The 69,507-nt window shown below is 36.7% G+C and overlaps 3 protein-coding genes, 1 long non-coding RNA gene and 1 pseudogene across 4 annotated transcripts; 1 reads left to right on the top strand and 4 right to left on the bottom strand.

Annotated features, from left to right (window-relative positions):
* Positions 1-9,020: 9,020 nt before the first annotated feature.
* LOC123664526 (UDP-glucosyltransferase 2-like) lies at positions 9,021-10,996 on the bottom strand. The gene is made up of 4 exons (XM_045599062.1): positions 10,139-10,996; positions 9,796-10,018; positions 9,496-9,715; positions 9,021-9,321 (listed from the first exon to the last, which is right to left on the bottom strand). The coding sequence occupies exons 1-4, from the start codon at positions 10,952-10,954 to the stop codon at positions 9,039-9,041; spliced, it is 1,542 nt and encodes a 513-aa protein (XP_045455018.1). The 5' UTR covers positions 10,955-10,996; the 3' UTR covers positions 9,021-9,038.
* LOC123664530 lies at positions 9,160-34,904 on the top strand. Its single transcript, XR_006744834.1, has 3 exons — positions 9,160-9,274; positions 9,594-9,673; positions 34,668-34,904. It is a non-coding gene; the product is annotated as an uncharacterized LOC123664530 (long non-coding RNA).
* On the bottom strand, positions 34,435-36,896 carry LOC123664525 (annotated as a pseudogene).
* Positions 36,897-49,116: 12,220 nt separating this feature from the next.
* LOC123664528 (UDP-glycosyltransferase UGT5-like) lies at positions 49,117-52,496 on the bottom strand. The gene is made up of 4 exons (XM_045599064.1): positions 51,646-52,496; positions 51,315-51,537; positions 51,016-51,235; positions 49,117-49,435 (listed from the first exon to the last, which is right to left on the bottom strand). Exons 1-4 carry the CDS (start codon positions 52,471-52,473, stop codon positions 49,156-49,158), a joined length of 1,551 nt encoding a protein of 516 aa, XP_045455020.1. The 5' UTR covers positions 52,474-52,496; the 3' UTR covers positions 49,117-49,155.
* A 1,434-nt stretch (positions 52,497-53,930) lies between these two features.
* Positions 53,931-56,820, bottom strand: LOC123664529 (UDP-glucosyltransferase 2-like). Its single transcript, XM_045599065.1, has 4 exons — positions 55,999-56,820; positions 55,675-55,897; positions 55,358-55,577; positions 53,931-54,289 (listed from the first exon to the last, which is right to left on the bottom strand). Exons 1-4 carry the CDS (start codon positions 56,818-56,820, stop codon positions 54,010-54,012), a joined length of 1,545 nt encoding a protein of 514 aa, XP_045455021.1. The 3' UTR covers positions 53,931-54,009.
* Positions 56,821-69,507: the final 12,687 nt, after the last annotated feature.

Below are 69,507 nucleotides of genomic sequence, written 5' to 3'. Positions count from 1 at the left end.
TTATACTCAAATGTTGCGGGGATATTCTATTTTCATAAATATTGAATTAAAATACTAGAAATATTTTTTTAATAATTTTATTTAATATTTTTGTGGTCCGGGTTTTTTGTCACCTATAGACGTCGCTGGCGCACAGGACTCGCGAGCCCTTGTCAAGTATAGGTGACTACGGCGGTCAAAAGGTTAAACAAAGTTCGAATACATTTGTTCCTAATTGCAAATTGATTATATTTGATTTATAGTTATACGGCTTTTCGTACTAAGACATCTTTTCTTTGAACTCAATGTTTGGTCTTCTTTTAATTTTATTTCGCGGTCGTTTACTTACGTAGGTTACTTTTTTAATTAAGTGTTACTTGAAAGTCCTGAAAGATCTGAAAGTCATATTCTACAAATAAAATAAAAAACATTAGTATTGGTATTTTATCATTTCAAAAAAGTGTTTGGTATTTTTGAAACGAACAAACTCTTGAATGGTACGGACGAATGTGGAGAAAAGCGGCCGTCGAACCAAAGGTTCCGTGAATACCTAACGGTACGCACTTTTTATATGATGATTGATGACACAATCCGCGAGGAAACCGAGGTCAGATGCGGTGTTTTTCAGGGATTTGGAAATTGGCCACTCTGCTATCTACTAGACGTAAACTGCTCCACAACCGTTCAGACTACATGTTCCGATATCGCTGGGAAATGTTTCGTTTTAAATTCTACAAAAATCAAATTCATTATTGAAAAATCACCATTACTTCATTTCCAATTAATGGTGACTATGGGCAAAACACACGAGCTTACGCCATTTTTGGCGCGAATTTGTGGAGGTCTATGTCCAGTAGTGGACTGCGATAGGCTGACGTGAGTGAGTAATACTTCAACCAATTATCTTCACCTCATAATAATCTAATAAACTGTAATTGTAAACACAGAAAATGTGTTGATTGTACAACGTATCTGGGTGTCAAAATAGACGATGAATACTCTTGCACCTATTATATAGACTACATCTGTAATAAATTATGATAGCTTGTGTGTTCAATAATTTAGGTTTTAATGCACCAATTTTTGCATTAAAAAGTCTGTATTTTTTATTAGTCGAATAAGTTTTACATTACGCGCTGAAAGTTTTAGTCATATGTTAAAATCGAAACACTGTAAACAAGTTTTTGAAACATAAAAAAAACAAAGCTGATATAAGATAATGATATAAAATTTATTAAAATTTGCTACATTTTACCAGCTAGTTTAAAATATAAATGTCTATTTACCATGAATAACCTTAACTATCTAGAGCTTGGCTTGACGCTTCTAAAACACATCACTGATACCCGGTTGGCGTGTGAGGGTAAATATGAAATACTTAAAGTAAAAAAAAAACTACTTTGGTGATAGAACCTTAAAAAAACAAATTCCATACTTGCTCAGCGGCCTACCCAAGGGTTTCGGACAGGAGACCAATAAAAGTGTACTTAAGTATAAATTGTGCTGATTCCTGTTCTAATTTTGTTGGATTAGCGCCTATATCTATACAAATAACCGCTTTTAGTAACTGCATATGAATGTATACACGGTACATATACCAATATAACATTTTTTACAATTATTGTCTGCCAGTCTGTTTGTTTGTTCTGGCTAAGCTTTGAAACGGCCGGACTGATTTTGACAAGACTTTCACTGTTAGATAGCTGATGTAATAAGAAGTAACTTAGGCTGCTTTTATTTCAGAAATATATTTAGTTTATAACTCTGTGAACTGAAAAATAACTTTTTTGTTAAATTTCACGCGGACGAAGTCGCGGGCACAGCTAGTCTAACTTAAAATTTATAATGAATGGAGACTATTGATTCCGCAGTCAAACTGATTAAACCGTTTTGCGGGAATTGGTTGTATCCGTTATGATTTCATTGATTACTAGTAAATAAATAAGTAATAAAAAAAACGTAGTTGCGGTGAAAGTACCAAAGGATATTCAAGCCCTTTTGGAGAAGATATTACTTTTTTTCGGTCATCGTCTTGTTGCTTCATATAACACGTTAAACCTTACTAGTTATCGTAAACGCCTGATAAGTTGTAAACATTACTCTGTTTTAAGTTATATTTTAGTAAACTTACAATTTATTTTATTAATTCTACCACATTATATTTTTCTGCGAACCTGTAAAGTACACAGACGTAGTTAGACTTGGTAAGCATATTCCTTTTGTGGGGCTTCAAAAGCGGTTCCCGAGGGCCGTGGCTTCAAATTTTCATAGTAAAATGAAGTTAAGTAGGCGGTAGTTTAAAACTTGTTCACAACAATTTTATTAAGCGAACAGGTTCAACCATCTTTTTAACATTATTTTCTAATATATGCCGATCAATAGAATTATGTTAGTTAAATATTAAGTTTAATTTAACTTAGTCTTCCTTTAAGAATTATTCGGTATTTAAGGATATAAATAGCAACTCAATAATCGTAAGCGAATAGCATAAATTTACTTGAAGTTATATATTACAAATAAATAAAATTGGACTGTCTGTAATTTTAAAATAATCGCTTTTTACTAAACGCGTATGAGTAATACACGGCACATATACCAAAATAACATTTTTTACAATTTTTGCCTGTCTGTCTGTCTTTTGTTCCGGCTAATCTCTCGAACGGGTGGACCGATTTTGACGGGGCTTTCACTGGCAGTCCCGGATTAACTTAAGATACTTTTATTATAAAAAAATAGTATATTTTAGGCAGGTATAACTCTGCAAACTGAACAATAATTTTTTTGTGAAATTCCACGCGGACGAAGTCGTGAGCACAGCTAGTCTCCTATTTACATGTGAACACTATCACCAGAACCTCATCTGTCATTTAAACCATATATATAACATCAACATTTTTATTTTTGTTTAGTAAATATTTACTTTCCAGATCCGTGAAACTTCAGCACTTTCTTTTAACTAAAAAAAAGTGGTCAAGTATCACTTGTTTAAATGGAAATAAGTAGGCAGAAGATTTTACTTTAAAAAAAACTTAATAGTCTTTCATTTTACTTAAGTATCAAAAAATATTTAATTGAAATCTGACTCAATAATCCATTTTACAAACATTGCAAGCTTTTTGAGTAACGGGTGAAACTCAAATTTGATTAACACTTAGTGCCACACTGCACTCAGCTGTTGGTACTTTTTTACTTCATATGAGACAGATTATTGATGATTAAATAACGAACAAGGATATATATTTTAATGAACCACTACATATTTATGCATTGACGCAATAACAGTATTATTGCAGTTTCCTCGTTAAGTTACTCCTTAATCCTTCATGCTCGTACGAAACAAATGTTGCTGACGCTCAGTGGCACTGAGAGTGAACTTTTACAGCGCCTTTAACTGCTTATCTATACATATAAATAAAATTGAAGTGTCTTTTTGTAATATTAAAATAACCGCGTTTTACTAAATTCATATGAATGTGTACACGATAAATATACCAAATTTACATTTTTTAACAATTTTTGTGTCCTGTGTGTCTGTCTGTTTGTTCCGGCTAATCTCTGAAACGGCTGGACTAATTTTGACCGGACTTATACTGACAGATAGCTGATGTAATAAGGAGTAACTTAAGCATTTTTTTTTTTTATTTTAGAAATATATATTTTATAATCCTGCGAACTATGCAATAACTATTTTGTTAAAATCCACGCGGTCGAAGTCACGGGCACAGCTAGTGTAAAATCTAGATACAATTGTATACCAGTATTTTCTGTACCGATAAGAATAGCAAGGGTCAATTTACGTTTTAATATTAACGTTGTATTATTTTTATCAATTACTATAATTTGATTCATCTAAGAGAACATTTTAATTTTAAAATCACGTCAATTCTTCTGTAGTAAACGCCAGGCGTTTGTAGCGGAGACACACTCTTTTTTCCATATTTAGTAAATAAAAACACGATTAGCGAAGAGTAGATAAATTCATTGTCCCTAATTGGGTATTTGCCAAGCGATAGCGAACAAAGCAACTCGAATGGCTTCTGAAGGTCAAATGAGGGTTACCGGGATTTATTGTAATGGGCAGTTGGAAAAAACTTTCGGGACGTCGCTTATCTTGAAGAAAGCAATAACGCTGGTGATTTTGTACGCTTAAATTTGTGTCAGCCTATTGTTTTATTGATGACTTTTTTATTTAGAAACCTGTTTGGTAATCAGTGATGTCTGTCGCATTTGAATTAAAAACATTAATTATAGGATTATTATGAAATGCCAAAAGTTTTAATTAGACACAACTAACAGATTGTAATATGACTAGTCATAATATAATTAACGTACTATGTACAAATAATAAATACAGATAATAAAAAGTAAATAATATAATTTCGAAGTAGATAATAAAACCTTCAGTATACTAATTTCAAAACGTTAGTAATGTTAATTGATTGATTGACTAATTCAGCTTGTAATATCCCACTACTGTAGGTCTCTACATAGGCCTCCATATAGGAGAAGGGTCGAAGATATCCAACAATCTGTTCCATTGCGAGTTGGTGGTCACATTCCCTACTCTGAGTAACGATCTCGACTCAATTGAATGTCTAAAAGGTATTACACATATTCTGTGAATATATTTTCGAATTTCGTGACAGGTTTACTTACTACTTTTAATCCGTTTTTATGAAACTTTTCAGTCTTCAAGTTATAAAACTTGCTCTACAATTTTGTGCCAACCTGGTCTTGATCAAGGCTCTCAGACTAAATTAGATTTCTAATTTTCATCCAACTTTTACTACATTCTGCAATGCAACCAACCGACCTGTTAAATTAAAAAGTTTTTTTCTAGGGTTTTGTAACTAACATACTCCCATTACTACAAATGTCATCCATTTTCATCTCTTTCAATAAAAAATATACGGAGGAGTTTCCCAAAAAATTGTTTTTTTTTGTCTTTTCGTTCAAGTTATTCGATTAGACTATCGAATGGTAAATTTTTAATGAAGAACAGGGTGTCATACCTAATACTAAAGTGATGGATGATCAGGTACAAAATCACGTGTAGCAATAAATCCGTTGAGCATCAACGGTTCCTTTAGAAGAACCGTCATTTGTCAATATGTTTGTACATCTGGCGTTCGGCCAGAAACTGATTTAACGAGCTCAGGATTTATCTCAGCTCGGAATTAAATTTGCGGTAAGAAATAATTTCTTCGCCAAATTTATGTGTTATCCATTATATTTTATGTACTCATATTGTGATATATACGTTAGAGTACTAGATTCAGCTCGATCGATAAGAATATGTTTTTGAAATATTTTATATCAAAACTTCTTGGAGTAATTTTTTCAAAGAATATCAACACAGTGACATACACACTTCAGCCTATCGCAGTCCACTGCTAGACATAGGTCTCCATAAGTTCGCGCCAATAATAGCTTGAACTCCTGTGTTTTGCCCATAGTTACCACGCAGGCGTGTTGGTGACTGCAGGGCTGGCTTTGTCGCACCGAAAACGCTGCGGCCCGCCTTGGTGGTAGGTGGTAGTAGAACTATGTTATCCTTTACTCGCCTCATACTACACCCACGGGAATCGAGGAGGTGGCTACATTATTATTTGCGTAACAAAATTAAATAATCAGTAATAAGTTATATTCGTAGTATTATTTTTTATAGAAGAATAGAGCAATCAGACTAATTAAAGCTCTTTGAAGAATCTTGAAGAATTTTTAGTTTTGTCTCAAAAATGCTTACTATATTTTTAACGTTGTTTCGGTGATAAAATTTAATTATTTTTCGATAGTTTTAGCTGGAGAAGTTCAAAAGATATGTAGTTTCAATTAATTTAGTCCAAATTTGGATCTACTAGTTTATTGGTATTTACTTCTTACATTTCAATTTTATATTACTCTACTACATGTTGGTGGTACTTTTTTATAACAACGTGGGCAAACGAGTAGGAGAAGTCTGATGTTAAATACATCACCTATGGACATTGGCAACATAAGAGGAGTTGCGGTTGCATTGCCGGCTTTTAGGGCGAAGATATTCTTACCCGTGACGTTTTAAGGCTCCTAAATTATAGCGCTCAGGGAAAACCGCAGGAAGAAGTTCGTTCTACAGTTTGCATGAAAGAAAAAAAGCTCATGAAGCTCGCATATTAGTTGGATGAAACTTGGTCCTTCGGCGAAGGGGGCGATGGTAAAAACGCGACAGGCGCACGATTTCAAAGAGTTCTTCAGAACGCTCGCCATTATACAAACGGTAAAAAACGCACAGGAAGAAAACAGCGCTCCTTATACTTAGAGGCTCTAAACTGTCCTTGCGTTTGGGATCATCGACAAAACGAACTGCCCGGCGATGGGTGGAGGCAAAGGGGTGGAGTTGAAATTGAGGACACCTGCCCCAAGGTGCGGACCATACTCCACATAGGGATCAACCTAAGCCTTATAAAGCAGAAGCCGATGTCTTGATATGAAGTATCGGCCCGCCCTGTTCAGTACCCCAAGCTGGCTTTGCTCTCTAATTTACCCGGAATTGAATCTCGTTCGTAATATCTACCCCAAGGATTCCAATATTTTCACTAGTGTTTAAGAATATGTTCTGGAAACTCGGCGCTACAGTAAAGAGTTGAACACTCTTCCCGCCGCTGAAAAAGCATACATTATATAAACACTTTTTTAATTTTTATCATAATATTATCTAAAAAGTTCACTGGGTCTGCTAGTAATATACGTATAATAGAAACTATTAACACCGTATTAAGTTCAAATATATTCTCTCTTGAAAATATTTCTAAGGATAAACATTTATTTAAAAACAAAAAAAAACACGAACATATTTTGGAACACGAAAACCTTGGCTGGTTTCAGATGCAAGGTTGAAATTGAAAATTTTCTGTAATTTTGCTGTCTCAATTAAAATATATCATGAATTTTACGGACGCGAATTTTCGTTCAGAATTGTGTGTTTTTATTGCTATTATATTTATTTTAATGCATAATATACACAAAACATTCGTACATATTAATACACAAAACGTCTGTTTCTAAAGCAATTTAATGCTTGTGTTTTTAGGTAACAGCCGACTGACAAACAATTTTGCAGTAAATGTAAAATAATAAAGGAACAAGCATTAAATTAATACGTATTAATCCGATCAACTGATCTAACAGCCTTTACTGTATTTTGTGAAAAGCGTCAAATGCGTGAAGTCAATATATCGTTACTGAAGCTTTCTAATTTCCTGCAGAGTTTTCAGTTTATTAACCGACTTCCCAAAAAGGATAAGGTTCTCAATTTGATTGTATTTTTTATGTATGTTAGCTACTTCAGAACTTTTGACTGTGTGGACCGATTTCGATGATTTTTTTTTTTTGATCAAAAGGTGGTGCATGTCATGTGGTCTCGCTTAAATTTAATTGAGATCTAACAAGAAATTTTTGAGTTGGATACCCAATAATTCGAATTTGCTTGACTATTTTTTCGTCGACCTACGTTGAAAGTTACCGCATAACTTTTTACTGCCTATACCAATTTTGACGACTCTTATTTTGATCGAAAGCTGACGCTTTTTTAGTAGTTCCATTTAAATATGATCAAGATCAATACATTTTACGTAATCTTTGAAAACGCGTATTTACTTAGCTATTTTTTTTGGCTGTTGTTTTACTTGTTCGATGCAATTGAAGTCGTTTTTTTGTTTTTTTTTTGTTTGCGAGCAAACACTACTACCTTACTTCTTAATAAATTACGTTGCACGTTAAGAGAAGGGGGGGTTCCAAAATTTATTGACATTTCAAACTATTTATTTGACATTTTAAAAGATAATAATCATATCTAATTTTTAAAATAAGGTTGTAACTTGTGCTTTAATTTAAAAAATAAATGAGAAATTATAGGTGTAACATTTCAAAATATGCGTAGTCAAGCTAGATAGGGAAGTACTCATAAATGTGACCATCTATGACAAGGAAGGGGGCGGGATTCAAAAATTGCGAAATTCGTGTGACATAATTTATGGATGGCCTCTCTAAGAATCCTAAACAAAACGTTAGAAAACTTAATTAAAATAACCTGAACCGATCCAGTTGTTCTCGATTTTTGCACTTAGTAATACAAGGATTCTTTTTTTATGGAAACATATTAAACAGTAGCATTTTTTAAATACAACCAAATAAATATTTTGCTGATTCAAACGTTGATTATTACCGATTGGTGTCAGACTAGAACGCACCATAATTCCTCAGGCAGCTTGACGGCTAACTATTATAATTAACCGTGGCTAGCATTGAATCATGATAACCTGTCGTCGAGCGCTCGTACTTGATTGATTGCGACGTCACTAGGTCGTTTTACTGTTGCGTTGAACGTATTTCCGTGTTTAATACTTGACCGTGTTTTGTTTTAGCTGTTAATCTGATTATTATGAGTATACACTATTATTTAAACAAAATTTGATGATGTTATTAAAAGTCTGAAAAAATGGTGATATCTATTTTTATTACGTTCAATAAATTATGGTTTACAGACACCACTTGTGGAATAAATGTATTTTAAAAATAGAACAAATTTATGAATCGCAATAAAAACTTCGTTACATTAATGAACTTATTTTGGAATGACTGTTTTGGACATTGGAAACAAAAAGGTTGCTTTAAAGTGACAATAAATACAAACATAATCTTGGACAACCTAGAAAAGTTGTAACGCAATATACACACATAGAGTTAGAAAATAAATTGAACGCATTAATGAAAATGAAAGTCAATTTTTTTTTGAACCAACGCCCAGACACTTTGTTGTGACAAACATCTATATGGCCAATACAAATATCTATCGTAAGCGGGGATCGAAATCACGACCGCCAGCGCAACAGCCAGTGTTGTGACCGCTGCGCCAACGCATCGTCAATTTTAAATTTCGTGATTTTAATTTCATTTAATTTTAACGTCGTTATATTTAAAAGTGAAGCCAAACGCGTAAGAAACTCCGCAGTTATTCTTTTAAAAATAACATATAAACTGTGCTTTAGTACAAAATTCTACACTTAGTCCACTATGAGTGTTTAGTTTATTTTATCTTTAATACGCATGTAATATCTAAGCTTAGAAACAATATAATGTACAGCTACAGAAGCTATTACAAGAATTATTAAAATACTAACTAACAATATTATAACTAATTCCAGTTCATAATACTCAGTCCATTTGACACCAGCTCCAGACGCACGCAGATGCTCTACTCCACCATGTCTCAGTACGTACTCACTCCACCACACGGCTCGCTCCAGCGGCTTCTGAGGTTGGTCATTCATGATATTACGCAGCTTGACAATATTTTGACGATAACTAAAAGTATATAATTATATAAATCTCAATATTTTCTTAATTCAAAAGTATAATACAAGCATATTTTGATACTGAGTTAAATTTTAGAATTACGGAACGATTTTTACGAAATTATCTAATTTAATTTTGTTAATAACATTATTATCCATTATATAATACTACCAAAATGTGTACCTTTCTTCGTTGATAATAGCGTTGATTGCATGTGTTAATTGTTCCCTTGTCAGTGTTTCTATATTAAGTTGTTTACCAATATTTAATTTTGTATATAGTTCAACATTAAACCATTGGTCTCCTAGCATCGGTACACCGACAAGAGGAACTCCGGCAGTAATTGCTTCATCCGTAGACTGTAAGCCTCCTTGTGTTATAAACAGCTTAATTTTTGGGTGCCCTGGTAAATCAATGCAATTATAATACTATGAATGCTTATTCAATAAATATCAAATAACTATTAATTGCAATAGAACTTACGTAACAAATCAGACTGTGGTAGCCACCTCGATATCTTAACATTTTTTGGACGTCCTGGAAGTTCAGCACTATCCCACTTCCATAAAATATCGAAGGGTAGTTTGGAAAAGACATCTGTAAATACTTTTAGCTTATCCGGTGGGAACCATGACGGTTTGACATTTGTACCGAAACTAACGTATATAACTCCATTTTTAGAAGAGTCGAGATAAGATTTAAGGTCCTGGAATTTTTGTATAATATTATTCTGATTACATTTTCAATCCATAATGAGTTCCACATTAAACATTAAAAATATTTAACAGTAATTTATTTCCAAATATATAGTTACTTTAAATGATACCTTCGGTAGTTCCTTTGGAGTTTTCTGATGCAAGCCACCTAAATACACTACATTCGGTGGGACAGGACGGTTAAAATCCCAAATTGGATGTACATTTAAAAACAACATCTGAACATTTTGAAGTAAATCTTCTAGGTCAGGAGTATCAGGACCAAATTCTTCTCTTAAAATATTATTTTGTAATAACATATGGTGAGCATAAATACTTTCTATTGAATAGTGGTTATATATTTCTTTTATTTTTTCCCATAGTGTTAAGTTGTATATTCTTTTGTGCAATACGTTGGGATAAATAAAAGGATGTGTGACAGCTCCAACCCTTTCGAATGCAGAAAAAATGCCACCGAAGGAACTAAATTCGATAACTGATGTTTTATATATATAAGAAAAAATAAGAGCTGGTGGCGCAGCAGATTCGGTAAATAACAAATCGAATTTTTTATTACTTTTAAGTAATTCTTGAACTTGAGTTGATTTTACTTGTTTTATGAATAAATTTTTGATAACGTCTAATGCAGATTTTATAAATAAGACTGGATCTTTTTCCTTTCCATCTTCACCGAGGAATTCATTCCAATATTTATACGAAAAATCATGCAAATCTATTTCTGTCAGGTTAGGAGGAGTTTGGCCTTTTTCGAACGCTGGATCAGTCGTAATGACTGTAACTTCATGTCCACGTTTAGCGAGCTCTTGCATCAGAGGACGAAAAACCACTTGATGGCTTATTGAAGGTATTGGAAATATTCCTAATATTTTTGCAGATTCACTTTCGTAAGAAAAGCAAAATAAACTAATTACTAACAACTTAAACATTTTTATAAATTACAAAAAGGTTTGTTAATGACGGTTCGAAACAAATACATTAGTGCATCTGCATACAGTCGATATCAATTAATGTTACTCGTGGTGGCGTCAATATTATTTATACTACAACATAACTCAAGGTGTGATAAGGTAAACAATGTCTTAGAGTACCTAATCAATTCATACAACTAAAGTACATACCATACCTATCTAGCTAGTTTTTAGATTGCAGTTATTTTTAGATACAAATAATCTATAATCTATAATATATATAAAAGCGAAAGGTCACTCACTCATCACGAAATCTCCGAAACTATAACACCTACAAACTTGAAATTTGGCAGGTAGGCTCCTTATAGGACGTAGACATCCGCTAAGAACGGAGTTTACGAAACTCGACCCCTAAGGGGGTGAAATGGGGGTTGGAAGTTTGTATGAAAGTCCTATGTTTTTGAAGTAAGAGACCTGAAATTTAAAATGTATGCTCTATAGATGGTAAAAAAGTGTCCAAATAATGTATCTTTAGAAATCAACCCCTTTTTGGGGTTGAAACGGGGGATGGTACGTTGACTCACTGATCACGAAATCTCCGAAACTATAACACCTACAAACTTGAAATTTGGCAGGTAGGCTCCTTATAGGACGTAAACATCCGCTAAGAACGGATTTTACGAAACTCGACCCCTAAGGGGGTGAAATAGGGGTTGGAAGTTTGTATGAAAGTCCTATGTTTTTGAAGTAAGAGACCTGAAATTTAAAATGTATGCTCTATAGATGGTAAAAAAGTGTCCAAATAATGTATCTTTAGAAATCAACCCCTTTTTGGGGTTAAAACGGGGATGGTAGGTTGACTCACTGATCACGAAATCTCCGAAACTATAACACTTAAAAACTTGAAATTTGGCAGGTAGGCTCCTTATAAGACGTAGACATCCGCTAAGAACGGATTTTAAGAGAAACGACCCCTAAGGGGGTAAAACGGGGGTTGGAAGTTTGTGTGAAAGTCCTATGTTTTTTGAAGTAAGAGACTTGAAATTTCAAATGTAAGTTCTATAGATGGTGAAAAGGTGTCCAAATAATGTATCTTTAGAAATCAACCCGTTTTTGGGGTTAAAACGGGGGATAGTAGGTTGGCTCACTGGTCACGAAATCTCCGAAACTATAACACCTACAAACTTGAAATTCGGCAGAAAGGCTCCTTATAGAGCGTAGACATCCGCTAAGAACGAATTTTATGAAATTCGACCCTTAAGGGGGTAAAACGGGGGTTGGAAGTTTGTGTGAAAATCCCATGTTTTTGAAGTAAGAGACTTGAAATTTAAAATGTATACCTTATAGATGATGAGAAGGTGTCCAAATAATGAATCTTTAGAAATCAACTCGCTTTTGGGGTTAAAACGGGGGATGGTAGGTTTACTCACTCATCACGAAATCTCCGAAACTATAACACCTACAAACTTGAAATTTGGCAGATAGGCTCCTTAGAAGGCGTAGACATTTGTTAAGAACGGGTTTTACAAAACTCGACCCCTAAGGGGGTAAAACGGGGGTTGGAAGTTTGTATGAAAGTCCTATGTTTTTGCAGTAAGAGACTTGAAATTTAAAATGTAAGCTCTATAGATGATGAAAAGGTGTCCAAATAATGTATCTTTAGAAATCAACTCCTTTTTGGGGCTAAAACGGGGGATAGTAGGTTGACTCACTTATCGCGAAACCTCCGAAACTATGACACCTAAAAACTTGAAATTTGGCAAATAGGCTCATTATAGGTCGTAGACATCCGCTAAGAACGGATTTTATGAAATTCGATCCCTAAGGGGATAAAACGGGGGTTGGAAATTTGTATGAAAGTCCCATGTTTTTGAAGTAAGAGACTTGAAATTTAAAACGTGTGCTCTATAGATGATGAGAAAGAGTCTAAATAATGTATCTTTAGAAATCAACTCCCTTATGGGGTTAAAACGGGGGATGATAGGTTGACTCGCTCATCACGAAATCTCCGGAACTATAACAGCTACAAACTTGAAATTTGATAGATAATTTTCTTATAGAGTGTAGACATCTTTTAAGAACGAATTTTACGAAACTCGACCCCTAAAGGGGTAAAACGGGGGTTGGAAGTTTGTATGAAAGTCCTATGTTTTAGAAGTAACAGACTTGAAATTTAAAATGTATGCTCTATAAATGATGAAAAGGTGTTCAAATAATGTATCTCTAGAAATCAAGTCCCTTTTGGGGTTAAAACGGGGGATGGTAGATTAACTCACTCATCACGAAATCTCGGGAACTATAACACCTACAAACTTGAAATTTGGCAGGTAGGTTTCTTATAGAGTGTAAACAGCTACGAATTAATTTTACGAAAATCGACCCCTAAGGGGGGATCGATCCAAAAAACGGGGGTCGAAAGTTTGTATGAAAGTCTTATGTTTTTGAAGTAAGAGACTTGAAATGTACAATATATGCTCTATAGATGGTGAGGAGGTGTCCAAAAAATGCATCGTAATCTATATATATATAAAAGAGAAAGGTCACTAACTCACTCATCACGAGAACTGAAAAACCGCTGGATGGTCTATCCATCCAGGTTGGACAAAGATAAAATTTGGCAGGGAGGTATAGTCAGCAGACGTCCGCTAAGAACGGATTTTACGATATTCCACCGCTAAGGAGGTTTAATTGGGGTTGATAGTTTGTATGAAACTTAAACAGCCTGAAAATAAAACTAAAAATGTGGTGTATAGAGGTTTTATAAAAATAACTATTAAATTATACTAAATTGTGCCTTTTAAAAAGTTACTCAGTTTGATAAGCGTTTCGATAAGTGACTAAAATAAAAAAATAATTTGCGTTAAACATTTTAATAGTAATGCATATCTTCATAACCACGCGGACGTAGTCGCGGGTAACAGTTAGTGTATTATAAAACAAAGTCCCCAAAAGTGTATGTGATCGATTCGCTCAAAATCTACTAACGGATTTTCACGCGGTTTCACCATTCGAGAAAGGGCTCCACCATTGGCAAGAGGAAGGTTTACGGAACGGCTAAGCCGATTTTGATGAGAGTTTCACTGGAAGTTTGCCGGGAAAACTTTGTGATACACTAATTTCAACGCGGGCGAAGCCGCGGGCACAGCTAGTATAATTATAAAAGTTTCCATGTATTATATTTTCAATAAAAAAACCGCGTGGTATCGTGGGACACAAGATAGGAACGAAGTTCCTTATTATAAAATATTAATTTCAATTTCTATTCGAGGTATAAGGAAAATAATTATTCGGTTATAGATTTTTATTATGATTTTTGGCAAAATGGCAGTCGAGCTGACCTTGTCAATTATAGACCCATTTCCGTAACGTCCATATTCTATAAAATCGCAATCGCAAAACTGGGCGTTCTCTCGAAGGTGAGACAGTACTTCACTCCAGAACAGCTTCTAAATTTATATCAAGCGCAGGTTCGGTCATACATGGAGTACTGCTCTCATCTTTGGGATGGCTCAGCCAAGTACCAACAGGAGCTTCTTGAGTCAATTGAGAGACGAGTCAGGAGCTCAGAGGCTCATCGGTGATGATGCACTGGTCGCTGCAAAGCTGCAAGGCTTGCAGCTTTGCAGCGACCAGTGCACACGGTGGCTGGCCTGTCGGTTTTTTATCGGATACACTTCGGAGAGTGTGCGCAGGAACTCCATGACCTAATTCCACCCTCTCCCTTTCATCATCGTACAACCAGACTCTCTGCATTACGCCACCCTTATATGGTTGACATTCCCCCTATACGCACTAAGCGATTCACTAGTAAATTTTTGATCCGTACGGCCAAAAAATGAAACTCTCTACCAACGTTTGTGTTTTCGGAAAACTATAACCTGGGGATCTTGAAGTCGCGAGTGAATGGGTTACTTCTAGGTAAGCGTGCTCCATCTTAGACCGCATTTTCACTTATCATCAGGTGAAATAGTGGTCAAACACAACCTATCATTGTATAAAAAAATAAAAAATAAAAAAAATATCGATAAAAAACAAAAAACTGCTTTACAAAATTATCTTTTTAACACGTTTATTTTATTTACAATGATTTATCAAAATATATAATAATAATTTTTTGACGTTTTTTGTCGGCCGGGGTACCCCTCCGCAACGCCAAATAAGGAACTTCGTTCCAAAATATTCTTCTTGTACAATAGTGAACAGAAGTAGAGAAAACAAGCCTTAACACTTAATAATAAATTGTATTTTATAATTTATATTTTCGATGTTTGGCGTTGCTTTCAGTAAATTTCTTACGACACAGCAACACATGCGCTACCGCACGTAAACTATTTATAATTTGAACTCTACCTAATACGAGTATGACAAAATTTTTGTACAGGTTATATAAAAAATTGTCAATATAAAATAGATCCTAATACCCTAGGTAACCTAACTGAGACCTCAGTAAAAGTAACTCCAATAAACTACCCAGACTAAGAAACCAAAATACTAAAACTTATAAATAAATAAAATTAGAGTGTCTGTTTGTAATATTAAAATAACCGCTTTTTACTAAATGCATATTATGAATGTGTACACGGTAAATATACCAAAATAACATTTTTTACAATTTTTTTTGTCTGTCTGTCTGTATGTTTATTCCGGCTAATCTCTGAAACGGTTGAGCCGTTTTTGACGGGAATGTCACGGCTGATAGCTGATGTAACAATGAATGACTTAAGCTACTTATATATTAGAAATGTATTTATTTTAATAGTCTCCGAACTGAACAATAACTTTTTTGATAAATTCCACGCGGACGAAGTCGCGAGCACAGCTAGTAATTAAATAAGTTACACGAGTATGTAGTGAAAACAATATCACTAAAAATTATTTATTTATTTAAATTCTTTATTGTACAATAACTCAATAATACAAGTCTGTACAAAAAGGTGAGCTTAACGCTAATTTTTTGAATTGTCGAATAAATTGTCTAGCACATGGTTTCACAATCTTGTGAAATACCGCGCTCAATGTGATTCCATGGAAAATTTATTGGCGAATGAGCTGACATAACGTATGCAATTCATCATGAACTATTAAAATGTTCACCGTCAAACAATTAATAAGTGTAATTTGAAGAACCAATTATAATAATGTCCTTAGGAGAACACTGGAATAAAATTATTGTGTTGAAAACAATAACTGATTAATAATCTTATCTGTACAAATCAATCAAATTGGAGTGTCTTTTTGTAATATTTAAATAAACGCTTTTTACTAAATGCGTGTGGGTTGTATACAAGGTACATATACTAAAATAACATTTTTTTAATTTTGTCCGTCTGTCTGTCTATTTGTCTGTTTGTTCCTCTAATGGCTATCTCTGAAACGGCTGGAGGAAAGGTTTTGACGACACTTTCACGGGCAGATAGCTAATGTAATAAGGAGTAACTTAGCCTAAGTTTTAACTTTTATTTCAGAAATTTATTTATGTGGTAACTCTGAGAACTTAACTTTTTTTTTAATGCTACGCGGACGACGGGCACAGCTAGTCTTATATATATATATAAATATATAAGAAATAATTCTCATGTCGCAGTGTTAGTTACCATACTCTTCCGAAACGGCTAGACCAATTTTTATAAAATTTTGTGTGCATATCGGGTGGGTCTGAGAATCGGCCAACATCTATTTTTCATACCCCTAAGTTATAGGGGGGGGAGGTTAAGGTGATTAATAACATATATGGCAAAACAACGTTTGCTTGGTCAGCTATTAAAATCTAAATAAGTACTATAGTAAAATAAAGTCAAAAGAAATATGTCATTTGTTAAAAAAACATTGTTATTTTTTTATAACTAGTGTAAGTTTTAGTATTCGTTTAAAAAAATTGTTTTGTTCGAAAATTGTATTTATTTGAAACGGTGTTAGAATTTTTTTATTTTTTATTAACGTTTTATTTTTGTTGATGTTCTCAAACGACGCGTTGGACATTTAACGATCAGATATAGTTAAATAACTTTACCTTTAAAGACCGATGGTAAGTCTTAATCAAAGTTAAGAAAATGTTATTTAGAGTTAATGATTTTAAAATACTAAATTTAACATCTTTTGTTTATTATTAACCTTGTGCTTTCTTTTATATTGGTTCGTATACTTGTATATTATTATAGGTTGTATATTATAAGTGGAACAGTATACCAGCATTTACTGCACCCATACAAATTGCGCGACTCAATGTATATTTTGGTTTTAGAGCTTTGTATTTTTACATAATTATATATTGATCCACTAAATAGAAAATGACGGCGCGTTGGCGCAAAGATCGCAACGATCACAGCACTGGTTTGTGGCTGTTGCGCTGGCGGTTGCGAGTTCGATCCTCGCACATGACAAACTTACTACAAACAACAAACTTAGCCATACAGATATTTGCCGGGGTCTGGGTGTTTGTGCAGTCCTTGTGGGTCTTTCACCCACAACTTGGAGGTTGAACTTTCTCCTTTTTTTTGAGGTCAGTTAAAATTATCTTAAGCACATATTGTTTTCTATGAATTCTAACGATTTAACTTCAAATCGAAATATTCACTTAGTTCTAAAAGGAAGTAGTCGGATTAAAATAATAATGATTATTAAGGTACTACTTCTCCTACGAGGAAAAAGAGACCTATGCGCAGTGGAATGATACAGACTGAATGCATGGATAAGAGCGTATAATTATATTTATAACAAATAAATTATATTTATAACAAATAATAAATGTATAAGAATAAAATACACAACTGGTTGTTTGTTCCTAATGATGGCAACTGAATACTATACTACACATACATACTACTATATACTATATAAAGAAACATTTATCTATACAACTAAATATGATTGGAGTGTCTGTTTGTAATATTAAGATAACCGTTCTTACTGAATTCATATGTATGTACGAGGTCTGTTCAAAAAGTATCGCGGATTTGGATTTTTTCAAAAAGTATTTACTTATTCATGAATATCTATTTTGTCTCCTTCAAAGTAATCCTCGTTGGATAAAGTAATAAGTTGGATAAGTTGTGGCATTTGTGCCAAAGTTTTTCCCAATCCTCGAAGCACTTAAAAAAAATCATTTATCGTGATCTTGTTCTGCTCCTCCTTAGATGCCGTCTTTATCTCCTCAGTCGTGGCGTAGCGTCGTCCTTTCATGGGCCTCTTCGGTTTTGGGGACAGAAAAAAGGCACAGGGGGCTAGGTCTGGCAAATACGGTGACTGTTAGACCATTACTGTATTGTTTTTGGACAAATATTCGCGCACAAACAACGACATGTGAGGGGCGTTATCATAGTGCAAAAGCCAGTTTTTGTTCTTTCACAAACCTGGGCGTTTCTGGCGGATTGCTTCGCGCAAATTGCACATAACTTGCAGGTAATATTCCTTATTGACCGCACTACCCTGTGTCAAGAACTCATGATGCACCACGGTCATGCAATCGAAGAAAACTGTGAGAAAACCTTCACGTTCGACCGAACTTGCCGTTCTTTTTTCGGTCTTGGCTTAAGTGGCAGCTTTCATCAGGATTATTTCCGACAAAAAAATCGAAAATCAAATAGGTACACGTAGCCCGCGGAAATTTAAAATTCGCGATACTTGTAACAGATTATTTATATACGTTACATATACCAAAATAACATTTTTCATAATTTTTGTCTGTTTGTTCCGGCTAATCTCTTAACGGCTTTTTTTTTCGGCGGGTAGACACGAAAGTGTAAAGACGTATTTTTTGGTGCTCTTACTTATTTTTAATTATAATTTTTTATATACATATATGTGCAAAAGTTAAGTTACCACAGTGTAAGTTGACTCTCTTCACACCTTTCACACTAATTTGAAACAACAAAGTGCCAAGATGAACACCTCAATCGAGCATCTTCAGAAAAATATGGAGGAGCTGTCTCTGTATGATGGTTGCCTGCAGGATGGGTGATTTTAAAAAGAATCTTTCAACATCCAGTACAGCAACTCCTACTGTTAAGTCTTTGGCAGCAGACTTCTATGCCTTCAAAACCCTGGTATGGACAACACTTGGCTTGCTCAAGTCCCAAATCGAATTATTGGCTCAAGGCATGGATCGAATGGAGACACAATCCCGCAGGAAACTTCTTCTTTTCCATGGCATAAGGGAAGACAAGGATGAGGATGTGCAAAAAAGTATCCTTGCAGTGCTATTCAATGAAATGAGGATATCTGACATAAAGGAAGAACATCTTAGCTCTTGCCACAGACTTGGTACTAAAAAAGACACTGCTCGACCTATACTTGTTCGTTTTGCTGACGTGCAGCTTCGTTCTAAGGCTTGGAAAGCTAAAACAAATTTGAAAGGTACTAAAATCACAATATCCGAGTTTTTAACTAAGTTCCGGCAAGACATCTTTATGACAGCCCGTAATTATTTCGGCATGAAAAAATGCTGGACAGCTGATACGATTATTGTGATTCTACTCCCGGACAAGTCCCGAAGGAAAGTTACCACGATGATGAAAGTACGCCCACCTAGGGTTAGGGGTAAAGTTCTTTTTCAGCGTGACTTTAAGCATATGGACGTAGAACGCTTGAGAGAGGGTATTGGAAACACAGACTGGTCAACTGTACTCGCGGCGGACAACATCGATGAAATGATCGTCTCATTTACTGCTGAAGTGATTAAAATTTATGATACACACGCACCTGTAAAACCTGTGTGAATCAAACATGCTCCCGCTCCCTGGCTAACACCTGTAATCAAAAGAACAATGGCAAAGCGCGACACAGCTAAAACAAAAAACAAACAAAATCCAACCCAAGAAAACTTAAACATAACATCTGCAATAGAATGTGTAGGGACGCTAAGCGCCGTTATATCCACTCGTCAATTTAGGGTCTCTGCCAATCCCAAGTTTGGAGATTCCTTAGGTCGCTAGGGGTGGGCAAATCCACGGTAACCTGTCAAAGTTCCGTGAATCTAAATTCTCTGAACACACATTTTATTACTCCACCTGTAACTGTGAATTCTAATACTAGGGCTGCAACGCTTTCTTTTTTATCAACTTTTGTCTCACCTGACCTACCTAGTTTTTCATTTGAAACAGTCTCGCAGGAGGATATTAAGAAGCGTGTACGTTCTATATCAACTAAAGCAATTGGTAACGATAGCCTCAGCCTCGAGGACATTGCACCTGTAATTACTCACATAATAAATTTTTCACTTACATGCAATGTCTTTCCATCGCTATGGAAGAAAGCTCTTGTCATACCCTTATCTAAAACCTCTAATTCTACTATCCCTTCTCAATTTCGACCTATATCCATTCTTCCCATACTCTCCAAAGTCCTAGAATCCGTTGTTCATAGTCAAATTTATACTCATCTCTCCTCTTACAATTTTATATCTCCTTATCAATCCGGTTTCCGTCCCTCCCACAGCACTGTTGGAGTACTGCTGAATGTGGCGGAGGATGTGCAGTATGCAATGGATCAAACCAAGCTCACTGCCATGATCCTGCTAGACTTTAGCAGTGCTTTTAACTCAGTTGATTACGACATTCTTCTTGGTACTCTGCGTGCGGTTAACATTTCACCTGCAGTTATTGGCTGGTTTCACTCCTATCTTTCTGGACGTCAGCCGTGCGTTACTTTCAACGGCAATACGTCAGATTGGATGGAACTTACTGCTGGTGTTCCACAAGGTGGCGTCTTATCTCCATTGCTATTTTCTGTGTTCATTAACAATGTCTCTCGTGTTATCACTTCTCCCTTCCATTTCTATACAGATGACTTACAAATATACAGACACTTCCAGTTGACTGAGTTGCATGAGGCTGTTGAAAATTTAAATAGTGACCTTGTCGCAGTTCAGGACTGGGCTTAGGTCTTTTGGTCTGGTGGTCAATCCTGCTAAATCACAAGCTATCATTATTGGAAGTAGTCGATTGAGAAGCAGACTTGACTGGGAATTGGTTCCTAAAATCTCGTACTCTGGGGTCCCAATTCCTTACTGTGATAAAGTTAGGAATTTAGGGCTTATTATGGATTGCAATTTGTCATGGTCAGCTCATGTCAGCGAGGTCAGCAGAAGAATACACTACACATTTCACTCTCTCAAGCGTCTCCAATATTTTCTTCCTTTCCAAACCAAAATTATGCTTGCGCAAACCCTTCTACTGCCTATCCTTGATTATGCTGATGTATGCTATCTGGATGTGACTGAGGAGCTACTTACAAAGTTAGAGCGTCTCCAAAATCATGCCATTAGATTCATTTTTGGCCTGCGAAAATTTGATCGCATCTCTCAATTTCGTGCTCAGTTAAAATGGCTCCCCATTCGTCTTCGGCGTGATATGCACATCCTTTCCACTCTCTTCAATATCCTTCACGATCCAAATGCTCCATCGTATCTTCGATCCCGATTTCACCTACTGCCCTCTCCTACTCGCTCCAGGCGCCCTGGCATTACAGCTAAGCTAGACATACCGAAATGTAATACAAAATTTAAGCTAAATTCTTATTCGGTACGCGCCTCCATACTATGGAACAAACTCCCAAGAGTCATTCAAAATAGTCCTTCCCTTGTTTCCTTTAAATATAAATTAAAGAAACACTTGCTTTCACTAGCTAATGTGTAATCATCTGTATATTATAGAATATGTATGTATTTACTTATATATTGTAGTGAGTATGTAAATGTTTATGTATATGTATATTTGTATTTTGGTATGTGTCTTTATATGTATGATACATTTTTGTATATATATAAATTTTATTCTTTTATTTTATTTATTTTTTCTTTGGTGTTTTTTTTCATATTTATTATTTATTTTTTATTTTCTTCTGAATGAATACTTCCTGCACTGTTTGCCTCGCTATATGAAACACTTACTCATGACCATGGATTGACTGGAAGAAACCTCTTTCAGAGATAAGTCCAACTTTGCCATAAACCTTTATATTATTGTATGTTTTATATCTATTTTTTGAGTGCAGTAAAGTGTAAAGTAAAAGTACGGCTGGACCGATTTTGAGAGGACTTTCACTGGCAGATAGCTGATGTAATAAGGAGTAACTTAGGCTAGTTTTATTTAAGTTTTTTTTTATAACTGCGAACTGAACAATAACTATTTTGTTAAATACCGATATATACGGACGAAGTCGCGGGCACAGCTAGTACGTATGTATATTTTTGACTAGCCTGCTGGTGCAGTTTGTAGTGGCCCTGCTTTCTGTTCCAAGGGTTGCGGGTTTGATTCCCGCCTGATTCTGGGTGTAATATACACATATTACACCACGAATCAAGCATCATTTTCATACATGTTTTTGCATCATTTATATATTCATATATGTATTTTTTCTATATATAACAGTCAGTGTATATATATAATAACAGTGTATATTTATATATATAACCGTCGGTTGTTACCTGTAACACAAGAATGAAGTTGATTTACATGGGGACAAGATAAAAAATTATATATATATATATATATACATATACGTAGGTGGATAAGATAAAAAATTATATATATATACATATACGTAGATAGTATAACCAGAATCGAGACGTACTTTTGACCTATGGTCCGGAATCAATCGGAATGAACGGAAATCAGGGTCAATGTCAAGGAGTTTAATTACAGAATGTATGTAATTATACAGTACATATGATACAATATACGCATTTAAGACAGATTGGTAACCAAATCAAGGATATCATGATAGCATTAATCAGATTACTGATATCAATTGTCTAAACTTCGTGACACACACAAATCCACTTAATTCACCCATGTTTGACGTAATACGATAAATAGATCAATTATAACACATTGTATCTTCTTGTAAGAATCAGAATTAGTTTAGTATAAAGTATTTTAATGGCATTAAAATAGAATTATATAATATTTAAATAGATGGATATAAATGTCTCGTGTTTGTCCTGATCATTTTATGGTCATACTGTTGTGTTTTTGTCTTGTATACGACTTCAAATTTGTATAATTTTGTTCGCGGATAACTTCGTCGTTTATGAACCGATTTTGATAATTCTTTTTTGTTGGAAAGGAGATATACTAAGTGTGGTACCATGATAAGGAAACTAGGATCTGGATCATGGGATCCCAGAGAAATTGAGGGAAACCGTCGAAAGTCCGTATAACTTTTTACTGGGTGTACCGATTTTGATGATTTTTAATCTTATCAAAAGCCGGTGTTTATCATGTGGTCACATTTAAATTTCTTCAAGGTCTGATTACAACTTTTGGAGTAATCTTTGATAATGCGAATTTACTTGATAATTTTTTCGTCTACCTGCGTTGTATTACTTGTCGATATAATTGAAGTCAGTTTTTTTTTCGTTCTCCTGCAAACACATTTATTGATATTATTTTTGTCTTTCGTTAAGTGTGTGTGTCATCTTATGACGAAATAAATGTTTTCATTTCATTTCGTTTCAATCTCATTCATATAAGCCTTATTTTAACTACGCTCAGAATACAAATAGTAATTTTTAATGTTTTGATTAACCATGAGACATTATAATCGACTTTAACCCTTCTCAAAGTTATTACGTCAAGTAATATGGGCTTCTATATATCAAGTCATGATATATTGTATAGAAATAGTTACCACAAATGATATCATGGGTGAAACGTAGGATAAATACGAGTATGGTTGCTATAAATTTTATTATTACGAAGATAATTTTATCAACTACATACATACACAGACACAAATGCTACACATAGATGTAGAATATTCGTTCATTTAACCGATTTCCAAAAAAGGAGGAGGTTCTCAATTCAATTATTATTTTTATATGTTACATCAGAACTGTATTGTAGTGAACAATAATATCCGCTAGAGGGCAGTGGCAGTTTATTGTTTTTAAATAATTTTGATGATTCTTGCTTTAATCGAAAGCTGATGCTTGTGTCTTGTGGCCTCATTTGATCGTCATCTGATAATTACTTTTTGAGTATTCCTTGATAACGCGGATTTACTTGACTATTTTGCGTCTACTTACGTTGTATTACTTGTCGATGTAATTGAAGTCGTTTTTTTTTCGTTTCGGAGCAAACACAATTATTTCTAACCTCTGTCTCCTTAATGACTGTGTTTTAGATATAAATTAAACTATTCGTTTAATAAGTACATGTGTATACATAATACGTAAATTTATTGTCTTATATTGTCGCTCACCCGCTGTGGTTTGGGTAAAAAATACTAAGAATATTTGCAAAAGTGCTTTCTAAAGATATAGGATTACCCACTGTATAGGACATAGTTTGTGTTCTACTCCTATTTAATTGTTATTTTCGCAAGTGTTTTTTATTTAAACGTTATGTTATATTATTCACAGCAATATGTTTTATACTAATTTCTTGCCCATACAAATAGTTACAGTGTTATAGATAATTAAATTGATTTAAATCTTAGACAGAAAAAAAATTAAATTACTATCAACGATTTCGACTAGCCCGTTGGCGCAGTTTGTAGTGACCCTGCTTTCTGCTCCGAGGGTTGTGGGTTCGATTCCCACCCCGAGTCTGGGTGTAATATAAATATTTATTTATATATTTATATATGTATTATTTATAAGTATGTTTATCGAAAAAAAAAAATATGTAGCTATATACCAGTCGGCTGTTACCTATAACACAAGCATTAAGTTGCTTACTTTAGGAACAGACGACCGTGTGTGTATTGTGTAAATATTTATTTATTTATTTATCAACGAAGGTAATTTTCTGTATGTTACGGGAGCAAAAGTCAACAAAATAAATATAAAAAATAAATAAACGCATCACACTCAACGGTCCGCAGTGGAAATTTCGACTGTATAGGGTGTGCGGAAACACATTACATAAGTACAAGCGCTTAGACTACGGGGAATATCTAAATACCCAATACATAAATAATGTTTGTCATTTTCAATGAATGTTTAATAAGTATTCCTTTTTAGAAAATGAATAAGAGCCAATTTTCGTATATTTTACTTATGTTTGAAATCACTTCATAATACCACTTAAGTCTGAATAACTGATTCGAAAGAACGAATCAAGAATCGAATAAAACTGGAACAGCTGTTACCTAATGATACTATTATCGAACTAAACTTCAGGGATGTAATAATTCACATGAAGGTGCATTAAATCCGCATTTTGACTAGTTTTTAATTCGCATTGTTAACATTCAAGTCGGATTCCAACTGAAATGTTTTATTAAAAATCAGATGATTCATGAGATTTATTCGTTATTTTTTAATTAAAGTTTAATTTAGCTCTAATTTCATACCAAAGAGGCTTAAAGTTAATTGCCATTCATGTGTTTTATTGACAGAGTCGAGAAGAATATTAGATTGTTGACAGTAGCAAATTTTTAATTTAACATAACATAACACAACAGAACAATACACTTTATTGTACACCAATACAGAAATAATACATATCAGATTGATTTTTACTGAGCCGGCTGATATAACTAAATACTTTTTTTTATTAATAAATAAACATAGAAATATTACATACAAGCGGATCCGGCAGACGTTGTCCTGTCCGGAAAATAGCTACCAAATTTGATGGCTTACGTACCGATAGTAGCGCCACCTAGCGGGTCCAATGGAGATAAAAATTAACATATCTTCCAAGTTAGACAAAATTACAGATGCTTACAAAATTTGATAAAAATTGATTTAATAGTTTCAGAGCTATATACAGATAGCAGCGCCACCTACCGAGTCCAAATGAGATAAAAACTACCATATCTTCCAAGTCAGACAAAATTACAGATACTTACAAAATTTGATAAAAATTGGTTCAGTAATTTGGAGTTACATACATTTAAATTTTTTAATTATTAACGCCCACCCCCGTAAGCCTTATTGGGTATGAGTTATCCTAAAATCCGCTCATCGATCATTTCTACATCACATATAGGAATTTCTTACCAAATTTGGAGTCGATAGTTTAAAAACGGGAATTTTCCATTGTTAACGCCCCCGCTACAATATAATAAGCAATGAGAAATAGCTAGTTAATACCATTTTTACTGTATGTAAATTAAAATAAAATGCGGTCTACGAATAAGATCAATTTGATCATTTATAACTTACGTAAAATGCTCCCTAATATAATATATTATTTAACATGAACTTTATTGAATAGCAATAAAGTTCAAATTGACTCTACAGTTTAGTTAGAAAACGTTTGTATGGAAAAAAGAAAAGGGCTGTTTTTAGGGTTTTCCTGGAAATTATTTGAAATTATCGTGCCGTAAAAACCATCCTTGGACTTCAACGAACATTTAAAAAAAAGAATTGTTAAAATTGGTCCAGTTGTTGTTGAGTTACGCGCTTACTAATACATTTTACGATTCATTTTTATATATAAGATATAATACAAATATTACACCCAGACTCAGGCGGGAATCGGACCCGAAACCCGCCGAAGCCACTACAAACTGCACCAACGATCGAGTCCATTTTTGTAATAAAAATTGAATTTTATTTCCAATTTTCCAATTTTTCTGACCAAAGAATAATTATTAGAAAAACACAAAATCAGTCAATGAAATTGGTCCAGACACTCTCGATTTTTGCTCATAGTATCATTCAACGATTTTTTTTTATTATAGATAGATAACGCAAGCATTTTTGCAAAATAAACAAATATTATCACTATATAATGTCACTCACGAGTGCGTATGTCGAGGTCATTGGCCATAGTAAATTATAACAAACAACGTTCTAATTATTTATGAGAAAAAAAATTACCAAATAGAACAGACTAAGATAAGAACACGAGATTTACACTACCGGACAAAAATAAGTGTGCATCGCTTAAATTTCAACTTATGTGTTTTTCTAATTCTAAATATCAAATATAAACTAAATCTATCCTAGTCATGACGAAAGTTCATTGGTTTTACCTTTACACTGCCTTTGAAACAATGTTCGATGTATTCGAAAGTAAAACATTTAAAAAATTGGAAGAAGCAAACGAACGCATCGAAAGAACTTTAAATTCAACAATCAGTACTAGCCAGGGAATTTTTATAAATATGGGCTTGTGTATTTTCGGAACATACACAGAAATACTCTGATAAAAAAAAGTTTTACCCAATGTCGTCCATTTATATATCGCCCATAAAACAGGTGGGTGATCACCTGACTTTGTCGGACGCGAGCGTTTGCGCGGTGGAGATGGATAAGTCTGTCCTATTCGCACATAAGCAACAAGCGGCACCTCAAGAGCGCGTGGAGGCCCCTCGACAAGTAACTGCGGTTTCGAACGTACACGAGGCAAACGCATATGAGGCGCCCGCGCATCTATCTTTGTCATACGTGAGCGGTAAGGTGGCGGAAGATCATAAAGCTGTCTCTGTCGCTCCCGTGTTAGGGACGGAGATGGCGACTCGAGCGCTCGTTTCGTCCGAGTCAGCTAGTATGATGACGTCATGCAATGGAGTGAATGCTGACATACAAGGCGCCGTAAAGAAGCAATATGTAATTGACGGGGAATGGATACGAGTTGAAAAGCGTATAAAGTCACGGTTTAAAGGTCTGAGAGGAACTGCTGTGATAAACCCGCTTGGGAAATTCAGGGTGGCGGATGTGCAGATTCCATTATTTATTTACAATGTTTCTAAAGAGGCTACAGAGCGGGATGTTGCTGAATATATCTTTGAGAAAACACAAATACATATACTGCCAGAGAGAGTAAAGAATAATAAAGCTGAAAAAGATTATACGTCCTTTAAGTTTTGTATACCTAGAAGTAAATTGTCATTATTTACAAATAATGAATTGTGGCCGGAATATATATACTTTAGAAGATATATAATATTTGGGAAGGGAAGGAAGGCAACGACAGAACGGGATACGAAGAAAAATAATATAAATAATGGATCAGAAGGCAACTAGAGATGATAAGTATAAATTAAAGCTAACTAAACATGATAAGTATAAATTAAAGCTAACTAGCTTTAACTGTAAGTAAACGATAAATAGATAAGTGTGAGAAGTCTCTGTGTGGCGTCGGACGTAGTTGCCCTGCAGGAAACTTGGTTGCTACCGCATGATTTGGCCTACCTAAGTACTGTGAATGACGATTTTGTAGCCACGGGGACGTCAGCAGTAGATACGAGTGCAGGCATGTTGCGCGGCCGTCCCTACGGGGGCGTTGCGCTGTTGTGGCGTAAGTGTGCTTTTACTGCGGTATCTGTTGTGAAGTGCAATAATGTGAGGCTCTGTGCTATAAAGTGTACAATACGTGAGTATAACATGTTAATATTCTCGGTCTACATGCCTACTGACTGTACTGACAACTTGCCAGAATTCACAGACTGTTTGAGCGAAATTAATGCGGTTGTGGAGGACAGTGGAATTAGTATGGTTTTTGTGTTAGGAGACTTTAACGCTCAACCCGGTGAATTATTTTTTAATGAAATGCAGCAATTTTGTGTTGAACAAAAATGGTGTTGTGCAGACTTTGAACTTTTGCCAAACAATGGGGGAGACGTTTACTTATTTTGGTGATGTTCATAGGTGTACACGTTGGCTTGACCATTGCTTAGTAACTAGCATGGCTAGGGGTTACATTGAGTATATAACCGTAAATAACAGTGTCTCGTGGTCTGACCACTATCCTTTAGAAATTTTTTGTAACCTAAACCCCTTACATACTCAGTTTGTTTCATCTCGAGGTAGTCATAATAAGATATTTTGGGGGCAGAGAGATAGTGATCAGACTAAGCTATTTACGGATTTTTGTGATGATAAATTAAGTAAAATAGTTTATCCTATGGAGCTTATAGAATGTTGTAGCAAAACCTGCTGTAAAGCTGAACAAAAACTAGTTATCGATAATATGTACTCTCATATTGTAAGCATATTGCAGTCAGGAGCGATGGCTAGTCATAAAATTGTACGGCGAAATAAAAAAGGTTATGTTACGGAATGGAATAGGCATGTAAGGCCACTACACGGGAGAGTTCGTCTGTGTTTTCAGTCATGGGTTATGGCTGGGAGACCGAGTAGTGGAGTTATATATGACAATATGCGGGAGTCTCGTAGGCTTTTCAAAAATAAACTAAAATGGTGTCAGGACCTCGAGGACCAAATTAAAATGGACATCTTGGCTTCTACACATGAGACGAAGCAGTTTGGTAGATTTTGGCAGCAAACAAATAGGCTGAATGCACGGGCGGGCCTTCCTGTGGAAGTGGGAGGTATAACAGGAGGTCAAAACATTGCCAATATGTTTAAGACTCATTTTAGGGTGGAACCTCTAAATACAGTTGATCCTACGGAGAATGGTACTCGGGACACTGTGGACCCCTGGATGGACCCATTGAGCTTCTCTGTATGTGAGGTTAATGACGCAATAAGGAGCATGAAGCGGGGGAGATCCCCGGGACATGATGGCCTGAGTGTCGGACACTTGCGATATGCTGGAGTGCACCTTTCCAACGTCCTTACCATGATCTACAACCTCTGTGTCAGGCATGGTCACCTGCCAGATGCAATGATGATGACTGTGGTTGTGCCTATAGTGAAGAACGGGACGGGTGATGCGGCAGATGGGTCCAACTATAGGCCTATATCCCTAGCGACTATCATAGCTAAGGTTCTGGACAGTCTGCTTGATACACATCCAAAGAAAGCTACCAAAATTCATGATGCTCAATTCGGTTTTAAACCCGAATTGTCTATGGAGAGCGCAATTATGTGTCTCAAGCAGACTGTGAGGTACTACACAGACCGGAAAACGCAGATGTATGCGTGCTTCTTGGACCTGTCCAAAGCTTTTGACCTTGTCTCGTATAAAGTTCTGTGGCACAAACTTAGGACGGAAACGAATCTAAGGCCGGAGCTGTTGTCGTTGTTGCAGTACTGGTATGGTAACCAGTCCAATGTAATTAAATGGGGAGACGCTATGAGTGACCCCTACAAGCTTAAGTGGAGTGAGCCAGGGTGGGCTTACATCACCAAGGCTGTTCAACCTTTTTATTAACCAGCTGATAGAAGGGCTTGGCAGACCCAGTGTCGGATGTTCGGTTGATGGTGTTTTTATGAACAACATCAGCTATGCGGATGACATGGTTCTGCTTAGTCCTTCGGTCAGTGGCCTCCGGAAGCTACTCAAAATCTGTGAGGAGTATGCAGAGAAAAATGGACTCAAATATAACGCCAAAAAATGCTAGTTCCTTGTGTTCAGGAGAAAAAACAAACCCACGAACTCTCAGCCCATTATAAGATTGTGTGGATCTCCCCTGAAACAAGTGGCTGAGTCCAAGTATCTCGGCCATATAGTTAATGAGCGCCTCGTGGAAGACGGCGATTTAGAGAGGGAGCGAAGGGCGCTGTCGGTCCGGGGCAATATGCTGGCCCGCAGATTTGCCCGTTGTAACGGAATGGTAAAGTTAACGCTGTTTAGAGCATACTGCCAAACCTTTTACACGTGCAGTCTGTGGGTGGACTATACGCAGAGGGCCTTCAGAGCTCTTCGCGTGCAGTACAACAATGTGCTCGAGCGGTACTGGGGAGGCCACGTCACTGCAGTGCATCTGCCATGCTTGCGGAGGCTCGTGTGGACGACTTCTACGCGATCTTTCGGAAACGTGTATCGTCTATGATGAGCCGACTGGTGAATAGCACCAATACCCTTCTCAGCACATTGGCGTACAAACTCGACAGCCCACTCTGGAGGAGCTGGAATGGTGCACACACACATGCAAACAAGCGTGTGTGTACTTAGCCTTTTTTAATGAAAATTGCTATAGTTAAGTTTCGTATAAGCTTATTGTTAATTATTTTTATTTTCTTAATTTTCTGTTTTGTCTACTAACACCATTTGTAATTTTTTTTTTAAATTTTAAATTTTTTTTTTTTTTTTTTGGTTATTGATTTTACTTTTATTCTATTTAATTTTATTTTTGCTTATTGATTTTTTTTTAAATATAGTTTTGTTTTGTTTTTTATTCTGAATGTTGTATTGTTGTATTAACCCAATATGGACTTATACTTTGGTCTGAAATAAAGTATTATTATTATTATTATTAAAAAAGTTAACTAGTGTAAGCGTTTCAATTACGCAAAAAATACGTCGATAAGCTGTTTTATGTTTAAAAAAAAAGGTTACTTAGAATAATTAAAGTATATTTGACTTAACTTGGGTATTAGCAACGATCCTAAATCTGGATGAAGGCTTATTCGGCTTCTCGATAGAATCTTTATATTAATATGTAAAGCAAAAACTGTACTTCTTCTTACGAAAATTGCGCGGACGGAGGAGTATAAATTTTGTGGACTTATAGTGTACATAGAGAAGGTGTGCAGTATGCCAATTCTTTTTTAAAATTATGGATAAAAAATACATTAAATCAGTAAAAAAATATTACGCACACTACCACGTCCTTGACACACAGACGCAAATATACTCTTTGTTTATTAAGTACGTAAATCTGAGGTTAAATAATGGTCGAATTTCGACTACTGAACGACCATTAGTAGGTAGGTATACATTACACTGTTAATGACGGAAAAAAATAATTCAAATAAACAGCATAATAACAGCAAATATTGGTATTTATATTAAAAACAAACATCTGTGAAAATTTGTGCTAAGTATAGGTTTCTAGAATAACTTTATCTTTCTATTTATTTATTGTTATTATTTACAACTATAAAGACAACTTTTGCGGGGACTTGTTTTTTTTGGTTTCAATTAAAATGATATTAACCATCAAGACATATTAATAGAGCTCTCGGTCTGTTGTTCAATAAAATGGTGGTCGTTACTTTTAATTAATTACACAACAATGATTAATTTTTCGGGAATTGCGATTTGCAAAATATACTTAAGTAGGTAGAAAAGTAAATTTATCAGACTTTTGGGTGATTTGGGCCCAATATGCCCATTACGGTAAAGACTGTCACTGACCGTTACATATTAATCGTTATAGGTTAAACAATAATCCATTTTAAAAGTAATTGGTATAGATTATCACTTTACTCACTTCAGCCTGTCGCAATCCACTGCTGGATATAGGGCTCCATAAGTTCGCGCCAAAAATGGCGTGAACTCATGGGTGTTTCCCATAGTCACCACGCTGAGCAGGCGGTTTGGTGACCGAAAGGCTGGCTTTGTCGCACCGAAGACGCTGCTTTCCGTCTTCGATTTGTGTATTTCAAAGCCAGAAGTTGAATGGTTATCCCGCCATCGGTCGGCTTTTTAAGTTACTTAGTCGCTTCTTACGACACCTTCGGGAAGAGAGAGGGTGGCTTTATTATTTACTGCTGTAGCCAAATAGGTATACAATCTGCAGAACATCATATAAAAACTATTACCACTACTTCTGTAGTGACAAATATACATATCATTGTAATTCATTAAAATTTTCATTATCATCAAATTAATTCACTGGCGAGCATAGTAAGACTTTCAACGAAATTTTGCCAGTCATCCTGTGTTTACGTTTGATAATGGTCTAGACTCTAGAAGATTAAAATTTATCTTATCGCAAGTACATTGACACGACTACTACTACTACTAAGTAAATCGCTCTGTTAACGATAAGAATATTTACTGTAAATTTTTTTGCTTTCCATCATTTTGGTAAAACCACTCTGGTGTAGTGGTGCGAAAAATCGCATAAAACACTGATGGTTTGCGGATTCGAATTCCACTCAGGATGGATAATTGTATTTATATAAATATTCCTTTTCGGTTTTGATGTCTGTCCTTTTGGCTCTCCCCACCGCGCCTCGGAGAGCACGTTAAGCCGTCGGTCCCGGTTGTTATTATAAATACCTGATATCAATCGTTAATCATAGTATATAAACATATCCGCCAACCCGCAGCGGAGCAGCGTGGTGGATAGCTCCGATGCATCTCCTATGTGGTGAAAGAGGTCTATGCCCAGCATTGGGATGACACAGGCTGAATGCATGCATTTTGGTATACATTGATTGATTTATTCATTCGTCCTGTAATATCTTACTGCTTGTCATAGACCTAATTCTTCATACAGAAGAAGGTTTGGAGCTCTTTTTTCTCTATCTCATTAGTTAAGGGTTAAAATTACTTTTACACTTCACACATACAAATCCATAGTATAAATATGGAAGTGAGTTTATTTGTTTGTTTGTTTATTCCATTTTCACGGCTCAACGGCTTTAACGATGGTCATGAAATTTATTAAGAACACGATTAGGGGCCCAGCATGGATATAGGCTACCTTTCATCCCGGAAAATACGTAGTTCCCGTGGGATAGTGAAAAGTCGTGACAGGCCAAATAGTAACTTAGGTGACATTTCTATGTATGCAAAGCCAAAGATCTCACGATTTTGTCACTCAGCGTATCGATTTTAATTTCGGACTAGATTAGCAAATGGCGTTCCGCTAGTGGCAACTTTCTAAACAACTGAATTTTAAGTATCAGCTGGGTAGGAAAAATAATGTTGATATTTATAGGATACTACTTTCTAAGAGCCAAAATTTGATGAATATTATACATAAAATCGCTAAGAAGATCAGTTTTAAGTTACTACCTACTGATATCGATTATAATCACCGTGTTCGGCGCTTCAAAATCACAATAAACAGCGACTCACCTAAAAACCAAGACAAGAGCCTAGGTTCACCTCTCATACCGAACGTAATTAAGCTTTTCACAAAGAAGTCGGAAAAAAAATTTACTTGAAATAAACATTTCATCTTGTCTTATATATCTACTATTCTTTGTGCTACTTAAACTTTATAATAAATAAAATTCGTAACAATAACTTCTAATTATTACTCAAACAATTTTCGTTAAACGGGATACAAAGTTTTTGCTTCACGTATTAATATATAGATTATATACTTACTGTATTTTTATAGACTGCAATTTTTTTTTTTTCATAAAAAGCAATTTATTGTAACAGGGCTGGTGCATTTTTTGCCTAGAGAATCGGCATAGCGATTCAACGGAGAAATGCTGCCAGCATTCTTAGCACATTTCCACGCGGACATGATTTATACCAAAACTATCTGTAAATATTTAGTTCTTAAGTTGTGAATTGTAAATATGTATAATGTTTAATAAACTATTTTAAATTCAATAGATGGAAAGAATATTATAACAGTTTTTTAGAACGTGTGTAGATGTGCATTGCATAAATTATAATTATAATTATCATGTGTAAGACACCTTGTCTATGAATCAATATTTTGTTTTATACCTGCTTAAACTCAGTTATTTGAAAAAGTAAATATCAAAAAAAAAAAATATATATATATATATTGATATTATCTTTACTCTGATTTCAATATTTACTTTGGTTTAAATTTGCTTATATTGTATTTTTTTTTTATTCTGTTTAGGATCTAGTCATTTAATATTTTAAAATTATCTGAATAAACAAGACGCAATGTTATGAGAAAAAAAAAAATGTAAGGTTTCTATTTTCATATTTTATGTTGATCTGAGATGAATGTTATAGCAAAATGTTATTAAAATTAAACAATATTATATTTCGCGTAGGCACAAATAATGTGGCAATGAAATTGAGTATTTAATATAAATGCTAGTAGAATAAGGCGAGTTCTTATTGCATAGGTAACGTTATTATACTCGTAGGATCCATATGCTTATTGTTAGATAGAAAGTTTATTTATTAATTAACTTTAATTTTAACACTTATGTAACGTCTTATGTTGTAGACAATAAAATATGTCGCTAATACAGTGGCAATGGAAACTACTGCAAGAGCAGCTAACAGCAGTAACACCAGCTCAAGCTCGTAGTACTCGGTCCAGCTGACGCCCGCACCGGACGCGCGCAGATGTCGTCCGCCGTGACGCAGCACGTGCTCCGTCCACCACACGGCGCGCTCCAGCGGCTTCTGGGGTTGGTCGTTCATAATGTTGCTCAGCTTTGCTATGTTTTCACGGAAACTGTAAAAATAAAAAAGAAATCAGAAAATTTGTTTTTTTTGTGTATGTTATTTCATACTATTTTACTGGATGTACCAGTTTAGACCACAATAAGCGTGTCTTAGGTATAAAAATGATAAACGAGTGGTTCGCGTACTACTCACTACACTACACCCCGATGGTTGCGGGTTCAAATCCCACTCTAAGTGAATATTTGTATTTGTAACAATTTTTCTTTCCAGTCTAAGCGTCTGTACTTGTAAGACTTTCCACCTTGCCTTGGTGAGCATGTTAAGCTGTCTGTTCCAGTTCCTGTCATAGACAGCTGATAGCAATCGCTACTCGTGTTAAGGAAAATATCTGCCAACCCGCAGTTGAGCAGTGTGCTGGATTAAGCTCTAATGCTACCCTATACTACCTACGTGGAGAAAGAGGCCTATGCCCAACAGTGGGATGCTACAGGATGAATACATGCAATGTTTTTTTTAATACTTGTTTAAAAAAAAAGATAAACAGATTATATTATCTGTTTTTCTCTTACCTCTTATCATTGATTACTTTTGTAATAGCGCCTATTAGCTCATCTTCTGTCATTTCTTCTATTAAAATACGTTCGCCTATATTTAACTTTACATATTGCTCAACATTAAACCATTGATCTACAAACATCGGTACACCGACAAGAGGAAATCCTGCAGTGATTGCTTCATCCGTTGACTGTAAGCCTCCTTGTGTTATAAATAGCTTGATTTTCGGGTGTCCTGATATAAAACCAAGAAAAATAACCAAACACGAAATAAGAATTAATGTTAAGCTTAAACATTGACTACTTATTTAAATTAAAAATGTCAAATTGACTCACGTAGCAGATCAGATTGTGGTAACCATTTTGAAATCCTTACGTTTTTCGAACGTCCTGGAATCTCATCATTATCCCACTTCCACAACACATCGTAAGGAAGTTTAGAAAATACATCAGTAAATATCTTTAACTTTTCCACCGGAAGCATTGAAGGTTTGACATTTGTACCAAAACTTATATATATAACACCATTTGTTGAAGAATCGAGGTAAGATTTCAAATCCTGAAATTGTATTTTTAAAGTTAAGAAATTTCAATAATATTATAAATAAATGAATTAGTTATGTCTTATTTATAATTACTCAATACTCATATAATGTCTTTATCTCACCTGAGGTAGGTCACGTTGTGGTTTCTGATGCAGGCCTCCCAAATACACTACATTTGGTGGAACTGGTCGGTTGAAATCCCAAATAGGATGTACATTTAAAAATAACATCTGAACGTTCTGTCTTATGTCATCTATACTAGGTGCGCTTGGACCAAAAATTTCCCTCAATATTTCATTTTCTAAAGGTTTTATTTTTACAAAAATACTGTTTATCGAATAGTGTAAATATAATTCATTTATCTTTTCCCATACAGTCATATTGTAAATCCTTCTATGAAACAGATCAGGATAAAGAAATGGATGTGTTTTAGCGCCTACTATATCCAAATTGAAACTGTAGCTGCTTAAAGAGCTAAATTCGATTACAGGTGCATTATATATATGAGAAAAAATTAAAAATGGACGTACCCAAAATTCTATATATATTAAATCAATTTTTTTGTTTTATGAAGAAAATTTTGAATAACTGGAGTCCGAAACTGTATTTTAAATAATTCTGTCGTCGCCTTGATTAAAAAATTCATCATTACAAAAGGATCTTTCTCGCGTCCTAGTTCAGCAAGTATCTTATTCCAGTACGCATATGAAATATCATGAATATCGATTTCCGTGAGATTTTGAGGAGTATGATCCTTGGGAAATGCTGGATCTGTCGTAATGACTGTAACTTCGTGTCCACGTTTAGCTAGTTCTTGCATAACAGGACGAAACACCACTTGATGACTTATCGAAGGTGCCGGAAATATTCCTAATATTTTAGCCGACTTAATACCAACGATAAGAAAACTCAAACTAAATATTAATTTAAACATTGTTAACATGTTCGTTTAATCTACTACTAGACTTTGAAACTAACAACTTTAGTATGTTGATGGTCTTTTTATATACACACAGTTCAAGTTTACCGATTACGCATATTATCTTGTCAAATATTCAACACTTTATTGTCTCGTGATTTTTAATTAAATTAAATTAAATTAATTAAATATTGTTATTACAGTGTTTGCAGCCATTGTTACACTTAATGAAATATTTATATATTTTACTTGTATCGTTCGATCTTTTTTGTCTCGATTTGATATTTTCTGTATTCAGTAGTGTAGTTCAACACAACAGCTTAGCTCGCAAGAGACGTATAGTGTTATAAGATAGTATTCCGTGTACTTATAACTTCGACGGCAAATAATATTTAAATAAACAATATATACTCGTATATATATGTCGCCGCGGACGCTAATCGGATTTCAAATAGACAATCTTCGATTAAAATTATAAAATTATTTTCAAATTATTAAGTTAAGATTTAATGTTTAAATGTTTTTAATGAATGAACGGCATCTTAGTGAATTGATTATCTGTTTTGTAACTTCTTGAAGTAAGTACTTGTTTAGTTACTATTTATTTTTATGTAATGCTTTCGCTGTTTAAATTGCTGAATGATTAACGTGAAATTATTATTGTAATTTTAGAAGTCATTTCTATGCTTTTCTACTTTGATTTATTTGTTTAATAACTTAATTTAATATTGTAACGATCCTAATGCGTGTACTCCCTCGACCAATAGGAATGCAGTATGACAATGTCTTGATGCAATGTGCATTGGCGGGAAATCTAGTTGACGTAAGCGTATTTGGATCGGTAAAGATGCAGATTCCTTTTGGTATTAGCGAGTGAACGATAGCCATTGTTAAGTAGTGGAAACTCTGTCCATTTTCTGCCGTATATTTTGAGACATTTAAAGTTTTAGTTTAAAATGAAATTTAAGCAATCACCGATTTAGTGTTTTAGATTATTATTTTGTTTTTTTCTTTGTGACGGTAGTGTAAAAAGTAAAGTGTAATATACCCACGAAACATATTATCCTTTATAGTTAAATCCGTGTTATAATTAAATCTTTATTTTCCATTTTGCTTTCGGCTTTCATTTAACGTTATGGATAGTACTAGCAGAACCGAAGGCCTGCCTAAGGCCAACGGTTCTGCCGTTTTTAAAAATGCTAACGAGTCATCTAATTTGACATATATGTATATTGTAAACCTTCCTCTTGCCAATGGTGGAGAAGATACTCTACTTTCCGGTTAGAGCCGCACAACACTGTCTTTCAATCGGAGATGTACGCACTCTTCAGAGCCGTGGACATGGCAAAAACCTCAAAGTCACGCTCCATTAACATCCTGAGCGACTCGAGGTCATCTTTAGATCTGCTGAGGAGCCCCTCAGTGACTCACCCTCTGGCCCTGGAAATGAAGAGTCGAATCAGACAGCTCCGGGAGGAGAATAAGACAGTGCGGTTCTTTTGGTTGAGGGCCCATGTTGGAACACCGGGCAATGAGAGAGCGGACGGGTTGGCCAAAAAAGCGGCCTTGACAAAAAAGACGGCACCTGACTACGACAGAGTACCCGTCTCGTATGTCAGAAGGCAGATCAGGGAAGAGACTGTCAGGATGTGGCAGGAAAGATACAATTCTTCGGAGACGGGCTCGGTCACGAAAATATTCCTACCGGATGTAAAGACCGCTTGCAGGCTGGTAAGGAAATCGGCACCAACAGCTGTCGACACAAAAATTCTGACCGGCCACGGAGGATTTGCGGCGTATCTCCACAGATTCCACCTCACTGACAGTCCTTCGTGTATCTGCGATCCGAATTGTGAGGAGACAGTTCTGCATGTTATACTGGACTGTCCGAGATTCAGTAAGGATAGGCTGGATCTGGAACTCAAACTCCAGACCAAACTTGAGCAGACCTCGCTCCATACCATCCTGGAGAGCGAAACAAACAGAACTGTCTTCCTCACATTCGCGAGAAAGGCCGTCAATATAGCCACAAAAAGGAACAGCACGACCGCTCCACCACCTGCTGTAATACCTACGCAGAGCGCTAACACCGTCGACCACGCAACACACACACACGCAACACACGCCCAAACACACAACGCACAACCACAAACACAACAAAACTGTGTCCAACAAGCCACCCAGAGTAACAGCTCAACGGGTCCGCGGATGACTCCTGGCCGCACCCTTCTGGGTCAAATAACAAAGGCCATGCCCTCCTCGCTGCAGAAGCTGTTCAGGAATAGAGCCGACCAAAACGCACCTCCGCAACCGACCCACAGCGGGATGACACAATCCTCGCTTAGCGAAGGGAACGGAAGCGAAGAAGTGGGAATTAAAACCAAATGCGTGGCTCTGTTCATGGACAGCGAAGTAGAGAGGATGGGAATAAGTTTCTGTCGTTCCGAAGGACGCGATCGGCTGGCGATTTCGCCGGGGCTCGCTTTACTGTTAAAGGGTAGCACGCAAAAGACAAGTATAAAGCGCACTAAAATCACAGCGCTATCGCAAGAACGGGAGGGCGACTCGACCTACCGTCTGGTGCGTTTGAACAACAAATGCATCGCGTTGTTCGAGTGGGGAGAGACGTCCCCCTTCGCGCAGTCTAGTGTGTGGCTACGCCGGTTGAGCGAGACCCCCGGTGGAGTCCCCAAAAGAATTAGCGTGGATTCGATGAGGGTCGGATATGATAGAGGTGACGTATCTGATAGGTACGGTTGCCTAATGGCCTCCAAGTACAGTGAGGTCATAGTCTACGAAGACAGGGGGGAGGATCTCGGATATCTAAGACCGAAATCCATAACACCGACACCTCCTGCATCTCCGGCTGTCGACGAGTCCACGCTCAGCGGCTCGGAGCGCCTACAGCAACGGATCGAGACCCAGAAGGCAGAGCGAATTAAGGCAAAGGCTACACCTGAACTGAGCTCGATGCCACTGGCGACCTTTATCCACGCAACCATCTCCCCAAAACCAGGCAAGCTCCCGCATCACCTCTCTCCCAAAAAGACTGGACAGGCTGAGCGGCAATCGGCGGCGCTGAGCAGGTTCACCAGAGACAGTAGTCCGAGGCACCCAGAGGCGTCACCGGCCGCTCGTACTAAGGCCGACATGGGACATGTAACACCGCCGAGACTTCGACCTGCGACCACACCGCTACAACATGCGGAGAACGCCCTAATCGAGTTCCTGGCGATAATAAAGGCAAACCGCGAGGTAAGCCTTGCCACCTGCAAAAAGATCATGCAGGCCTACCAGTATGATCACCAAAGATTACTGGAGGTGGAACTCGAGGAAGCCGAAGCGGCCATATATAACAGTGAAACCCGACAAACACTCAAGGGCAAGATGTCGGGTAGGTATATGGCAGCGTATAACAGCACTGCAGGCTTCGTGAGCGCAGTCGAGTCGGAGGGGAATGACGAGGAGCCACAAACCTTCGAAACACCTGAAGGGGACCCAGTGGTGGTAGTGGCCAGATGCACGAAGGTAATGCTGGGAGACCGGATGCTACGGATGGCGAAAACCATCTCAGGCGACCGGGACGGCTTACTGACCGTGCCCTGGGAACTACCATCACTGGAGTGGATAAACGGGGTACCGGGATGCGGCAAGACAACTCGCATAGTCGGGGACTTCGATGAGGACACGGAGGTCGTGATTACGACCACAGTCGAGGCGGCCAAAGACTTGAAAGAAAAACTGGCGCACCGCTACGGCAACAAAGCCAAGCAAAAGGTGCGTACTATGGCCTCCGTACTAGTTAATGGTTTCAAAGAGGGCTCAAAAATCAACCGCCTAACGGTGGACGAGGCCCTCATGAACCACTTCGGAGCCATAGTAATGGCCGCCCGACTATCGGGAGCACAGAAGGTGGTCCTCATCGGAGACATAAACCAGCTGCCGTACATCGACAGGGACAACCTGTTCGAAATGCGGTACTGCAGACCAACCCAGACAACAACCATCTCGTGCGAGTTGTCATGCACGCATCGTAATCCCAAAGACGTCGCCCTTGCCATCAGCGAAGTTTATAAGGACGTGTACAGCTCAAGCTCAAAGATCCGATCTTTGCGAGTGGAGAGCCTCACGGGCGCGCGTATTCCTGCAGGAAGAGACCGGACCTTATACCTGGTCTTTACGCAAGAGGAGAAGAGGTTGCTGACTGACCAGGGATACGGATCCGGGGAGGGATCGCGCGTCTTAACCATCCACGAGGCGCAGGGCCAGACCTACGAGGACGTCATAGTCCTCCAGACGAAGACGAGGAGGCTCAGGATCCACGACAGCGTTTCGCACGCTGTAGTCGCGGTGACTAGACACACCAACACCTGTGTCTATTACACCGACGACAGGGACGACGCAATTGGTCGCTTTGTGGCGAGGGCAGTGGAGACCACGGACAAGGAAATACTCGAGCACAGTCTCAAGATGGCGATTCATCACAGAGACGCAGCCGTCACTGAGAGTGTGCTCGATATGTTGAAAACTTTTGGCGTGTGAAGAAATTAGTTTCAGTAAAGAAATAGGGTGTACATAAACATATAAAGTTAGTGTTAAATTAAATAGTATTAATTACATATTACAAAACGTGTGCAAAATAATTTTACATGTGTACCAAATTAATTAGGATAAATTATATAATATTGACTACAAAAAGGAAAAAAAAAAAAAAAAAAAAAAATCTTACTAACAGTAACCTAGGCTAAGTGTATATTGTAAGTAGGCCAGCAGGCCATAAGTGTATATATAAGGTAACTAGGACATAAGTGTACATATACGGTAACTAGTATATAAGTGTAAATATAAACTTAGATAATAAAACTGACAGTAGGAATACAAAAAATATATAATATATAGTAATTAATATATATAGAAGTAAATTTAGTATAACTTTAAATTTTTGGTCGGTGGACTCACGTAGGATTAGAGATACTAAGTCTAGTTTAATTAGTCCTCTAAGTTGCATGTGTAAGTACCAAGTTATAGAAACTAACAAACTAATATTGGAATAATAAAAGCACGGGCATTATGAGCCCGTGGATATATATTGTTATATAAAAAAAAAAAAAAAATGGTGGAGCCCTCTCTCCAATGGTGAAACCGCATGAAAATCCGTTCAGTAGATTTTGAACGAATCGATCACATACACTTTTGGGGACTTTGTTTTATAATACACTAACTGTTGCCCGCGACTACGTCCGCGTGGTTATGAAGATATGCATAACTATTAAGATGTTTAACGAAATTTTTTTTTCAATCACTTGAAATGCTTATCAAACTGAGTAACTTTTTAAAAGCCAAAATTTAGTATAATTTACTTTTTAGTAGTTACTTAAACGAGCCATACGCTTGTTTGTCGACCTAGTGATATTTAAAAAAAAAACCTTTTTTATAATATTACTATCTGGCCTGGCGAACTTTGTATCGCCTTATTCTTTTTTATTCTTAAATATAATAATTACCAATTAAAATTACCAAAATAAAATTTAGCCTATCTTTCAAGTTGGATCAAACTGTACACGGTGTGCAAATTTGATCAAAATCGTTTAAGTAGTTTAGGAGTCCATCGAACCAATTTTATCGAAAGTGTCTATTAGATTAGACACTTTCAATATAAAAATAGTTTTTTTAATAATAAATTTACATGCTTTCATGGATAAATATTAATGGAGTGGAGGTTTCCGTCCCGGCAGGGAGATCAAACGACCGGGGTTAATGCTGTACGGTTAAATCGGCGGACAATCCTAGCGGAGTAAAGTAATACCGCCTTCTGCGTCCTGGTAGCGAGTGCACCGTCACAGATCCGCAATTGCCTCAGATGGTGAGTGAGGCTAACCGGGATCCAAATACTTTGGTATCTGATATGGTCTAAAAGACTGTGAAAGATCGACCTTCACCGATGTGATAACTCGATGAGACATTTTTTTTTTATCAAATATAATTTAGAAGCACATATGCTTATGATGACTTGCCTATCGAAAAGTGTTCATAGCTATTTTTTTATTTAATTTATTTTGTAAAAGTTAAATTTAAATACTTATTAGAATTTTTAATATTCATTTACGGAATCAGTGCAAGTTAAATACTGAATTCTTCATCTCCATTATCCATGATTTATGCGATGTCATCACTTTTCAAGGGTATTTGGGCCCCAAAAAATCCAATTGGTTTCAAATGATCACCTTCTAAGGACTAACAACAGATTTCAAGGATCAATTTGATGGATCCTAAGTATACTGAGTCAACTCTACTTCTAATAACTTTACAGGAGGTCGATAAGAAGAGTGTAAGGTTATATTTTAAATGTTAACACATTTAAGAAAAAATAAGTAATAATTTTGAATTGTATGTATTGATAGCCTTAAACTGTGTAAAATAAAATTCATATTATGTTATTAATTTATGAGATAATGTAGATACATTAGTGTACGTCGACTATTTGTTTCTTAAAAGTGGGTCAACTATCACTTATATTTTTATACGTCGTAATATTGAATGTTAGTTTTGCGTAAACATTATTGAGTAAGTGTAGTAAAATTTATTTTTACATACTTATTAAATTTTTTATATGTTACAATTTCTCTGACAAACATTATTTTTATTAAAATATTAAAAGTTGACTCACTATACATGGACATAATTTTAAAAGTAAGCATTCCTTATATTCGGACAAGTGTATTATAAAATAGGTAAAGTAATATTGAAAATCCTTACATTGTTCAAAACTTTAATTTTTATTAAAGAGATCACAAAAATTTAAATATCTTTGATACTAATAAAGTAAAACCTTAGAATAAAATCAGTCTCAAAAGTTAGCATATGAGGAAAGTACATAATATATACGTGTAAAAATTCAAGTAAAATAAAAAAGAAAATATATATTTTTACTTATTCTGAATCGCTTTCAACTGTATTGCTGTCAGCTTTAATCAAATTAGAAAAAAATAAGTGATATTCCTTAGGTATTACCAGTTTGTGGCACACGTCCATTAAATCTTTGTGTTTATTGTTATCGATTGGGATTGACCTATTGTAAGCTGGGCAAAGATCACGAAATTCTGGATTAGGGACAGTTTTGTGACGCGTTGCTTTAGGTTTATTAGCACAATCAATCCAGTTATACGAATTTTGCGTGTGATCAGTTTTATAAAATAATTTGTAAGGATTTTCTGCCTCAATTCTTATTTCGGTGACTTTATTCCACTGCATCTTAGACCCATCAGAGCTAAACATCCAGTTATTAACTTTTTTAAGCATCGTTTTGAAATTCATTACAATATCTTGAGATACTTCTGTGCCCTTTTAAGGTTTTTCATCGGTTTTTGCAAATTGAAACGCCGTATACCATTGGGCAGTTATATAAAGTATTTTATCTCTTGTCTGTCTTTCTATTAGAGCATGCATACTATCACCCTCGTTCTGTGTATGACCAACAATTAAAAAACGGTGACTAATTTGTATTTTATATTTATAACTTGCCATCATATACATAAGAAAAACGATCCTGTTTCGATTCTGACCACCGCAGTTATCAAACCAGAATCGTTATTCTTTAATACCGTCCTTGACTGTTTGCTCAATGAAGTTATATACACAGCTAGCAATTTCTTTTGCTCCTCTTTTGGCAATCTGTTGGTGCCAGCAAAAGCAATAGCCCTGACGACGTCCAATATCAAATAAAGTAAAATTATAAACAGTTAGTATTCATTTATAATAAAATGTGCTGACGTTTCCATGGGGTACCTTCAAGCACTTTTGCAGATCGTAAGCTGCGTTTAGGATTTCAGGATTCTGCTGTGCTAATTTTTTGTCTTCTGATTTTAACTTTCTTGCTAAATCTTTTTGTTTTAAGTGTTTTTCCTGTTTTGCTATTTGTTGCTCTGTATGGTGATTGTTGTTTTCGGATATATGACATTCTTCACAAATATTCTTTTTTGGCTTATGGAAACTAATATTTAGGTTTTTGTTGACAATATCACGATCTTGTCGAACGCTAGTTACTTTATTTGTGTACTTATTGGAATCAAACCATTCTTGGTACAATTTATACATTTTAGGAAACGAGAGAGATCCATCAAGATACTTTCTGGTGGAATCTTTACGAGTATAGTGTGATTCTACAGTTGAAAAATTTGCAAGATGTTCAAGTACACTACACTTCATTTGATTGGTTATTTTTTTATATGGTGGACATGTTTTCCTCGCTGATCAGACTGTACAACTCCTTGTCCTTTTTCTAGTTTTTCCAAAGCTGTATATAGAAAATTGAAACTTATAGATAGGGTATTTAAAAACATAGTTTTACATACAGGAACATTTCTAATAACAATATTGTCCGTTTCATAAATAGGTAAAGTGTAAAAAATAGTACTCAGTCTTTTAGTATTCTCCTTGTCCGTTGTTATCCTCTTTTTCATGTTTTTAGTAGCATGCTTCGTCAAAAAATCCCACTGCCTGGAATGATCTCCAATGTTCCAAAACATTTTAAATACGTTTGCTCTATTCTCTTCCGAAATTTTTTTACTACATTTTTTTCTACATGTCGAAGGACATGGAGATTTCAATAGTTTTTTATTATTGACTTTTCCATTTCTACTAGTATATTGTAAGCGTCTATTGACATTCCATTTTCTTACCTCATCTTTCCATTCCTTCATAAAACGTTCTCTTTGTCTACCTTTGTCTTTCTTGGTCCCTGAAATTCGTTTGCGATTCCGAGAAGTTGGAGTAGTCACTGGTGAGTCTGTGTCGGTAACATAAGTTGCAGGAGTAGAGACAGAACTATCTAGACAATATGTATCAACACAATAAGTTGCAGGACAAAAATCAACGTAGGGTGATGGCATCGGAGTATAATCGTTTATTTTTTCATGACAGTTACTGGTACTAGGGTTTTTTTTTAACATTTAAATCCAGTATGTTCATGTTGTCAGATAAAGGTTTGGTTGAGAATCTTCAATTTCTAATGGTGTTGAAGATTTAGTAGGTAGCAAAGTCTCAGTTTTATTAGAAGGTTCTTTAGTGAAGTCTTTATTGTTAGGAGCTGGTAAAAATTCGGGAATGTCGTTTGAAAATATTGATAAGTTAGATGGTAGATCTGGTAAAAAACCCTCCGCAACCATCGTATCTTCCAAATCAATGTTGTCTAATATTGATAACTCTTCTTTGGTGAAATGTGCATTTGAAGGTAGAGGAGAATCTGAAAAAAAATACAAAATCGAAAATCAGTACAATGAGTCAAGTTAAAACTACGCAAAAATTGTTCAACGTATACTGGTCTATCTTCGTTATACCAGTATACGCGGTTACACTCCTAAAATAAAAAATAATTGAATTAAGTACCCATTTTAGTATTTTTGTAAAATAAAAATTCACAATTTCAACTGTACTTGCCTCTTTCCTCTTCATTTTGAACTTTATCACAAGCTTCAGAAGTATTTTCCTTGTCATCCGTAAAGTTATAATATTTCTCATTAACTAAATTAATAATTCTTCGAGACCTAGTACCCATTTCCACTTTCTATTCAATTATAGCTTCAAATTGAAATAAAAGCAAGACAAATAAACAAATATTTACGTAAAAATATCGAAAAGTACGCAATCACCTCCACACATCGCGACGTTCCGACGAATACTGAGCCAGTTAAAACTTGCACCAAAATCACCGCGCTCGCGTCTCGCGTATACTGGTATCGTGCACTTGACTCATTGTGCTATGTCAAAATAAATTAACTATGTATTTGATCCAGTGTACGCCATTTTTTTTTTTCGTTATTTATAGGGATATAATTTTTTAACATAGGTAGATAGGAAATGAAGTAAATGTTATTAATATCTTAAAAAATGAAATTATCGAAAATTGTAAGTTGACTCAGTATACTTAGGAGCCATCGAATCGTTCGTAAAAAATTTTGAGTTAAAGGAAGCCAGCCTATCGCACCTCTCGCACCTATCAAATAGGTAAAATTCTAAAACTTTATAGCTTGGCAATAATATTTTATATACGATTTTTGCAGGCAAGCCGATATGATTGGTTTTGTAATTACAATATCTTACCTATGAAATCAATTTCGATTGGTTGACAGATCACATCTACTTGCCAGGTAGCAATACACAGAAATAAGTAGGCAAGCCTAACTAGGCATATTCTGTGTGTTAAAACTATCAATTGAAATAAAGCTCATTCGGTAAACACAAGGTGATTAAAGAAAATTTATTAGAATAAATTAAATTGAAAAACATTAGAGACATTTAAAAAACTCACAAAAGAAATGTATTTATCGTCTTAATATATGCCAAGCAATTTTTTATATCAGTACTTTATGCTATGATGTTTTGTCTTTCATTTAAAATTCATCAAGTTTTTAATGGATATATATGTATATGTGTATGTCTATATGTATGTGGTACATATACGTACGTATATAAGTATAATATGTTCATGTTATGTTACATAACATTTTTGCGCCCCATCCCATACTCCTTATTTAGTCCTCTGCCCAAAGGTTGCCTAGAAGAAATCGCTGTACTAGCGATAAGGTCGCCTGTTGCAACTGATGCAAATTCTATTTTTATATATCATTTGTTAAAACCTTGTATTGGTGTGCGAAAGTGTAAATAAATAAATAAATTAATTAAAAATAGCTATGAATACTTTTCAATAGGCAAGTTATGATAGGCATATATGCTTATAAATTATATTTGATAAAAAATATGTCTCATCGAGTTATCACATCGGTGAAGGTCGATCTTCCACGTCTCCTCTACTAATCTATACGATTAAATAAAATTGGCGTGTCTGTTTGTGATATTAAAATAATCAGTTTTTACTAAATGCAGATGGATGTATACACGATACATATACCAAAATAACATTTTTTACAATTTTTGTCGGTCTGTCTGTCTGTCTGTCTGTCTGTTGGTTCCGGCTAATTTCTGAAACAGCTGGACTGATTTCAACGGGACTTTCACTGGTGGATAGCCGATGTGAAATTTATTTATTTTCTATCTCTGAGGACTGAACAAAAACTCATTTGTTTAATTCCACGCGTACACAGTCGCGGGCACAGCTAGTATGTATGAATAAATCTTTCCTTTTATATTTATTTGGAAAAGAAAAAACTAAAGAAATGTAATATCACATATTCAAATTATCTTTACAATGGTGTAATTTATTTATTATTTCCATTTAATTATGTGTTTATCGCTAAACAAAATTGGAAGATAATACATGAGACTGATAAAGTTTTATGTATTTTACGCTTATTTCGTTTACGTAAAAACTATCTAATTTATAAGGTCATGTAATCCTTTTGTGATGCCTCTTATACATAATTTTATCTTTACCTTAAACAAAGTACTCAATGTACGTAGTAGTAGTTACACGTTCATTTTTAAATGGAATGTTGGAACAAATAAAAATGAGGAGCAATAGGTTAGCGTGGTATGGGCATGTAATGAGGAGGGATGAACGCTATGTTGGTAAAAGAATGTTAGGGGTGAATGTCGAAGGACGAAGAGCGATCGGCAGACCGAAAAAGCGATAGATGGATTGTGTGAGTGAGGATATGAGAAAGAAAGGAGTAAGCGCTGAAGTGACGAATAATAGAGAGGAATGGAAATCTAACTGAGGTAGGGCACAGCAGGAATTTCCTGCTCAAAATATGAAGCAGCCCGACTGGGGTAGTACCTCGACCTTACAGTAGATCACAGCAAAATAATACTGTTTTCAAGCAGTATTGTGTTCCTGTTGGTGAGTAAGGTGACCAGAGCTCCTGGGGGGATTGGGGATTGGGTCGACAACGCGCTTGCGATGCTTCTGGTGTTGCAGGCGTCTATAAGCTACGGTAATCGCTTACCATCAGGTGAGCCGTACGCTTGTTTGCCGACCTAGTGACATAAAAAAAAAAAAAAAAAAAAATGGAAGAGGAAAACATGTTGTGCCGACCCTACATAAGTGTGATAAGGGCAGGAAGATGATGGGATGATGTTGGAACAAACCAATTATGTTATTCAGCTTAAGTTAACTAACCTACTACTTCCTGACCTTAGATCGCACGTAATTTATTTTTCCTCTCATTTTCGTTGTATTCTCTTTCTTTTACAGTGGGTTTCATCCAACTATAATTTTTTTTTTGTTTCAAAAGTTAGTTGTTCAGAAGTTTAGTTGCGTGTTAAATGTAAATGGTAGTAGAATAAGGTTAGTTTTTATTGAATACCTAAACTTACATTGTGATATGATCCATATGTAAGATACTAAATTTATTTATTAATTAACCTTAACTTTAACACGGATGTAACGTCTTATGGTATTGACAATAAAACATGTCGCTAATACAGTGGCAATGGAAACTACTGCAAGAGAAGCTATCAGTAGTAACACCAGTTCCAGCTCGTAGTACTCGGTCCGGCTGACGCCCGCACCGGACGCGCGCAGGTGTCGTCCGCCGTGACGCAGCACGTGCTCCGTCCACCACACGGCGCGCTCCAGCGGTTTCTGGGGTTGGTCATTCATAATGTTGCTCAGCTTTACTATATTTTCTCGATAGCTGAAAATAAACAACAAAGCGGGAAAACGGTTATAAAGAAATAAGTGAAATAAATAATTAGTCGTATCTGTCTCTATTTTTTTGTGTGTTGTCTCATAAATTTTTACTGGATGTACCAATTGGGACCACGATAAGCGCTCTAAGGTCTAGTGGTGCGCGTACCGCGTTGGCGCCTACACCTCGGCGGTGCGGGTTCGATTTCTGGTCGGAGTGAATATTTGTATTTTTAACAATTTTTCTTTCCAGTCTAAGCGTCTGTACTTGTTAGGTTTTTCCATTTTGCCTTGGAGAGCATGTTAAGCTATCGGGCCTGGTTCCTGTCATGGACACCAATCCTTCTCTACGTGGAGAAAGAGGCCTATGCCCAATAGTGGGGTGTCACAGGTTTAAGCGAATTGTCTCAACACTACGACTTGATAGAAAATATAGATTTTCGATATTTCTTAAATCCGACTCGATATAAAAAAAAGAACTTTTAAAGTGGTGTATGAATCTAAAAGGTGCTATCGTGCTACGCAGAGAAGAAAGACATCGGGAGAAATTGTTTGAATTTTTGGGAAATCATTAAACATGGACTTATTGTTTTCTAATGTTTACGCGAATTTTACTCATTTAATAAAACACTTTTTTCGGATTTTATCGCGGTTTATTGTTAACTTTTGATTCCCGACGTTTCGGATACTTTACAGCAACCATGGTCACGGGAGGACTGAGGTGTCAGACGTCCCAACGTTACAAAGTTATTCGAAACTACCCGACATACATCAATATCTTATATAGTCCTATCTACGCAGAATGTGCTAATTGAGTCTTCAATCTGTGGTGAATTATGCTTGGTTTTTGATTTAATTATATTAATAATGGGGTCCCAAGCAGGTGGTAATTGCCAGCCATCTTCTCTATTGAAATTTGGATGTTTTTTAATTTCAATAGCCTCACGGATCATCCTTGGTTGGAATCGGTGTTCTTTTGCGAGGATCTGTGGTTTATCGAATCTAATATAATGGCTAGCTGTGTCTAGACTGTGTTCACAGATTGCAGACTTAGTATAGCGACGATGTTTTAAGTCAGCTATATGTTCCTTAACGCGAGTTTTGATCGATCGTTTTGTTTGTCCTATATAAGAGAGACCACAGTCACAATCAAGCTTGTATACTCCTGCATCTTGTAAGGGTATATGACACTTGACAGATGGTAAAAATTGACTTATCGTTTTTGGCGGCTTGAAAAAAGTTTTTATAGAAGCTCGCTTTAAGATGAAGCCAATCTTGTCAGTGACCCCTTTCATAAAAGGTAGCACAGCAGGTACTCGTTCGACGGTGGCTGGTTTCACACGTTCACTGCGATGAGGACGCAACTTTTTTGTTAACAATAAACCGCGATAAAATCCGAAAAAAGTGTTTTATTAAACATGGACTTTTTAACCATTATAAAAGTAGTTTATAGATTTTTTAATAAATCGTATTTTAGATTGAAAAAATATTATTTAGTGATACGATAACACTCAAAAGGTATATTTTTGCTAACTCAGAACTTGTTTGAAAAAGGGTAAACAGATTATATTTTCTGTTTTTTCTTACCTCTTATTGTTAATTACTTTTGTAATAGTGATTATTAGCTCATCTTCTGTCATTTTATCTATTAAAATACGTTCGCCTATATTTAACTTTACATAATGCTCAACATTAAACCATTGGTCTCCTAGCATCGGTACACCAATCAGAGGAACTCCTGCAGTGATAGCTTCATCCGTTGACTGTAAGCCTCCTTGTGTTATAAATAGCTTGATTTTCGGGTGTCCTGATATAAAATTTGAAATAAAAATTAATGTTTAGTTTAAATATTGACTACTTATATTTTAAATAACAAATTGACTCACGTAGCAGATCAGATTGTGGTAACCATTTTGAAATCCTTACGTTTTTCGAACGTCCTGGAATCTCATCATTATCCCACTTCCACAACACATCGTAAGGAAGTTTAGAAAATACATCAGTAAATATCTTTAACTTTTCCGCCGGAAGCATTGAAGGTTTGACATTTGTACCAAAACTTATATATATAACACCATTTGTTGAAGAATCGAGGTAAGATTTCAAATCCTGAAATTGTATTTTTAAAGTTAAGAAATTTCAATAATATTATAAATAAATGAATTAGTTATGTCTTATTTATAATTACTCAATACTCATATAATGTCTTTATCTCACCTGAGGTAGGTCACGTTGTGGTTTCTGATGCAGGCCTCCCAAATACACTACATTTGGTGGAACTGGTCGGTTGAAATCCCAAATAGGATGTACATTTAAAAATAACATCTGAACGTTCTGTCTTATGTCGTCTATACTAGGTGCGCTTGGACCAAAAATTTCCCTCAATATTTCATTTTCTAAAGGTTTTATTTTTACAAAAATACTGTTTATCGAATAGTGTAAATATAATTCATTTATCTTTTCCCATACAGTCATATTGTAAATCCTTCTATGAAACAGATCAGGATAAAGAAAGGGATGTGTTTTAGCGCCTACTATATCCAAATTGAAACTGTAGCTGCCTAAAGAGCTAAATTCGATTACAGGTGCATTATATATATGAGAAAAAATTAAAAATGGACGTACCCAAGATTCTACCAATATTAAGTCAATTTTTTTTGTTTCATGAAAAAATTTTTGAATAACTGGAGTTTGAAACTGTATTTTACTTAATTTTACTACCGTCTTGACAAAAAAGTTCATCATTACAAGAGCATCTTTCTCGCGTCCTAGTTCAGCAAGCATCTTATTCCAGTACGCATATGAAATATCATGAATATCGATTTCTGTAAGATTTTGAGGAGTATGATCCTTGGGAAATGCTGGATCTGTTGTTATCACTGTAACTTCGTGTCCAAGTTTAGCTAGTTCTTGCATAACAGGGCGAAACACCACTTGATGACTTATCGAAGGTATCGGAAATATTCCTAATATTTTAGCCGACTTAATACCGACGATAAGAAAACTCAAACTAAATATTAATTTAAACATTTTTAACATGTTCATTTAACCTAATACTAGCCCTTGAAACTAACAACTTTACTGTGTTGATGGTCTTTATATAGACACGCAATTCAAGTTTACCGATGACGCAAGTTATCTTGTCAAATATTTAACAATTTTTTGTCTTGTGACTTTTGATCTTATTCATATGTTAAAATTATATTTAATTAATTAAATGTTATTATTTTTATAGTTCTTTGAATCCATTGTTACACTAACTGAAACACTTAATAATATTTAGTATTTTACGTTTATCGATTGATCGTTTTTGTGTTGATTTGATATTTTCTGTATTCAGTAGGAACAAGGTTATAAAATAACACATCTTTAATTATATACACACAACGACTTAGTTCGCAAAAAAGTATAGTGCTATAAAATAATATGCCGCGTACTTATAAATCTTATAAACGCAGATTAAATATTAAACAAACAACAAATGCGACAAAATTATATGTATAAGTACCACGGTTCGGCGTAATTTTTGCATGTCATTTTATAACTTAATTATTTTTAAAAGTGAATTTGTTTAGTTTTACATGTATAAAATAGTTATAATGATCACGCATTTATTAAAAAAAAATTTTCTTCTAAAAATCGATGCACCTTTCTTTTCTGATTACTAATACTCTGAATTACATGCGTGAAATTTCATTCATTGTAATTTCATATAATAAAAAATAAATAATAATGATAACCTATCGTAATATCTGCCAACGGTTTGATCCCGGTTAGCCTCGCTCACCATCTGAGGCAACTTGGGATTGGGGACGGTTCGCTTGCAACCTGGATGCGAAGGCAATATTATTTTACTCGGCTAGGATTGTCAGCTGATTTCTCATCCTACAGCTTAACCCCTGGCCGTTGATCTCCCTGTGGGGCTTAAATCTGCTGATACTAAATATACTACAGAATATCTTTTCTTATGGTGTGAAGCTAGCTTATAGCATGGTTATTAACATAATAACAACAACATTCAAATATGTGTCGTTAGATTACACGTTGTTACAGAATGCGTTGAGGAAATAAAGGTTCACTGCTCGTTCCCGGTAGGTGATAGCATGATAATTCGGCTTCGGTATCGATTGTAGATCACACCCCAAGTATTCTTATAAAAAAATATTCAATGTACAGTTTTGACTTTCCTACCATTTTATTATATGTATAGAATATTTAAGTTCTTTTAAGTTTTAGATTGTAGGCACTTTCAATTGGTTTGGTAATAAGTTATGTTTTGCGTTATTTATTATTTTGCAACCGTTGTAGAATTGTATAAAAGTACTACTACTAAACCTAAAATTAAATAGCGCTAATAAAGATACCACTTCTAAACCTTAAAATGTTTTATCTAATTTCTTTTTTTTTATCATTTTATATGCCGGAGCTCTAAACTATGAAAATGATAAACGATATCATAACGGAGTATATTCGAGATTGAGTGTTAAATATAAACGCTAATAGAATAAGGCAAAATCTATTGCATAACTAACCTTACGTTATGATACTCGTAGGACCATATGCAAGAAAAAAAAATATTCATTAATTAACCTTATATTTAACACGGATGTAACGTCTTATGTTGTTGACAATAAAACATGTCGCTAATACAGTGCCAATGGAAACTACTACAAGAGCAGCTAACAGCAGTAACACCAGCTCTAGCTCGTAGTACTCGGTCCAGCTGACGCCCGCACCGGACGCGCGCAGGTGTCGTCCGCCGTGACGCAGCACGTGCTCCGTCCACCACACGGCGCGCTCCAGTGGTTTCTGGGGTTGGTCGTTCATAATGTTGCTCAGCTTTACTATGTTTTCTCGATAGCTGAAAATAAACAAGAAACTGGAAAAACGGTGAAATAAATAATTAGTCGTATCTGTCTCTATTTTTTTTTTGTGTGTTGTCTCATAAATTTTTACTTGATGTTTCAGTTTTCACCGCACCGATCGCTTTTGTGTGGTGGTGCACGTACCGTGTTGGCGCCTACACCGCGGCTGTCGCGGTTTCTATTCCCGCTCGGAGTGAATGTTTGTATTTGTACAAATGTTTCTTTCCGGTATGGGTATCTATACTTCTAAGTCTCACCACCGTGTCTCGGAAGACACGTTAATCTATCGGTCCCGGTTCCTATCATAGACACCTGATTTTTCATCGTAACTCGCAGTATATATCTGAAAATCCGTAGTTGAGCATGGTTAATAAAGCTCTAATCCTTTTTCTACATTGCGAAAGAGGCCTATGCCCAGCAGTGAGATGATACAGGTTAAATGCAGTGCACCACTTTAGAGAGAGCATTGTTCACATCGTCATATTTTGTCTCTTGGCTGAATAGTAATCATACTAATTTTGACTCTTCTTTCTACACTCTGCTTGTCATATCGTCCAGCTTAAATAAAATCAAGATCTGGAAAGTTACGTTTGAGCTATCCGTAATAACGCGTATTTGACTTTTCATTCAATTCTTTCATTTCAATACTAGTCAATGAAATTAGAATTCGGTTTTGTTCGCAAACACGCACAGTTATCATTTTGTATTAATATTTGATCAAGATACTCTAGATTTGTCTGCCACGTATTAATAAAGAATACCTGATTATAATTTTCTCAACGGTACGACTTACGACTGACTTATAAATATCATAAATTTTACCGCGACAAGAAGCAAAAAAAAAACCGTCACAGAAAACCTTTGGTGTGTGGAAAATCGTGCGAGATGCCTTTTTTATACCATATTAAAAACCATTTGTATATTTTTTGATAAATCGTAAAATTAAAAATATATATATTTATTTAGTGATACGATAATAAACATATCTACACTATCTTTACGCCAACTCAATACTTGTTTTAAAAAAAAAGGTAAACAAATTATATAATCTGTTTTTCACGTACCTCTTATCGTTGATTACTTTTGTAATAGCATTCATTAGCTCATCTTCTGTCATTTCTTCTATTAAAATGCGTTCACCGATATTTAAGTTGACATATAGCTCAACGTTAAGCCATTGATCTCCGATCATCGGTACACCGACAAGAGGAACTCCTGCAGTGATAGCTTCATCCGTTGACTGTAAGCCTCCTTGTGTTATAAATAGCTTGATTTTTGGGTGCCCTGATATAAAACCACGAAAAATAATCAATTTTGAAATACAAATTAATGTTTAGTTTAAATATTGACTACTTATATTTTAAATAACAAATTGACTCACGTAGCAGATCAGATTGTGGTAACCATTTTGAAATCCTTACGTTTTTCGAACGTCCTGGAAGCTCATCTTTATCCCACTTCCACAACACATTGTAAGGAAGTTTAGAAAATACATCAGTAAATATTTTTAATTTTTCCACCGGAAGCATTGAAGGTTTGACATTTGTACCAAAACTTATATATACAACATCATTTGTTGAAGAATCGAGGTAAGATTTCAAATCCTGAAATTGTATTTTTAAAGTTAAGAAATTTCAATAATATTATAAATAAATGAATTAGTTATGTCTTATTTATAATTACTCATATAATGTCTTCATCTTACCTGAGGTAGGTCACGTTGTGGTTTCTGATGCAGGCCCCCCAAATACACTACATTTGGTGGAACTGGTCGGTTGAAATCCCAAATAGGATGTACATTTAAAAATAACATCTGAACGTTTTGTCTTATATCGTCTATACTAGGTGTATTTGGACCAAAAACTTCCCTCAACATTTCATTTTCTACAAGAACATTATTCGCAAAAATACGATTTGTCGAATAATGTAAATATATTACATTAATCTTTTCCCATATTGTCAGGTTATTAACCTTTCTATGAAATATATCAGGATAAAGAACAGGGTGTGTATTAGCTCCTATTTTATCTAAATTGGAACTGTAGGTACCGTAAGAACTGAATTCGATTACAGGTGCATTACATAAATGAGAAAAAATGAAAAATGGACGTGCCCAAGATTCTAAAAATATTAAATCGATTTTTTTTTTGTCTTGTAAAAAATTTTGAATAGCAGGAGTTTGTAACTGTATTTTAAATAATTCTGTTATCACCTTGGTAAAATCGTTCATCATTACAAGAGTATCTTTCTCGTGTCCTAGTTCACCAAGTATCTTATTCCAGTATGCATATGAAATATCATGGATATCAATTTCAGTGAGATTTTGAGGAGTATGATCCTTAAGAAATGCTGGATCTGCCGTTATCACTGTAACTTCATGTCCACGTTTAGCTAGTTCTTGCATAACAGGACGAAATACCACTTGATGACTTATCGATGGTGCCGGAAATATTCCTAATATTTTAGCCGACTTGATACCGACGATAAAAAAACTCAAACTAAAAATTAATTTCAACATTTTTAGCATGTTTACTTAAAGTACTACTAGAAATTGAAAGTAACAACTTTGGTATGTTGATGCTCTTTTTATATATGCACGATTACATTTTTGCGACAACGCATATTATCTTGTTGTTATACTAGTCTTTATCAAGTATTCGACACTTTATTATCTCATGATTTTTGATCATATTATTTATCTGTAAAAATTACATTTAATAAATTAAATGTTGTTATTATTATAGTATTTTGTATCCATTGTTACACATGTAAAAACATTTATATATTTTCTCTTTACTCTTTGTAACATAAAACAACATACCTTTAATTATATACACACGACGACTTAACTCGTAAGAGACTTTTAGTATTAAAAAACAATATGCTGTGTATTTATAACTTCGACGGCAACTTTTATTTTAATATTTACGTAGATCAATAAATAAACAAACAACAAAATTATAAGTATGAGTACGATGAGCTAACGTAATTTTTTCAAGTCATTTTTTTAATCTGAATTATTATTAAAACAAATATTATTAGTGGTACACACTTCAGCCTATCGCAGTCCACTGCTAGACATAGGCCTCCCCAAGTTCGCGCCACACATCCCGGTCTTCCGCAATCCTCATCCAGCCTACACCAGCAATCTTACGTAGATCGTCGGTCCAACGGGTCGGAGAACGGCCCACACTGCGTTTGCCAAGACGCGGTCTCCACTCTAGGCCCACCCGTCTACTCCAACGGCCATTGGTCCTGCGACACAGATGACCAGCCCACTGCCACTTCAACTTGCTAATTCTGTGGGCTATGTCGGTTATTTTCGTTCTCTCGCGAATAGTCTCATTTCTAATCCTGTCTTTGAGAGAGACCCCAAGCATAGCCCGTTCCATTGCACGTTCAGCGACTTTAAACTTATGGACCAGTCCCTTCGTCAGTGTCCACGTCTCGGCTCCGTATGTTAACACAGGCAAGACGCATTGCTCGAAAACTTTTGTCTTTAAGCATTGCGGAATCTTCGAAGTGAAGATTCGACGGAGTCTGCCAAACGCCGCCCAGCCCAACCGAATCCTCCTTCTATTTTGTTTTTGATGTTTTCCAGTATTTCCCTAACTGCGGGGTCGTAGGCAGGAGCTGGGGTCTGAGTATCTGTGTCTTGAGTTGGGGATCGGGGATTGGCAATGAGAGTCTTGGTATCTTCTATATCTCTACGAAGTCCACCCAGCTGGTTGCCAATATCGTTCAGGCTATTTATCTTAGTTCTGAGACTAGCCTCTAGAGTATCCCGTTTCTGGGTCTCTTTTTCAGAGTTTGGTTTCCCACTTCCATCGCAAAAATCCCTTAACCCCTTCTCCAATCCTTTCTGCATCTCTCGGATCTCCTTGATGTTTCTGAAAGGGTCCGTTATTTCATACCCAAGCCAGCTCCGTACTGCTTTGGTCTCTTTCAAGTTTTCAGAAACCTCTTTCTGTAACAATTGTATCTCGGTGATAGACGACTGTCTTAACCCCTGGACTTGCTGGTGATGAGCCCTCTCAATTCGTACCAACTCTTGTGCATGCCTTGATCTCTCCTTTTCCAAGTTGTACTTGTGCCTATTTCTAGAGTCTGAGAGAGAGAGAGCACTATCTCGTACACACCCTGTAAGCTATCGTGGCACACTGCTTTTATCTCTCGCTTGATCTTCCCTGCAGATTCCAGGGCATCTTTGCCCTTCTGCAGAAGATCATTGGCTTCTCCTGTGACCAAATCCATCTCTACGCCCATTCCCTTCCTCGAACTGGTATACAGTAGACTTACTCTTCTGTCACAACTCGATGTTCCTGAGCCGACCGATGAGGTCTCCATGTCCTCGAAATCCGACTCCTGAGGCTCGAGGCCCTCATGCGGGTGAACGATGACGTATTCCGCTGTATTGACCGGTGGCTTCAACATCGGCTGGTCGACTTTTTCCATTGAGGACGGGGGTGCCGACTTAATGGAAGCTGTCCTAGTCAATACCATCTGATGCAGTGATTTGGTCGACGCAGAGTCCGAAGTCTTTCTTGCTGTTTTGGTTGTTGAGGACATTGCGCAAGTTGTAGACAGTGCGTTATTAACGCTATCGACGCTTAGTGCGCAGAGAGTCGATAGTGAGAATTCGAATTCAAACTCGAATACGAATGAGTGGGTTAACGTGAAACCGAGACGCTCGCGCCGCCGATCGGCAACCACTCATAATAACCAGAGTAAGTTAGCGGTGGAGGAAGAAATTATACCTGCGGAGGGGTCAAATATAAACTTAAAAGGAGACAATAAAGTGACCAAGACTCGGAAAATAGCCCCGATCAGCAAGGGAATAAATACGTCGAGTATTAAAATTAAGGCGGTTGAACGTAAGAAGTATTTACATTTTTTTTTATGTCACTAGGTCGGCAAACAAGCGTACGGCTCACTTGATGGTAAGCGATTGCCGTAGCTTATAGACACCTGCAACACCAGAAGCATCGCAAGCGCGTTGCCGACCCAATCTCCAATCCCCCCAGGAGCTCTGGTCACCTTACTCACCAACAGGAACACAATACTGCTTGAAAACAGTATTATTTTGCTGCGGTCTTCTGTAAGGTCGAGGTACTACCCCAGTCGGGCTGCTCCATATTTTGAGCAGGAAATTATTGCTGTGCCCTACCTCAGTTGTCACATGTCTGGAGGCTTCTGAAAGATACAATGGAGAAAGACATAACCGAGTATGTGACAGAAATATTGGGTGAAGGCACTTTCGTAACATTTAGCAAGATCCAACACAAAACTGAGAGGGGGTACTCGTCATTTAAAATTTGTGTAACGGAAGACAATTTTAACAAGTTGTACAATCCTAGCGTATGGCCGAAAGACACCGAATACAGTGAATGGGTGTTTTTTCGAGCCCCCAAACACACTCAAAAAGAATTCGCGGACTAATAGGATAGTTAACATTCTGTATCAGAATGTTAGAGGCCTCCGAACGAAGACTTCGCAATTTTTATCATTTGTCGAATCTTCGGGCTCCGATTTGTTCGCGGTCACCGAAACCGGCTGCAACGAGGCCATTCAGAATGTGGAGATCGTGCCGCCCGGCTACTACGTGGTGCGCTGCGACCGTGCGGATGGCCGCAAGCAGGGCGGCGTGCTGCTGGCGGCCGCGCCTCGGTTCGAGTTGCGGCAAGTACCCGTGTCTGACAGTATTAACATGGACAATTGTAATTTTGAACTCCTATGTGCGTCGGTTTATATACGTGATAGATTTTTATATGCCTGTTGTGTTGTTTATATCCTACCGCGGACTGGGGAAAACGAGTACCTAGTAATGCTCGGATTGATTGAACAAATATGTGTCAGATTTAAAAATAATGTAGTTGTTTTGGGTGACTTCAATTTGAACTCGTGTAATTATAACAGTGTGCACAGTTACTACGAATATTTTATGTCCTTCTGTGAACTTGTTCAGTGTAATACTGTTCTTAACTGCGGTGGTGGCGGCCGACGAGGCTTTGCTGCCGGTGGACGCGTACCACCCGCCGCTCGCCATCGCTGTCGCCGCCTCTGCCAGTGCCCGCGCCACCGCGCGCGCAGATAACTACCAGGATTCAAGCCAGCAACCATTAAAGCAATGGAACTTTAATAAAGCGAATTTTTATGAATTATATTATTGCATTTTAAAAATTGACTGCACGGAGTTATATACGACCAACGATCCTAATTTAGCATTAAAATTATTGTATGATAAACTTTTTACGTTTTTGATAATTGTGTGCCTTTAAAGTCTCGTAAACGGGATAATTTTAGATATCCAGTATGGTATAACTCACAAATTATTAAAGATATACAGATAAAATACAGGTTACACAAAAAATATAAAACTAGTAAGAGTCGCAGCGACTATGAGAAATTTTCTCAGTATAGAGCGAAAGTAAAGGCGGAAACTGCGCGTGCTCATAACCTCTATCAGGAACGAGTCCAGAACAATCTCGCATCGGACCCCAAAGCATTTTGGGGGTTTTTAAGAGTGAGAGAGTTTTCACGCAGTGTAAATTAATGAGAGACGGGCGCACTCTTTCAGATCAAGAATGTGCAAATGAACTAGCCAGGTTCTTCTACTCCGTGTTTAGCGGGGAGCCAGCGCGTCTAGATGTGTCCGCTGTGAGTGCGACGGTGGGAGGGGATGCGCGCGTGTACCTGACGTGTCTCGCTCTGGTGGATGTGTCTCGCGCAATCGCGCGGCTGCCACCGAAGCGGTCTGTTGGACCGGACGGAATCCCGCCTTACATCCTCAAGGATTGTCGTCTCACGTTTGAGCAGCCCCTGCTGCATGTGTTCAATGTTTGCCTGGCTAACGCTACCTTTCCTGATAGGTGGAAACTCACCCGAGTGGTTCCAGTGCCGAAGGGAAAGGGCGGAACAGAGCCGAGTGACTACAGACCCGTGGCTATCCTGTGTGCAGTGGCCAAGGTGTTCGAGTCGGCTATCCACCATGCGTTGTATGCGCAGGTGAGGGCCCGATTGTCTGATGCGCAGCACGGATTTCGTTCAGGGCGGGGAACAACGGGCAATCTGCTGCATTTGATGACGCGGCTGGTACCAGGTGGATGTCGCCTACCTGGATTTCCGAAGGGCATTTGACACGGTTGATAACGACGTCCTGCTGGAGAAGCTGGCTGGCATGGGCTGCACGCCGCATACATTGTCCTTCTTCGCCAGCTACTTGCGAGACAGGCGTCAGTATGTTGACTATGATGGGTGCCTTTCGGAGCAGTACTGGACAAGATCAGGCGTCAGTCAAGGCAGTAATTTAGGACCCCTCCAATTCATCATAATGATTAATGATCTACCGGAGGTGGTTCAAGAGTCTACATGCCTCCTATATGCCGACAACCTGAAGCTAGTACGCGAAGTGGGTGACATGGTGGACCATGATGGACTGCAGAGGGATATTGACAGCGTTGTCGAATGGAGTCGAAGGAATAGACTAAACTTCAACGCTGGAAAGTGTTCCTTGCTTTCGTTCAGTCGCGCGCGCGTTCCTCGGCACTTTGCCTATCACGTGGGGGATGAGCCTTTGCAGCGGGTCACGGAGGTGAGGGATCTGGGCGTTCGATTTACCTCTGATCTCAACTTTCGGGGGCATATAGCCGATGTGTCCAAAAAGGCATACCGAAACCTTGGTTTCATACTGAGGCAAGCGGGAAGCTTTACCAATGTAGCCGCTTTGCGTGCATTATACGAGGCACTGGTGAGGAGTCATCTGGAGTGTAACTCGGTTGTATGGTCTCCGGGTGAGGTCAAGTTTAAGCTTATGATGGAACGCATCCAAAATAAATTCACTAGGTTCCTCTACCTTAAAATGTATGGAGTGTATCCAGGGTATCCCTTGCTGTATCCCAGCTTATTCGTTATGGGCATGGTGGGATACAGTAAGCTGGAAACATGGCGGGAAGTCGCTCTTGCCAAATACCTGATAAAGGTATTACGTGGTGAGTTAGACAATCCAGCAGTTCTGGAGGAGTTGCAGCTCTCCGCGCCACCTGGCAGCGTCGAGCGTCACCGGCGGCCGCCACTGTTGGCGCTGCCGCTCGCGCGCACCGGCTTGCTGCGGGGCGCGCCGCTCGTGAGGTCGTTGCGAATGCTCAAAGCGGCGGCATGCCATGTCGATCTGTTTGGTTGTACACTGGACGAGTTCACTAAAGTTTGTTATAAATTGTGTGCTTGATTTTTTTTTCCGGTAATCTTTTAATTCTTTAAAAATTGATCAATCGCGACATTATTTATTTAATCTGACATATAAAAATTTAATTTAATTGTATTAATATAGATATACTAATCTGTGTTATTATTATTGAATGTTTGTTTTTATGAATTTTGTTTTTTTTTTTTTTAGATTTGATTATATGATTAATTAGACGTTAAATTATTATTATCTTTTTATTGATTTTATTGAATTGTTTTAATTAATTGATAAATTTAATGTTACATATTGAAATTGATTTTAATTTTATTAATATAAATGTACTAATTTGTATTATTATTATGTTTGTTTTTATGAATTTTATGAATTTTTTAAGTGTGATTATTTATTGATTATTTTATATTTATTGATTATTTTATATTTTTTGATTATTTTGTTTTTATTGAATTGTTTAAATTGTTTGTCAAATTTAATGTTATTTGTTGTGATAAACTTAACTAACGCATTGGGTAACTGTAATGTTAGTTCTAAGTTTTTGTTAATGTATAAATAAATAAATAATTAAAAAAATAAAAAAGTATACTTTATATTTTTTAGTATACAAAGGAAAAGGGATCTGAGCTACTCGCCAAGTAACCTACGCCAAGAGACAATTATGTGTTAATAGAAATAAATATAATTTAAATACAGTATTTTATGTACAGTATTTTATGTATTTAATGTGTTCTGCTATTATATTATAATGTCTATAATAATTTTTCTTTATATTATAACTAGTCTAGAATTTTATTATATATATATATTCACTTTTTTTATCTTTATATTTAAAACCGTCAGCGCGGGACTCATGTATCGCTGGTGTTGTGCGATGTGCGTCGATGGAGTCCTGCCGGTCTGGAGTACGCCCGCGGAGAGATGTAGTTAGGTAAATTGGCGCTACAAGGTGGAGTCCCGTAGCTTAGTTGTTGCAGATGTCTTTTCACGTGTGTTTCGCGCGGTCTTGATACAGTATTAGTTTTAATTTATTTGATGAAGCAGAGTCAGGTGCAGTTTGCAGTCTCGCAACGTCCGAGCTGCGACGCAACGTATGTGTTTTTTGTCGGTCACGCGCTTAAACTAGGTCGCGAGATTGATGTGCGCCTCGACTGTTTTATTTGCCTACTAAGTGAATTTTAGATAATTTGTATGTGATGTTCCTTATACGTGTTTCTTTCCTCTGCTATCCTTCCACTGAAGATGGTGTGGATGGTGTCGTTGTAACGGTCTTATCACCAGCTCTCTGTTGATCTAACTCTCAGTATATTACGACGATCCTTTCTGCTTGTATCAATGTTTCAAAACTTGGGTCTTGTTGCGCCGGTTTCCTTAGGGTTACGGGTTTGCCCACAGAGTATGATATGAAAAGCACTTCCGAAAATCACTTGGCACACTCACTGTGGCGGTTGGCTCAAAATTCTATTTTTGCAGAATTTTTTATTGAGGAGCCGATGTTGTTAGTGCGAAGTATGAGCGGACAGTTCCTGTCCGCGTAAATATGTACTCGTCTAATCCGACCATACACTCCCTCAGAATGAATGGATACACTGGCGCGCCGATACCAAAACTTCAAAAGGACACCCTATACTTGGTATATACGCAGGAAGAGAAAAAAATCCTGATAGACCAGGGATACGGCACTGGAGAGGGATCGCGCGTCATGACCATTCATGAAGCACAAGGGCAAACCTACAGCGAGGTCATCATCGTCCAGACAAAGACCGAGAGGCTACAGATCCACGACAGTGTGCCTCATGCGGTAGTAGCGTTGACAAGACACACTAACACCTGTGTCTATTACACTGACGACGGTGACGACGCAATCGGTAGGTTCGTTAGCCGAGCGTTGGGTGCCTCGACGAAAACCATCTTGGAGCACAACCTAAAAAGAACGATCTACAAGCGTGATATGTCGCTGGCAAGGGCTCTGTTAAAGATGCTGGGGGCAGGCGCGGCTTATGATATACAAATAAGGAAGTAGATATAGATATATAAATTCTTATTAATTCCTCTTGATTTACTATTAAATAAATACAAATAGCAATTAATGTGTTTTTGCATGTTAATATAATTATTTTAAATTTTATTTAACCATTTATTACTGAATTTCTTATTATTGAATTTATTATTATTGAATGCTAGCTATGTTTGATTATTGATATTATCTTGACTTAATTTGACTTTTTATATAAATTAGATTAATAATCTTTTTAAATGAATGTTATTGTTAACAAGTAGGATCTTTACTTTTAAATTTTTTTTATTAAGTAATTTTTTTTTATTAAGTAATTTTAATTATACTTGCTACATGACATTAATATATTGTGGAATGTTGTGTACCCCGTTATGGGATACATATTAGATAATAAAGTAATAGTGAATCATATATGATGTTCTATATATCTTCCGTGGATGTACCTACAAAACAAAATAAATAGATAAATAAATATTTATGTAGTGAAATTTAAGTAAATAATAGAAATAGATAAATTATAAATAGATCGATATAAAAAAACAGCTATATATATAGTAAATAAGTGTACATATAGATATAGATAAGAAAAAAATTTATTATTCAGAAATTAGAAAGGAGTTATGTCTATACTTCTCCTTAGAGAGTATTCAGTAAGGAAAAAAAAAAGCCGTCAGCGTCGGACCACGTCCTAGTTTAACTAGGCAGAGTCACAGGACTGTCGATCCGTAGTAGCAAAGAAAAATCGCCTGTGGTACTATTATAATGCATGCATGATTAACAAAAGGCATGGGCATTTTGAGCCCGTGGATCAAATCTTAAAAAAAAAAAAACCGAATCCTCCTATCGGCCTCCTTCTCAAAGTTGTTGCGGCCTAGTTGGATAGTATGGCCTAGGTAAATATAATCCTGAACAACTTCGAGAAGGGTACCATCGACCGATACCGGTATCGGTATGACTTGGTTGTTAAACATAACTTTCGTCTTATTCAAGTCCATACAGAGACCGACACGTCGGGAGGACTCGTTTAGGCCGGCCAGCATTTGGCCTAACTCATCCAGCGTCTCCACAAAGATGACAATATCGTCGGCGAAACGAAGGTGAGAGATGAATTCACCGTTGACGTTGATGCCTCGTTCCCCCCAATCCAAGGTCTTAAAAACATCCTCTAGCGCAGTGGTAAACAATTTCGGTGATATTACATCCCCCTGTCTTACCCCACGACGGAGGGAAATAGGTCTTGTTCTTTGGTCATTGACATGAACGGTCATCGTCGCCGCGTCGTACATAGATTTCAGTACCTCGATATATCGCCAGTCGATATGAAATCTCTGCAGAGAGTCCAGGACAGCCCAGGTCTCGACAGAGTCGAAGGCTTTCTCGTAGTCCACAAATACCATACACAGCGGTTGATTATATTCTTCCGTCTTTTGAATAATCTGCCGAACAGTATGGATGTGATCCACGGTGCTGTAGCTATTTCGAAACCCAGCCTGCTCTGGTGGTTGAAATTTGTCGAGTCTTAAGTCGAGACGATTCGTAACAACCCTCGAAAACAGCTTATAGACGTGGCTCAGAAGTGAGATCAGTCTGTAATTCTTTAACAGAGACTTATAGCTTCTCTCAAAAAACAGCACCACCACACTCCTGGACCACGCCTGGCGTGGTACTTCGGCTGATGACGGTGTTAAATAGTCTTGCCAAGGCTTTCAGGACAGGTCGCCCTGCGGCTGTAAGGAGTTCAGTGGTAACTCCGTCATCCCCCGGGGCCCTCCCATTTTTAAGCTGCCCGAGCGCTGCACCAATCTCATCCTCTTCGAAGTCCGGGATACACTCCGAATAATGGCGCAACAATGATGCCCGTGGATCTTCGGTGTCCCAAGTCGCAGGTTTGCGTGCGCTCGACGAGTACAGCTCTCCATTAAAATTCTTAACCTCTTCTCGGATCTGAGGGCGAGAGCAGACGGTTCTGCCATCTGCTGTTTTAAGCTTCGCAAGAAGGCTTCTCCCCAATGGTCTTTGGAAAACTTTGGACCCCCTTTTCTGCTCAATCAGAGTAGTAACCTCTGTCGTATTTGAGCAGCGGAGGTCTCGGCGAATAAGTTTCCGTATCCTCTTGGAAAGAGCCCTTGTTCTGGCGAAGCAGCCGGCAACTCGCGCCTCTGCCGCATCAGATCCAAGGCTTCGGGAGAAAGTTGGGACTGCTTCGTTGGCTTTGTTGGTGGAAAGTGCCTGCGACCCAGTGTACACACCGTCTTCACCATGTTGTCGGTTATCTCGTCCACGTCGCTAGTAGTTTCCAGCGAATCAAATCGGTATTTGGGGCAGCGTAGGTCGGAGAGTAGATTTCATCAAGCGGGTCCGCTCCTTTCGGAGACATATAGTCAGAGTGCCCCGTACTAGCCGGTGGTCGCTGCCGGTGTTAAACCTGTTAACCACTGAGACATTTCTGAATATATGCCTTTTATCCGCTATGATGAAATCTATCTCGTTCCTCGTCACAGTATCGGGGCTTTGCCATGTCCACCTCCTTTGGGGCTTCTTCTCAAAAAATGAGTTCATCAAGAAGAGTCCCTCCGATTTGAGATAGTTGACAAGCGTCTGCCCTCTGCGATTCCTGTGCCCCAATCCGTGTGGTCCGATGCTCGATCCGTCGCGGTCTTGTACTCCCACTTTAGCGTTGAAGTCTCCCATAACAACGCTGTAGAAAGTCGAAGTAGTGTCATGTATGGCCCTTGCAATGTCTTCATACAAGGCTTCGACATCATCGTCAGAGTATGCCGAGGTCGGCGCATATATCTGTATCACTTTCAGGGAGTACCTGTCAGTGAGTTTGAGTACAAGGTATGCTACCCGGGTCGACACACTGCTGACTTCCACAACGTTGCTAGTGAGAGTCTTGTGGATCAGAAAACCGACGCCACCTTGAAAAAGCCCATCACCTTCACGGAAGTAGAACAAGTGCCCGGAGTCCAGGATCATCGTGTCCTCACCCTGTCTTCGGACTTCAGACAACCTCAGTATGCTCCACTTAATGTGACTAAGTTCTACTTCAAGTTCGGTAAGGTGATGGTCAACCGTAGCGTGCGTCCATTATACGTAGCCAGGTATATTTTATGGCAGCCTCCCGTACCCCGGTGATTTTCAGCACCCTCTACCCCACCGTTACCGCGGCCGCTGCCATAGCCGGGAATAGTGGGGCTGCCGGGAACTAAGGGCCTAAACTTTTGGTGCGAACTCATGGGTTTTTTGCTCATAATCACCACGCTGGGCAGGCGGGTTGGTGACCGCAGGGCTAACTTTATCGCACCAAAGACGCTGATGCCCGTCCTCGGTCTGTGCATTTAAAAAGCCAGCAGTTGGATGGCAATCCCGCCATCGGTCGGCCTTTCAAGTTCCAAGGTGGTAGTGGAACTGTGTTATCCCTTAGTCACCTCTTACGACACCCACGAGAAGAAAGGGGGTGGCTATATTCTTTAGTACCACAGCCACACAGTACGTAGGTATATGTATAAAATATTATTGTAATCGCACATTTCTTTAATTTTTTAATATTTTTTTCTGAAAATCGATTCTTTGCTGGTATTAACTTTCTGTATAATACTTAAGCGTAATATGTAATTAATTGTTGTTTCAGATAAGTATTCAAAATTATTATTATTTAACCTACCACCTTTGAGGTTAGAATAACGCCTGGCTCCGGCGCTTCGGGCAGTGCAGCATATTGAATATTTTTCGAATAATTAGTAAAAATAAAATTTGTTTAAGTAAAAAACATAAAATGAAATGAGGCTGTATGGTCTTAGACCTTTGCCTTTTATTGAATAAATGTAAATTTGAAAGATGGATCGTGACTGTCTTTATAAATGTGTTATCTTAAAATTGTCATCATAAATGTAAGCATTTGTTTCCGTTTCCTGACACCGGTGGCGCCCTTTCTCTTCCTTTTGTTATGTGTCAAGTGCTGGTCGCGTAAAATTATATATCGTATTTTACCAGAAATCTAACCTGACTTTTATTGAAATCCTGCCGAATTCCAATACCTTTTACAGTTATTTAGATAAAAACAATGAATTTATGCTTACATTGCTTTGGAGCGAAACAATAAGTGGCGCGCCATTTTTTTTAAAGCATCTATCTCTCAGTCGTTGAACATTAGTTGTATCGTTTGTTAAAAACCGTGTGAAAACGTTAAATTAACGTCTGAAATGTGAAAATAACATGTGAAAGCTACGGAACGGAGCATGAGTAACGTAAGTTGTATCGTTTGTTGATCTTGGAGTCGAGATCGTTTATACGTACTCCTTTTCGAAAATAACTTGTGAAAATAACGTGTGTAAGGTGCAAAATTCTTCGTCTGATCTCGAAACTTTAACCATGGATATCTCCATAACCATGGGATTCCGAAGTGTGGCAGTGGTACCGGGGGTAGGTTAATCAATACAATATTTACATTTGGGTGAAAAATCATTGCGTTCTATTAAGGAAAAGTGACGAAACGCGAGTGGTACATATCCGATGTAGTGGTGATTTAAAGAAAATATTGTGGCTCTGGGCGTTGCTGCTTTGTACGTACACATATAATTATCATAATGTTGTTCTGAGCTTTGCACATTGTTTTGATTTTTATTTCTGTTTCTGTTGTACTTGTTGTTATATAATGTTAATGGCAGGAAGCACGAAAACGATACACAAAACTTACTTTCATAAAATAGCTTATATAATATATAGCTCTTCTTTTAATAATATTTTTATTTCACTGCGCAAATGCCTTGGCATCTTCACTATCTATTATCTTCAACACTTCGCTCAATACGGGCATTTTCCCTAAAAAGTGGAAAGAGGCACGAATTGTTCCTGTTTTTCAAAACGACAATCCTAATATTATAGAAAACTAAATAAAATCGCAATCAACTTTAAACCTGATGCAGAGAAGGAGATGAAAATTTTACGTACAAATCAAAATCAAAAATATATTTATTCAAATTGGTTTCAAAAACATCTTT

The sequence above is a fragment of the Melitaea cinxia genome, chromosome 22 (assembly GCF_905220565.1).
Source record: "Melitaea cinxia chromosome 22, ilMelCinx1.1, whole genome shotgun sequence".
Classification (NCBI taxonomy): Eukaryota; Metazoa; Arthropoda; class Insecta; order Lepidoptera; family Nymphalidae; genus Melitaea; species Melitaea cinxia.
The sequence above is the reverse complement of the archived record's forward strand: the minus strand, read 5'-3'. Positions and strand labels throughout refer to the sequence as shown.

Coding starts and splice junctions, on each gene's coding strand:
- LOC123664526 (XM_045599062.1), bottom strand. CDS start 10,954: ATGTTTAAGTTGTTAGTAATTAGTTTATTTTGCTTTTCTTACGAAAGT. Junction 9,716..9,795: donor ACCACAGTCTGATTTGTTAC/GTAAGTTCTATT, acceptor TTGATTTACCAG/GGCACCCAAAAATTAAGCTG. Junction 9,322..9,495: donor GCTATTATCAACGAAGAAAG/GTACACATTTTG, acceptor ATATACTTTTAG/TTATCGTCAAAATATTGTCA.
- LOC123664528 (XM_045599064.1), bottom strand. CDS start 52,473: ATGAACATGTTAAAAATGTTTAAATTAATATTTAGTTTGAGTTTTCTT. Junction 51,538..51,645: donor CACAACGTGACCTACCTCAG/GTGAGATAAAGA, acceptor ATACAATTTCAG/GATTTGAAATCTTACCTCGA. Junction 51,236..51,314: donor ACCACAATCTGATCTGCTAC/GTGAGTCAATTT, acceptor ATTTTATATCAG/GACACCCGAAAATCAAGCTA.
- LOC123664529 (XM_045599065.1), bottom strand. CDS start 56,820: ATGCTAAAAATGTTGAAATTAATTTTTAGTTTGAGTTTTTTTATCGTC. Junction 55,898..55,998: donor CACAACGTGACCTACCTCAG/GTAAGATGAAGA, acceptor ATACAATTTCAG/GATTTGAAATCTTACCTCGA. Junction 54,290..55,357: donor AAAGTAATCAACGATAAGAG/GTACGTGAAAAA, acceptor GTTTATTTTCAG/CTATCGAGAAAACATAGTAA.